Genomic DNA, 72,089 nt, shown 5'->3' on the forward strand with positions numbered 1-72,089 from the left:
TTAAAGTCTGTGGTTATCGTTGTAACTTAAGCATGTATGTGGAGACATACAAGTGGATCGTGCTTTAAGTGATAACCTAAATGGTCTGTAGTATATGGATAAAGAAGGGATACCTTATCCTGGTGACACTACGAGTGTGACTCGCTTTGTAGGTGTTATAAATGTTGTAAAGTACTACAAATGATCTGATCCTGATCATTCGTGTATTAGACATGTGAGTAGGGATACTCTATACAAAGGAGTTTGTATAAGATCGGAACACAGAATGTTTAGTCTCATTATATAACGCCATTCATAAATATGACTTTCATTTCAATAGGATGACCATAGGTAACATGACCTTAATCCTAAGTGAGTTTTGAACTCCTGCCTATGAGGGTGGTTCTTTAATTTGCATGGGTGCGAGTGGCCAAATCACTAACTCAAACCTACCACTTTGGGGATTTGTCTAATTGGGGAGCTGGGAGTCAGCTACACAAGATGGAATTCACTCCTTCCCCGAAGCAGGGGTAAGTAGATAAATTGCTCCCTTAAAAGCTGATTTCGAGGCTTGAATAATGTGAGGCCACACCTTCTCTTGGCCCCAGAAGGGTTTAGTCATAGCGGGACTATGATATATTGTTCATTAAAGGGATCAGTGATACTTAAGGAGTTAGATGTAACTACAAGGGAAAAACGATAAATTGGCCCAGTTGTACTTATAAATGATTTGTGAAGGGTCGTCGTACTATTGATTGGTTATATCCAATGGACACAGAAATATGTCTGTAGTGCAAATAGTGCAACTGTTGGTCTTTAGTGGAGTGTCCGACAGTTAACGGATGGTGGATATCGTGATTAAATAGTTTAGTTAATTATTCACGTACCGTTGGAGCTTCAAGTTACAGGTTCATAAGGTCCCCTTGGTAGCTCAATGGATTCATGTTGAGAATCAGTTTTGGGGTTAGTTTGAAGTGTTCAAATTAACTAGAGGGAATTTGATTATATATGATATAATTAAATTAGTTCAGTTATATATGATATAATTTAATTGATGTATTTGATACATTATTTGATTAGAGGAATTAATATAAATTTGATTTATATTAAATGCCATAAAAGAGAAAAATAATTATGGTTTATATGTTGCATATGATGCAATATTAAAACTATAGGTTATAAATATAATATGATAAGTTAGTTATTGTATTTCTTTATAAATTATTAATTATGAGATAAGTAATATTCGTTTTCTCCAATAACTGACCTTAGTAGGTGGTTTTAGATGGTTTATGGCAACTGATGGATAAAGAAGAAAAATAGTTTTTCATTATTCATTTCATGCTTCACAAAAAAAGTGTTCTGATTACTTATTGAGAGAGTAAACGATAAGTCATCGAGTTTACTATACGATAGTTACTCGTTTACTATACGATCGAGTATCAAGTCTATACGATGGAATTCTTCCTTCATTCTCAACTCGATTGTCTACATCCTCCATCCATCTATCCAAATTCATACAAAGCCCACAACTCCTAGATTCTCACACCGAGAATACCAAGGTAATCAAGTGGTGGTGTCCAATTCTATTTAAGGATCGAGGATCGAGTTGTACTCGTTGGTGAACGAGGATTTTCCAGTTCGTGCTGTTTGCTGGTTGGTGATCGATAGAGGGAAATACGTGAAGAAAGGGTTCTTCAAAAGTATTGTACTCGATCCTTTGTATTTTGGTTAAGAAGCATGTTGTAATTTATTCTTAATGCATAATTGTTTCTGTTTGATTGTAAATGTATGTGTTCTTTCACAATGGGGTTTGGAATGATCCGCTTTTGCTCAATGGTTCTCTAGTTTTAGAGTTCCTTCACCTTGAAGCCTCACAAGCGACTCGAAACTTAAACAAATACAAACTTGAATGCAAATTATTGCCCAAAAACGCAGGGGCCCTTACAATACAATTTTGTAAATTAAACAGAAAGCCATAAAATGAGAATTCTATCCCGAAACATCCATCAATAATTCATCCACAAACATTTATCACATAAACCCAATGCAGATTATAAAACCCACCAGTACTGTAAATGAATTCAATACAAGAATGGAATTTGGAATCAGAAACCAACAACCTGACTCTGATACCAATTGAAGAAAACTCGACAATAGGAGATCCTTGAGCGGAAGAATATCGTCAAAATTCCAATAATTATTGAATATAAAATTTACAATAAACATACAAATAGATATGCATTCAAGGTTAAATTACATCATGTTTTTACAAAGGAACTAGGTTTCAAAAAACCCTCACCTTCGAAGAATCTTTCTTCAAGTAATTCCTCATACTAGCCACAAACAGAACTCCTTCTTCGTGGATCTCCTTCTTCAAGCACGAACACTAAATGTTGAGAACCCTCTGTATTCTCTTTTGGGATTAAGAGATTCAAGTAGGAATTGTGTGCTTTTCTTAAATCCTTGGAAGAGGGAAGAAGAAGGAAAGGATGAAAGGGAAGATTTCTCAGAGAACTTTTCCCTGTGTGAATTGTTGGAAGAAGATGATTCTCTGCAACCCACTTGAAACTCACGTTAGTTATTGAGAGAATATGGGGAGGGAGTTATAACTCCTTCCCTTTTATTAATTTCAAATAAATTAATAAAATAAAATATATAATAACTACTTTATTACATATATACTATATGTCATATCAAATATAACATATAGCCTATAGTTTTATATTGCATCAAATACAACATAAATTATAGATTTTATTCTCTCTGATCTATACATGGATTTTAATATAAATCACATTTATATTAAACCCATTTATATGAATCTCATCCATATAAATCTTAACCATATAAATGATATTTGGATCATATCCAAATATTTTAGTTCCTCTCAATATATATCATATTTATATTCAATTACATGAATCTCATTCATATAATTGGTATTTGAATCATATTCAAATTTATCTCAATTTTATCGAATACATTTAATTAATTATATCATATATAATTAAATCCCTCAATTAATTTGAACACTTCAAATTAATCCAAAGATTAAATCCCTGTTGAGCTACAGCGGGGACCTTATGAACCTATATATTGAAGCTCCAACGGAACTCAGATAAATAATTAAACTCTTTAATTAAATTACCCAACATCCGTTAGATGTCGGTCACTCCACTAAAGACCGACAGCTGCACTCTTCGCACTATAGATAAATTTTTGTGTCCTTTAGATATAACCAATCAACAGTGTGATGACCCTTCACAAATTACTCTTAAGTATAGCTGGGCCAAAACACCGTTTTCTCCCTGTAGTTACATCTAACTCCTTAAGTACCACTGATTCCTCTAATGAACAATAAGTCATAATCTCACTATGACCAAGTCCTCTCGGACCAGGAGAGGGTATGGCCACTATGTTTAAGACCCTGAATCAGCCTTTAAGGGAAAAATTTATGTACTTGCTCCTACATCGGGGAATGAGTGAATTCCGTCTTGTGTAGCTAAGCTCTCTGCTCCCTAGTCAGACGAATCCCCAAAATGGTAGGCTTGTTAAGTTGGCAATCTGGACTTGAATCAAGACTTTGAATCCTGCAAGATGGAATTCGCTCCTACCCATTTTGGGGTTAGCAGATAGATTGTTCTCTTAAGTCCTGATGCCAAGTCTTGAACAATCGGGGCCCTACCTTCTCATAATAGAGAAGGACATGATTCATAAGTAGTATTATGAATCAATTGTTCATTAGAGGGTCAACGGGAACTTAAGGAACAAGACGAATTTATAGGGGTAAAATGGTAATTTTGATCCAGCTATAATTACGAACGACCTATAAAGGATCGACTTACTAATTATGGTTTACATGGACAGAAATATATCTACAGTGAGGAGAGAGCAACTATCGAGCTATAGTGGTGTGCCTTGATAGTTAACGAATATTAATTAATTCGATTAAAAAGTTTAACGAATAAATTACAATCATTGGAGCTCATGATCTGTAGGTCCATTAGGTCCCTCTACTACCTCTTAAATTGGAATAATAACTTGAGTATTGATGTATGAAATTAGGGTTATTATTTTGAAATGTTCAAATTCAATTTTAGGGTTTTCAATTGATTGTATATTATACGATTAAAAACGTTTAATTTAATTGAAATTAAACGAAATTGAAAAATCAATTAATATTTAAATTATGATTTAAATATGAAATTGATCTATATTGGTGAAATTGGTGTTTTATTAATTTAATATTAAGATATTAATTAATATTCTTTTAATTAAAAAGTTTAATTAAAAATTAAAATTAGTTTATTTAACTTAATTATTTTTTAATTAATTATATAAAACTAATTTAAAAGTAAAATATGGGAAAAATCCATTAACTTCATTTTAATGGTTTTTCACCAAAATCCAATAGAATTTTGCAATAATCACCAAGTAGGTGGTACCATCCATACAACCCTATTGGTTTGCATGATTTTTATGTATATATATAGAAGCTCCATGCAGAAATATTAGGGATTAATCTGAGTTTACTTATTGAAGTGAAAAAAACGGAAAACCCTACTCAACCCTCACTAGTTTATCCTCAATTTAGCTTGATCTAAGTGTTTCCACCACACATTCCTATTTGAGCATAATGGAAAAGATCTTGGTGGTGGTCTTCTTAAAGATTCAAGCTCAATCTTGGTGAAATTCTATTGAATTTGTGGAAGAGATCTTCAAAGGTAATATATGTTTCAAACCTTCTTATGAAGTTCATATGAATAACATGTTTAAAACTCAAATTAAGTGTAGTTTAAGTGCTTATTGATTCTGAAGTCTTCCGTTGCATATTATATTACTCCATCAGACTTAAGTATTTCATTACTTATTAGTTCAAAGAGCATGCGTTAGAAATGATACTTATTAGCAAAAATGTTGAAGCACATGATTTATGATGTTATGCTTTCAAAGTATGAGTTTTATGATAAATGTTAGAACCCGATATTGAAGGACAATGTGAAGGTATCTAAGCAGTAGTACCTAAGGTATGACGGTACTTAGTAATAACCACATGCATGTAGGTAGATTCGACGTTGGTTGTGTTGAGAGCACTCCACACCAACTAAGGTTTAATGTTAAGGGATTGAGCAAAAAGGTTCTCTCTCAACTTAAAAACTATGGCAAGCTATGTTTTAAGTTATGTTATGATGAAAGTTTTAAGTATGAGTTTTCTTGGTAAACTTTAGTTTTAAAGCATGTTGTTTATGTTTTATTAGTCACTCACTAGGCTAATAGCTCACTCGTTTAAATGTTTTTCCTCTCACAGGTAGTGGTCATCTCCCCAGAGGATAATTGTACTACTGCTCTACCACTTAAATACATAGTTAAAGAAAAGTCTAGGTGTTTTCCTTGCAATTAACTGTACACGTGTGTTGCATATTAAGGACTAGTTTTGAGGGTGGGATCCACTAAACCTTGTTTCCATATATATATTATGAGTATGCTGTGTATGGAGCCCTGAGGTTGTTTCAAATGTTTTAAGTTCCACTAGCTCTTGAAAGTTTAAATATTATTCCAGGGTTTCCTAAGTAGGTTAAATAGGTTAGTTAGGTAGTATGTGCCATAAAAGGTTTGGTAACTGTTGCTATCACTTTCTCCTCTGGGTTAAGAGTTTAATCTAAAAAGGGGTATGACAAGTTGGTATCAGAGCACAAGGTTTTGGGGCAAGGAAAGAGAGTTCATGCATTAGTATAAGTCCTTATTGTGAGTCCATAACATGTGTACTTCATAACTAGGGAAGAATGCCAAGAAGAAGTGGCAGGCGGAGCAAGCAGATGGCAGATGGGGATCCTGACCCTACCGTTAGAAATCCTAACAATAGAAGGGATCCAAATTTGAGTAGAAGGAAAGGTAAAGATCCAGTAATTCAGGAAACGACTTCAAAATGTGAGTCGATTACACTGCAGACGGCAGCAGATCCTCGGTTAGAGAAAAGAGTGTTTGACATGATCGTCCAGAGGATGGCGGCAAATGTGGGGTCCGTGCAGGCAGACCCAAAAAAAAAGTATAACATTGAGAGGCTCAAAGCCTTAGGTGCGACGACATTTGAAAATAGCCTAGTAGATGTTGATCAAAGGCAACGAAGAAAAAAAGAACAACAGAGGGTTTCAGCAGAATCGAGAGGTAAGAGTTTTGGGCCTCCATTCTTTAGAAGATCAACTATGAAAAGACAGAAAGTTATGAGCCAGTAGAGAGTGAGCGAGAAAAGATCGAGACCTACAGCTGGTCTAGTTAATAGTTCAGGGTTTGGACATGCTAGCGAGCCAGTAGCTAGTACAGGTAAGAAACCCTTATGTGTGAACTGTGGTAAGCGTCATCGAGGGACATATTACAGTGGGAAAAATGTCTGTTTCTAGTGCGAACATACTGATCATTTTAAAAGGGAATGTCTACAGTTAGTTTGTGAACTCAGGTAGAGCAAAGGATGAATTCTCAAACAGTATATCAGTCAAAGGCAACTAGAGCCAGAGGTGAGGGTTCCAGTGAAGCTAAGCAGAAAGGGGTAGCAGGATGGCCCCAGCAATAGGGTAGAGTTTATGCGGTGACTCACAAAGAAGTGGAGGAGGCGCCATATGTTGTGATTGGTAAAGTAACTTTATGTAACCAGTTTGCTTATGTGTTATTAGATCTTAGTGCTACGCATTCATTTGTATCAAGCATGTTTGCATTACATATAGATAGATTACATGAAAGCATGCTTGAGGATTTATTTATTTCTACGCCTGTTGGAGATGTTCTAATAGTGCATGAGTACTATAAGAACTATGAGATAGTCATTAGGAGTCAGAGTTTATGGATCGATCTGATTCCATTAGAGTTACTTGAGTTTGATGTTATTTTAGTCATGGATTTCCTGAGTAAGTATCATGCCTCTTTAGATTTCTTTAAGAGAGAAGTAGTACTTAATAGGCCATGAGAGCAAAAATTATTGTTTGTGTAGGGTTGATGCCCTAAAAGTCTCATGTTCTGTAGTTTGTAAACTGTTTGTACGAACGCTTGTGTTGTATAATATATGATATTTACTTCACATCTTGTTTTTGCTCAGTTGTATGTTTTTTGTGCTTTAACACAAACCAATAAACATAAAATCCCTGGTTATCTATATGTAACTTAAGCATAAATATGGTGACATACAAGTGGATCATGTCTTGAGTGATAACCAAAACGGTCTGTAGTATATGGATATAAGAGGGAAACCTTATCCTGGTAACGCTACGGATGCGGCCCGCTAAAATGGTCTTGTGATATAACACCGTTCATGACAGAGACTTCATTTCACTAGGATGACCATAGGTAACATGACTTCAATCCTGAGTGAGTTGGGAACTTCTGCCATTGAGGGCGGTCCTTTGACTTATATGGGTGCGAGTGGTCAGGTTATCAATTCAAACCTACCATTTTGGAGATTCATCTGATTTGGGAGCTGGAAACTCAGCTACATAAGAAGGAATTCACTCCTTCCCCGAAGCATGGGTAAGTAGATAGATAGCTCCCTTAAGGGCTGATTCCAGGGCTTGAACGAATGTGGCGCCACATACCTTCTCTTGGTCTGAGAGGTGTTCACACATAGTTGGACTATGTTGTATTGTTCATTAGAAAGAATCGGTGGTACTTAAGGAATGAGATGTAACTACAGGGAAAAAATGGTAAAGGTGACCGGTTGAACTTACGACCATCTATGAAGGGTCATCGTACTCATGAATGGTTATATCCGATGAACACATAAATATATCTGTGGTAAGAAGAGTTCAGCTGTTGATCTTAGTGGAAATGCCTGACAGTTAACGGATAGTGGATCTCATGGCTCAAGAGTTTAGTCAGCTATTCACGTACCATTGGAGTTTCGAGCCACAGGTCCATTAGGTCCCCTGGGTAGCTTGGATAAAGTCAATAATCAGTGTTTCGGTCAATTTGAAATGTTCAAATTGACAAGAGGGAGTTCAATTATATATGATATAATTGACTAAATGTATAAGATATATTAATTATAGAGAAAATTAGATATAAATATGATTTATATCAAGTAGAGGAGAAATTACTATAGTAGGTATGTGATATCAAACTATAGGGTAAGAATATAATATGATTATATTCATTAATTATTAAATTGGTTAATTATGAGATAATTGGCCGTTTTATTCTCTTCAATCGTGCATTATTGGGAGCAGCCGCATTTGGTTATGGTAACCGATGAATAAAATGAAAATTATTTTCATTTGGCAAAAGGTTTGGAAAATCCGCAATCAGTGTGAAAACGTAAACGATCGCCTAGTTTGAGAGCCTATACGAAAGTTGCTCATCGTCTAAACGATCGCACGACGTTTCCTAAACAATCGCTTAGCTTTCCTAAACGATCGAATGATCGTCTACCTTTTATTAAAGGATCGTTTAGTAAAACTTACATGATCGTGTAGCTTCATCTAAACGATAAGCACCTTTCCTATACGATAGCTCTTTCTCTCCCATTTGCTTATCGTCTACACGATCTGTCTTTTCTCCTACCTCTACCAAATTCACCAAAGGCCACACTTTGGATTCTCACTCCGAGAATACCAAGCGCGATAGAATTCACGTAGAGGTTTTTTCGCTGCTTCTGATTTCGATGTTTGAAAAGAGTCTTTAACTGGTATGAGAACTATTTCCCTTGTGTTTTATTTTTCGAAACATGTCGTTAATTAGTGTTAATTTTCATAACTATCTGTTAGAATGTATGTGTATATTTCGGTCACGATGAAATCAAAAATATCCGAACATGCTCATGGATGCTCTTCGATAAGAGTTCATTCAGTTTGTAGGAAGTAAAAAAAACATCTCCCTAATAGTTTGATATCAGCAGTGAAAGCTAGGAAACTGTTGAGCAAAGGGTGTGTTGCCTATTTGGCACATGTGATTGTTCTACAGGATAACAGGTTGAAACCTGAAGACATACCAGTAGTGCAGGAGTTCCTTGATGTATTCCCTGAAGAGTTGTTAGGATCGCCACCTAACAGGGAAGTCGAGTTTACTATCAACCTAATTCCAGGTACAGCACCTATTTCATAGGCATCATACAAGAAGGCACCAGCTGAGTTGAAAGAGCTGAAGGTACAGTTACAGGAATTAGTTGATAAGGGGTATGTTAGACCCAGTGTTTCACCCTAGGGAGCGTTGGTCTTATTTGTAAAGAAGAAAGATGGTACCCTCAGGTTGTGTATAGATTATAGATAGTTAAATAAAGTGATGATCGGGAATAAATATCCTTTACCTCGTATAAATGATCTCTTTGATCAGTTAAAGGGAGCTACGGTGTTCTCTAAGATAGACTTGAGACCGGGATACAATCAGTTGAAGGTAAAAGAAGCAGATGTTCCAAAGACTACTTTCAGGACCAGGTATGTGTTGGGTTGTATATCCTAAAACTCACAGTTTGTAAGTTAAACATATTCTATTATCAATAAAGATGTTATTGACGTTTATTCAATAAAACTATTATTGAATATGTGAATTGCACTTATAAAGACTAAATCCAATAAACTAAAGATTCATGGCTATTATTTGAATACATGAACTTTATGTGGAGACATAAGAGTGGATCAAGTTCAGTAATAGCCAAAATAGTATATAGTATACGAATAAGGTTGGGCACCTTATTCTTGTAACACTATCGGATGCAGCCCACTCTGTAGTTGTTACAATTTGTTCTAAAGTGCTACAAACGAAGTGATCCTAACTCGTTCATGTATTGACATAAGGAATGAAGGTGTCCTATGCAATGAGTTTGCATAAGATCGAACCAAGAATTAAGTCATTCTTACTTTATAACGTTGTTTACTATTTAAGACTGACTATTTCAAAGCGATGACCAAGGTTACTTGACCTTAATCGTGAACTAACTATGAACTTCTATTTATTTAGAATTATCCTTAGATTTGCATAAGTGAGGGTTGGCTCAACAGCACCGGCTCAATAAGCCTCCTATTTCAAGGTAAGATCGGGTAGAAAACTAAGGAATTAGGGTGCAAGACGGAATTCACTCATACCCACTTTTAAGGATCGTAGAGAGGTTGTTCCTTAGGTGCTAACTTCGGGTCTTGAACAAGCGGCTCCACCCTCTCATAGGCCTGAGAAGGACTCGGTCTAGTGATTGGATCACAAACCAATTATTCATTAGACGATCAGTGGGGTTTAAGAAGCAAGATGTAATCTTGGGGGTAAACAGCTTTTGACTCAGTCGTTATTACGAACAACTTGTGAAGGGTTAACTTATTAATCATGGTTATCTCGAGTGGATATAATATATCTACAGTGAGGGGGATGCCACTACTGGGCTTTAGTGAAGTGACTCGATAGTTAACGAATGGTGGTTAATTAGGTTAAAGAGTTTAGCCAGTTAATCACGAATCGTTTGAGTCCATGATCTGTAGGTCCATGAGGTCCCCTACTAGCTCATATCGGACTAAACCTTAGAACGATGTGACGAACGAATTTTAAGTGTTCAAATTTGGTTTTTGGAGCAAAGCATTAAATCTATACGATATATTTACCCTAATGTTTAATTGTGAATTACACATAAAGAAAGAGAAAATAAGAGATATTTAAATAAGATTTAAATACCAAGATTATGAATAGGGATTCATATAAATTGGGATTAGTATTGAATTTAATATTAAATTTAATTAATTATTTAATATTAATTTAATTTTAAAATTGATTATTAGAATTAATTTTGAAATTAAATGGAATTAGTCAAAATTGCATTAAAAGTCAATTTGTTGACTAAGCTAGAATTGCAATAAAAGTCAAATTTGTTGACTTTGGACTTTGAAAGTCAAACTTTGACCAAGTTAGTGGAAAGATCCAACATTTGTGAGTGGAAAATACCAACTTTTGCATAGCTAAGTGTTGTCTTCATTTGAAGACACTAGACCCACTAAATCCCACTTTTAGTTAGTGGATTTTTTAGTTTCAAATTCTCATTAAACTCAAAGTTGCATGTTTTGCATATAATGGTCTTTTAAAAAGAGTGTTTAATGAATTTTAACTCTTCTTGGCCAAGTGGAAATTGATGAGGTTATTGATAATCTCATGAGTTGTTTTCCCTCAAAGACTTAACCTTATCCTCTCCAAATTAGTCACTTACCGGATCCTATCATCTCGTTCTTGTTGGAATTGGTGTCCTAATTCTCCCGCAGTCTCGTAGTTTGTAAACATTGTACACATTGTTATGAATAAAATAAGATTTATTTTATTTTGCATTTACTCATATCCAATAAACAAAGCTCCATGGTTATTGTCTGTAAACTTAAGCATGTATATGAGATATATAAGTGAATCATGCCTTAAGTGATAACCTAAAAAGGTCTGTAGTATAAGGATTAAAGAGGGATACATGATCCTTGTGACACTATATAAGTGAATCATACCTTAAGTGATAACCTAAAAAGGTCTGTAGTATAAGGATTAAGGAGGGATACATGATCCTTGTGACACTATGGATACGGCCCGCTTTGTAGAGGATTACAAGTGTTTTGAACTACTACAGATGGTTGATCCTGACCATTCATGTGGAGACATGCGAGCGGGGGTGTCCCATACAAAGAGTTTGTATAAGACCGGACCATGAGATGAATAGTCTCTTTATATAATGTCATTGATACTTGAGACTTATATCTCACCTAAACGACCATAGGTGACATGACCTTAATCCTGAGTGTTTTGAGAACTCCTACAATTGACGGCGGTTCTTTGATTAGTATGGGTGAGAGTGGCCAGATTGCCAACTCAACAAGCCCACCTTTTTGGGGATTTGTCTAATTTGGGAGCTGGGAACTCGGTTACACAAGAGGAAATTCACTCTTTTCCCAAAGTAAGGGTAAGTAGATAGATTGCCCCCTTAAGCGCTGATTCCGTGTCTTTAACATAGTGACCATAGCCTCACTTTGGAAGAGAGAACTCAGTCATAGTAGGACTATGACTTATGTTCATTAGAGGGATCAGTGGTACTTAAGGAGTTAGATGTAATTACAGGGGCATAACGTAAATTGGCCCAGTTGTACTTACCTGTGAAGGGTTATCGCATTTTTTATTGGTTGATATGGACACAAAATATATCTATAGTAAGAAGAGTGCAGTTGTCGATCTTTAGTAGAATGTCCGGCATTTAACGGATGCTGGATCCCGTTACTAAAGAGTTTAGTCAGTTATTCACGTATCATTGGAGCTTCAAGCTACAGGTCCATAAGGACCCCTTGATAGCTCAATGGATTCAAGTTGAGAATCAGTTCTTGGGGTTGATTTGAAATGTTCAAATTGACTAGAGGAAATTCAATTATATATGATATAATTGGTGTGATGTATGAGATACATCAAGTGGAGGATTAATGTAAATATGATTTACATTAAGTACCTTAAAATAGAAAAAGAAGTATGGTTTATATGTTTCATGAGATGAAATATTAAAACTATAGGTTATAAATATAATATGGTAAGTTGGTTATCATATTTATTTATAATAATATTAATTATTTGATAATTATTTCTTTCTCTCTAATAACCAATTGAGTGGGAGGTTATTAGTGGTTTTATGGTAACCGTGAGATAAAAGGAAAAATGTTTTCCTAAAATTAGTAGTTACTCAATTCGAAAAAGAAACTTATGGCATTGCTATCAAGTGAAAGTGTTTCACTAAATGATAGCTATTAGAGAGACTAAACGAATGTCGAGTGTTACTATACGATAGTTCACTCAGCTGGTCGTAGCTAAATGATCGGAAGGCATTGTCTATATGATAGGCTGCCATCTTCTACACGATTGAGCACACGTCTATACGATAGACTATGTCATCTCCCACTTGCTCAATCGTCTACACGATTATTGTTCCTCCAATCTCTTCCTCTAACCAAGTCCATACAGAGCCCACAACTCCTGGATTCTCACACCGAGAATACCAAGGTAACCATTGTGGTGGTGTCCTCACTCAACTCGATTGAGTACGAGGTTTTAGAGGTCGTTCGTTGGGTTCGCGACTTTTGGTTGTTCGTGTTGTTCGTGTGGTGTTTGCTGTTGATCGTGTTGTTGCACCGATCGTTGTGTTCGAGCATTCGTGTATTGTTGTCTTGGACGCTTAGAGAGTGATCAAGGGAGATTGAAGAATGGTTCTTCAAAGGTATGTATACTCTTTCCCTTGATCTTATCTTGTTAGCATGTTGTAATTCTAGTTGTTGCATGACCAGTTAGTTTCCGTTTTGTGACTGTAATTGTGTATGTTCAGTTTCGAATGAAATTTGGAACGATTCTTCCGCTGCTCATGGAAATCTTCGTGTCTGATTTCCTTCAGTTCTAATGTCGAAGAATAGTCGGGAAGACTCTAGTGGTGGTCTATGAACCATTCTTGAGGAGATTGGAGCTAATTTGGAGAAGATTCAAAGTCTACAAAGGTTGTATTCTTTTCCCCCTTTTATTTGTTTCAATTGCATGCTTATCTTTGTAACTAACCTAATTAAAGTACTTTAGATCTGTTTTTTTTTTCGTTATGCATGTGTTCGTTCCATCAGTATGGACATTATGAGTTTTTAGTAATGCCATTTAGTTTGAAAAATGCCTTTGCGATATTCATGGACCTTATGAACAGGATATTCCATCCCTATCTAGATCAGTTTGTGATAGTCTTTATTGATGATATTCTGGTTTATTCCAGTAGTAGAGAAGAGCATGTGGAACATCTGAGGACAGTGTTGCAAATGTTACGAGAAAAGACGTTATATACTAAGTTTAGCAAGTGTTATTTCTAGTTAGCTCAAGTTGTATTTCTGGGCCATGTAGTTTAAGTAGTAGGAGTCAGCCTGGATCCCCAGAAAACAGAAGTGATAGTTAAATGGGAGTGACCCACTACTATATCTGAGGTACGTAGTTTTCTGGGTTTGGCGGGTTATTACAGAAGATTCGTGGGGGGCTTCTCCAAGATAGCTTTTCCCTTAACTAACCTGACTAGGAAAGACGTGAAGCTTGTGTGGTCGTTGGAATGTGAGCAAAGTTTTCAGGAGTTGAAGTAGACATTAATATCAACACCAGTGCTTACTTTACCTACTCTAGGTAAAGAGTTTGAGATTTACTGTGATGCATCCCAACAGGGATTAGGTTGTGTGCTGATGCAAGAAGGAAAGGTAGTAGCCTATGCTTCCCGTTAGTTAAAGAAGCATGAGTGTAATTACCCTACGCATGATTTGAAGTTAGCAGTTGTAGTTCTAGCTCTTAAGCTATGGAGACATTACTTGTTTGGTGAGCGTTGCCACATTTTCACTAATCATAAGAGTTTAAAGTATATCTTTGATTAGAAAAAGTTGAACATGAGACAAAGAAAATTGTTAAGGTTAATCAAGAATTACGATTGTACTATTGAGTACCATCCACGGAAAGCAAATATGGTGACTGATGCTCTAAGCAGGAAATCGGAAACAGTTAAAGTTATTATATGTTCAATGCAAGGGTTGCTATTACATGAGTTAAGAAATGCCAAGGTTATTCTAGCAGTTGGCTAGACATGAGGTTTGTTAGCTTCATTTTAGATACGAACTACCTTAGTTCATGACATTTTACGTGAACAGTTAGGAGATTCTGATCTCCAAAAGATAGCTAAAGAGGTAGGTAAAGGCCTGAGGATTGATTATCAGCTAAGAGTAGATGAAGTTTTACTCAAGGAAGGCAGGGTATATGTACCTAATGCCTTAGCACTTAAACAGGCTATTCTAGAAGAGACACACAACTCAACTTATGCTATGCATCTAGGTAGTATGAAGATGTATAAAACATTAAGAAAGACGTACTGGTGGCCTGGTATGAAAATAGAGATAACAGAGTTTGTTGATAAGTGTCTAATTTTTCAGTAGGTTAAACCTAAGCGGCAAAGGCCGACAAGATTACGTAATCCACTCCTAGTGCCAGAGTAGAAGTGGGAGCATATCAAAATGGATTTCTTATTTTATTTGCCTAGAACACCATCAGGTTATGATGGAATATGGGTAATTATTGATAGGTTGACCAAGACGGCTAAGTTTGTTCAAGTTAAGATCACTTTTACTCTAGACAGACTGGCTAAGTTGTATGTAGACAAGATTGTGAGTTAGTTTGGAGCTCCAGTGACGATAGTGTCAGATCGAGATCTGAGGTTTACTTTGCAGTTCTGGCTTAGTTTATAGAAAGCTTTGGGTATTAAGTTGCATTTCAGTATAGCTTTTCATCCACAAACAGATAGTCAAACAGAGCGGACGATCCAGACACTGAGGACATGTGTATTGCAGTTCGAGGGAAGTTGGGATACGCACTTTTCGTTGATCGAATTTGTCAATAACTTGTAGAAATACAAGTTATTGTATCTCTTTCATTTAAAAGAATAAAGAAAATGTATGAAATTATGACACTTGTACCAAAGAATTCATACAAAAATCAAATTATGCGATCATACAATTTCAACATCTGACATAACTGAATTAAGGGCTGATATTGCTATCTTTATACAAAAAACTTGCTAACGCAACCAGGCGAACACATGATCACATGAACCAAGCACCCACTAATGCGATCAAGCAAGAGCTATCAGATACAAACATATGATCGCATAACCAGCTATGGTGATAAAGCATGACATGGGCGGTAGGAGTCAAATCACATATTGAGTTAGTGGCTGACAAGAGGACTTCGTTGAAGATTCAATGAACTTCTGATGCGTTGTAGGCAACGTGTCAGAGTATGGAATTTAATGCATCCCATCAGCACAATCATGACTAGGAGAAAAGAAATTCAAACGTTACAATATGAATACATATTCATTCTATCCTTTAGTTATTTTATCCATCACTATCATGCGTAGCTAAATTGTCTAATGGTTTGAGAAGTATGTAGTTAGCACTGCTAAGCAACAAGAGAAACATGCGATCAACTTATTTTATGTATGCTCATATCTGCTACTTGGATAAATTGAAGGATTGTTCTAAGTAAATTTAATCTGAGTTTGAAAGAATTTAGATTTGGAACTCATAAAACAAGAGGAGATGTTCTTTAGAAATAAGTATACCTCTTGCACATTGCACTCATCGTATGCATCTTAGAGATAAGATAATGTGGCCAGATACACTGAAAAGTGATGATCGTAACATTGAGTGTATTGCTTGAACGCATAGTCCATTGAGTTGTTTAAGAAATAGTGAAAATTCTTCTCAACCCTATTATCGCATATCTATCACCAACAACCATAATCTACGTTGTTTCACTTGAGCCTAATTTTCATTGCATAGAATTTAGAATTAGAATAGCACTTCTAATCAACCCCTTGTTTGAACATTTCGATTTATAGTAAGATCGTATTTTTAGTTTCATTGCACATTTACAAGCAATCTCTGAGTTTGACCCTGGACTTATCAGGACTCTGGTTGAATTTGCACTTAGGTTCTACCAGATAAAACAAAGCGTTATAACCTCATAGATCTTACTCATTTCATCGCATGTTACGAATGCATCATTTATGTATAATAACAGTTATCATTCCAGTATTGGAATGGCTCCATATGAGGCTTTATATGGAAGACCTTGTAGAACACCTGTGTGTTGGAATGAGGTCGGAGAAAGGAAACTAATAGGCCTGGAACTTGTTCGGCAGAAGTCAAATAGTGTTAAGCTTATCAGAGAAAATCTTAAGATAGCCTGAGACAGACAAAAGAGTTATGTTGACAAGCGAAAAAGAGAATCAGAATTCGAGGTCGGTGATTAGGTATTTCTTAAGATATCTCCGGGGAAATGAATTCTTAGATTTGGCAAGAAAGGAAAATTAAGTCCAAGGTATATTGGACCTTATCAGATAGTGGAGAGAGTTGGGCCAGCAGCTTACAAGTTAAATTTACCTCCAAAACTATCTCGCATACAAGATGTTTTCCATGTATTGATGTTGAGAAAATACGTTCTAGATCCTACTCATGTGTTGTTAGAGCAACCAGTGTAGTTAAAGGAAAATCTGACTTATGAAGAAGAACCAGTAGAAATTTTTGACAAGAAAGAGCAAGTGTTAAGAAACAAGACAACACCCTTGCAAAGAGAAGGTGAAAAAGCGCCGCCGAAGCAGCATAAGCAAGCTTCTATTGCTATGCAACAATAGAGTAGGATAGGTGAAGGCACTATGGAGAAATCATGGAATTGAAGAAGCCACCTGGGAAACTGAGGAGAAAATGAGGAGTAAATACTCTCAGTTATTTAGTTGATGGACTTGCAGCAAATTTGAGGACAAAATTTCATAAGGGGGAGGTAAATGTAAACCCCGAGCCTATTTTCCCTACATAAGTATATTCATTAACATGTTAAGTATGTTAAGCATGAGTTAATGTTATGTTGTAGGGAAGGGCATGAAAATGATTAAGGAAGAAAGGAAAAAAAAGTTCCAAGTGTTGAAATATCTAGCTCTTAGGCGGTAATTCAAAGGGCAACGGATGAAAAAAAAAATTGGCTAAGTATGGAAGTCAAGAATGGCCATGCGTTGGAAATTTTGAGGCATTGGCCCATGAAGCTTAGGGTGTGCGCCAGCCAAGGCTTGTAGAGGTTATTTAGAGTTGTAGCAGGTGTGGATCATGCCATGAAGATGGGTGTGGCTATGAGATTAGGCATTGGCCAAGCATGAGTTGCGAGCAAGGAAGGCTTTAGGCTAGGCATTGGGCGCAAGGCATGCCAAGGCATATGATGGTCGAAAGGGGCATGCAGCCAGAAGAGGCATGCGATGGCCGAGAGGGGCATGCAGCCAAAAGAGGTATGCGATTGTACTTAGGCTACGCGATGACGCTAGCAAGGGAGCTATGCGATGAGGTTGAGCCTTGTGTTAGTTAAGTCTATGCATTGTTCAAATAAAGACCACAACAAAGGAAAGAAGGCGTTGGCATTTGACCAAGTAAGGGGCTAGTTGAGTTGAAGCCATGCGTAGGCCAAGGGTCATGCGTTGATTGTGCCAAGCAAGGGTAAAGCTATGCGTTGATCAAACGGTGGTTAGCAGCTCAGTCACAAGTTATAATGGACTAGCTATCAAGCTTAAGGGAATTAATCCCACTTAAGGATGATTTGGCAGCTTAAAAATGCTTGAAAACATGCAAAGATTGGTATAAAATGAGAGCTTCAGTTAAAAGGCTCAGTTTAAGCTCTTTACTCATGCTAATGAGGTGATTCCATAGTCATTTGAAAGCTTGGTGAGCCTAGTTGATGTCTTAAGGCTGCCAAACGAAATCTCTATAGGAACCGAGCTGAAAACTGAAGATTTTGCAAGAAGGCCAAGCTTTTGAATGAATATGGGCCAGAGGTGAAAATTGAAATATTCCGGTCAAACCACGAAAAATTTTGAGCTCAAATCTTAAGGTAAGCTAGTAAACAAGTTTGTAGAAGGAAATTTTCTGAGATAAGGTCTGGATAGTAAGTTATTCGAGCTTAAAATTGAATCTGGAAATTTTGAATAAACAGACTGTTGCTTGGGCTGAACAAACAGGCAGCTCACTAGGCTGACGTGCGTGCATGGGCAAGGTTGAGCGCCAGCATGCGTTAAGCTATGTGTTGGGTTGTGTAGGTGTGTGCTGAAGGCTTGGATGCATGAGGGGTAGTGTGTGCATTGATGTGTGACTGAAAGAGCGCCTAGGAACTGCGGTTACCGCATGGGTGTGTGTGATGATGATGTGTGTTGGCCACATAGCAAAGGCTTAAACTTCAAGGAATTTTCTAAGTGTTAAATGCATAGCAAGGTATGCGTTATTATGAAAGCATCTTATGGTAGGCTGAATGTGAGTTCATTTATGGAAGTTAACCTCATATAGAGGCTAGTGCTAGGAACTAAGCATGTTGCTCATGTTCACAGAGTTAACACCAATAAGAAAGGCTTATCAACCCTAGGAGGAAGGCTCAAAGGCTGTGAGTGACAAAATTGATGTTTTTCAAATGTTTTAGTAACACATGCTTAAGAAATGTTTAGACTTATGCTTGTTTCATGAAAGCCATTAACGCATGCTAGGTCTTAAAGAAGTTTATGAGAATGACTTAAGTATTTCATTACTTATTAGTTCAAAGAGCATGCATTAGAAATGATACTTATTAGCAAAAATGTTGAAGCACATGACTTACGATGCTATGCTTTCAAAGTATGATTTACTTCAAAGTATGAATTTTATGATAAATGTTAGAACCCAATATTAAAGGACGATATGAAGGTATCTGGGCAGTAGTACCTAAGATATGATGGTACTTAGTAATAACCACATGCATGTAAGTACATTCGGCATTGGTTATGTTGAAATCCACACCAACTAAGGTTTAATGTTGAGGGATTGAGCAAAAGGGTTCTCTCTCAAGTTATGTTTTAAGCTATGCTATGATGAAAGTTTGAAGTATGAGTTTGCTTAGCAAACTTTAGTTTTAAAGCATATTGTTTATGTTTTATTAGTCACGCACTGGGTTAGTAGCTCACTTATTTAAATGTTTTCCTTCTCCCAGGTAGTAGTCATCTCCCCGGAGGATTTGCACTGTTGCTCTACCACTTAAAGACATGGTTGAAGAAAAGTCTAGGTGTTTACCTTGCAATTAACTATACACATGTATTGCATATTAGGGACTAGTTTTGAGGGTGGGATCCACTAAACCTTGTTTCTATATATATGTTATGAATGTGCTATGTATGGAACCCTGAAATTGTTTCAAATGTTTTAAGTTCCGCTAACTCTTGAATTTTAAAATGTTATTCCAGGGTTTCCTAAGTTAAACAGGTTAGGCAATATGTGCCACAAAAGGGTTGGTAACTGCCGCCGTCACTTTCTCTTTTGGGTTAAGAGATTAATCTGGGAAAGAGTGACACAAAAGGCCAAAATTCATTAATTTTCAAATCTTGGACTAATCTTCATTTGGACCCCTACAAAAGGATTGTTACTCAAAAAACCCCGATGAGGAAGCCACAAATCAGTATTAAGCCATATGTATCCAATCGTGGCCCTCCAACTGAGTAATTTTCATTCATGCTTAGCATTACCCTTCGCCAATGAGTGTCATCCATATTATTCAGATATCATCCAATTCAATTAGCCTATTTACCTTACATTTAATAGTAAATAACAAATCTCGGCGATAACTTCCAGCCAATAGAACCAAACTATATATATATATATATATATATATAATAAAATAAAAGGGAGGAGGAGCTCTTCTTTACTGGCCAAGTAGAGTCTTCCTTTCTTTTTTTCCAATCATAATGTGCACAAAATTAAATCACGCCAGTAAAGGAGACTTTGGTGAATAATACGTCCTACCAAATATGAAGTACAACTTACGTAAGTTGTTTTGGAAAAGAAGTTGATAGTATTTCGCTTTCACATAATGCAGCTGACCTAATACTCAACAACACAAATTTACGTAATATTTTAAAGATTGCATTCATAATAAACCTTGAGATTTGTATTGATAAAATAAAGGCAACAATTATCCAAGATATAAAAATAAATTAATAAATATTATGCCAACTAACATTACTCAACTAATTAATATATGCATCTTCAACTAAAAGGTCAAAAATTTAAATCTTCCTCACAAATTAAATTCGGAATAAAAAAATAAAAGAAAATACCATATATGGGAGAGAAAATCATGATAAACTTTTGTATTGGATGATATGTTAGTCATCTCATCATAGACAAAAGATGATTAATACCCAGTCTCAACCGCACCTGCTGGGCCTTGTGCTGTACTGTACTTTGTTCAGCACGTACTCGGAATTTGATCTCACAATCATCAATACTCTACACAATAGTTCCATAAACAGAGGTAAAGTTTCCAAACACGAGAATAAAGATAAACCTTGTCGGCACCCAGTAATAACTAAATACTATTCAATTACCCGCGAAAAAAATATCTGACATCAGAGCCTTCTCTTTCATAGAGATACCATGAGGGTGACAGACAAACATAAGACCTCAACTTTTCTACAAAGGGTGAGAAAGAATAATCAACCTATTATACCTTCACCTTGCCCCATTGATTGATGTACACAAGGATCTAAGAATACAATTCCCTAGCCACCAAAACAAGCCTAAGGGTTCATCTACCCACGGGATCAATGTTGAACATATCAGTCACTGTATCTTTTGAACTAGTTACCAGCTTCCTTTGGGCTCTTGTTGTCCATTGTTACCTCATTGGCTTCTGCATCATTGAGTGTCTCCTCACTAGTGGTAGATTTTGATTTTATATTGATATTTTCCTCAGATTTCGACAGATCTGAAGAATCCAGTTTATCATGATCATTGGTTGGTGCGGGAACTTGTCCAACAGCAGCTTCTTTACTAATCAATGCATCTGCGGATGAAGAGGGTTCTGTGGCATCTGGTTCAGTAGCCTCTGAAACGACTGTAGCTTCCCCATTTGGAAGTATTAAAGACGAACCTTCTTCATCATTTGAGGTCTCCCTCCATTCGACCCACTCAGGCGGCTTATCAGTCTCGTTGGCTACTATTTCTTTTGAATTGCTTGATACATTGCGTGAGTTTTCTGATGTCCTTTGTGATTCTGGAGAGGATGTTGCAGTGTCCTCCAAATCATCATCTTCACCAACAATAACATCATCACCACCATCATCCACGACTCCAGTCTCTTTAACACCAGGAGAAGGAGAAGCAAGCAAACCAGTTGTACGATCATTTGAAATTAAATCATTCTCAAAAGCAAACCAATTCGAATTTGTAAAGAGAGAGCCACTGTATGAAACAGAAAAACATTTTAATTAATTGTCTGATTAGAAATTGGGAGAAATTTTTAGGGCATGGACATATGCCACTGCTGGAAAAAGAATAAGCTCTGCTAAATTTTATTATATTGACCAACTTCAACTAAAAAAAATACCAAATGCCTAGAATATCAGTGCTAAGAGAAACAAAAAGAGAGACAAGATGTACTAATTTAGAAACAAAATATATAAATAAAATGGGTCGAGATATTATTTTGGAGACAATATTAAAACGAGGATAAAATCCTAATAAACAGACATTCTTGCGCTAACCTCAATCACCCACCAGATATCAACCCCTATGTGTTCTCACATACTAGTCGTTTTTCCCATTTCCACAAATAAAGTCCCTTCGTTCTCCAACCCTTCCCTTCTCTTCATCACTAAACCAACCATCTACCGTCTCACTCTTCTTTGGTTTCATTTCATCTCCTGGTTTCACCTTTTATTTTTTATTGTTTATTTTTCCCTAGTACAAATATCAACCCCTTGCTCATTTTTAATAAATGCATCCGTAAAAGAATTTGGTTACTATCACATTACCTTTTCTTTTTTTTCTTTTTTTTTTTCGGGGGGGGGGAGAAAAAACCAAATTACATATGGCAACCATTTGTTATAAAAGAAATATCATAAGGAAACCGAATTTACCTACCTTTCCTGGTCATCACCTAGACGCAGAGAGGATATAACAACTTCTGCAGATTCATCATCAAAATAAACATCCTGCAAAAGCTCTACATCAGGAGACACTTCTACATTCAAAAGACAATTTCCTACAAGATCATCCCAAAAGCAAAATATGAACATTAGCCAATCCAAAGGAAATGTCTCGTAATATCTAATCCCTTGCTTCGTGAAGTATAAACCACCTCAAAGTCTAAGAGGACATTGAAATATGACATCCACTTCGTACGTCGACACACATACACAATAAGCAATTGATATTTTACTTACAGATACTGGACCTTAAGATGGTCATAGATTGAGTGACACCCAAAACCATGCCTATCACCTAGTACATACAGCTTATATCAAAGTGATGTAGTAGGATTAGGATAAGTTAGGGTATTATGGTCAAATCCTTAATTGATTAGGAATGGGATTAGTTTCCATGATTGATTAGAATTAATATTAGTTTCCTTGGTTTATTAGGATTAGGATTAGTTTCTTTGACTAATTAAGATTAGGATTAGTTTCTTTAATTAATTAGAATTAGGATTAATTTGCTTTTCAATTCTGTCCTCTTGTATTGGCAACTTTCGATTCATAATAAAGACTTTGATTTTATTATTTGAGATTTCTCTTCTTTTATCTCCTAGGCTACATCAATTTGGTATCAGCGCAGCCGTCCGAGCCAATGTTGACTGCCACCGGTAGAAAACCAGGAAACTCTTGACGACGCCAATCACAAAAGGGAGCTTCATGAGTTGTGCTTATTGTTGAACAGTCCACATCTATATAGGGGGAACCCTTTAAATTTTAGAAAAGAAAAAAGATACTGAGACTTTTGTTTTCCAAGATTTTGCAAGAATGGACTATTTCAAATCAAGGAAGACGACAAATAAAAAATATAGCAGTTGGTATAGGCAAGAAAGTCAAATTTCCTCCTAAAAGCAATGTTGGAATTCTGATTCAAGTGATTCAGAAGAAGAATTCCAACAGAATAATTTCGCCCATGCTCAACTTTCTTAAAAAAACTATCATTATCCACATTTGAAATTTAATTAGAGTGATTCTAGCAATTCTGATGAAGATTTTAATGCAATCTGGAACTGAATAACAAGACAACATTATCAACAAAGAGCCCGACGATCCAATCAAACTGGTTTCTCAAGAAATCGACGTAAGAATTGGGAGTTAGATGATTCAAAAAATGATTCAGAGTGTGAAAGAAATTATTATCACCAACATTAAAGAACGCCCATGAATTATTCCAACACAAATTTTGAGGTCGAAACATTTTCAAGAAAATATAAATATTCAAATAAATACATCTATCAAGAGGACTTTCGAAAGAGAATGGATGAAATTCAGGTTCTTTTGGAAAAATTCAAGGCATAATTATAATCTTCAAGATTTTTCAAGAAACCATCCAGAATCATATTTAGTCACTCAAGAAGATCAAGAACTCATCCAAATGGGTTGTGAAATTGCGTAAAAAATGAACGAAGTAGAAGAAAAGAAAAAATCAATTGAAGATGGGTTGAATAAGAAAGGTAGAAAGATCGAAGAGGAGCTTGTGTTGGAAGAAGAAAAAACGATGGGACTAAACGAAGGTTGCTCAATTCGGACCAGATATGAGAAACTATTAATCGAGAAAATCAACGAAGAAGGTGTTGAAGAAGATGAAGCCACTGCAAAGAATGTGTCCATTTGGTCAGATCAATTAATTGAGCCACACAACCAACCACAATTACCTCCACCGCAAAAGAATAAAGCAGAAATTAGTCTTGACCACCAAGAAAGACAACAAGAGAATCAACACCACCTATGGTATGCAAAAGATGTCCAAGATTTATCAAGAATCATTCCAGAAAAACCAAGATCAAATACTAGGAGGATGTGAATTCTTTAAGTGTAGAAGAAAAAAATACTCATGGGCAACCTAATTCGAAGAAAATTGAAAATCCTTTTTCTCCATTCCTTGAAGAGTTTGCATATATTTTAACAACAAAGGATTTTTTTGAACAACTTAATTCTTGGGTTCATTGATGATAGTATTGATGGAAATCATTTTCCCTTTCACAAATCAAATATTCGATATATTAGCGTGGCTCGTGAAAATTGGTTGTTATAGGTGCCCGGTGTTCAGAGATGTGTCCGTTTGAGTGGCTTACTTTTTTATTTTTATCTTCATTTTTGTTTTAAAACTCAATGACGAGTTTTTTTTTTTTTTGGGGTAGATAGAATGATGTAGTAGGATTAGGATAAGTCAGGGTATTATGGTCAAATCCTTAATTGATTAGGATTGGGATTAGTTTTCATGATTGATTAGAATTAAGATAAGTTTCCTTGGTTTATGAGGATTAGGATTAGTTTCTTTAATTAATTAGAATTAGGATTAATTTGTTTTCCAATTCTCCATAAATAGAGTGATTGTCTTCTTATATTGGCAACTTTCAATTCATAATAAAGACTTTGATTTTATTATTGGAGATTTCTCTTCTTTCATCTCCTAGGCTACATCACAAAGCCTTCCACCAGCTTATCATGACATGACAAGAACATAATAGTCAGGCCCATTTCATGGTCATCTTAAACAAACAACCCAGTAGTCATTCATGATGTTGATTTAAAAAATCCATGAGCTATATACCAAGCAGAAGAAGGGAGTGAAATAAGTTCTGATTGGGAGGAAAGAAAAATAAACACATTTTTTAAGGATAAATACGGTTTAAAACTCACTGATGCAAGTTCATTCAGAAGATTTAGCTTCCCCATTCAAAAAGTAAAGGTGAATTACTGTCATCATACCTCATCATCACGTTCAAGTGAGCCATGAGCCTGAAAAGTAAGAAAATAATTGATGAACAAGAGATATAATCAAGAATATATAATGCCCATGTAATCAAGAATTTTGTAGGGTTCAAGTACAAGTATAAATCTTTTTCATTAGAAGATGGAGAACATCCTCATGAGAGCAAACAACTAACTTCTCCCAAGGAATCACATATTAATATTTCTCCCATACTTTACAGGAAAAATATAAAATATCTGAAACAGAGCATTTATTCATCATCCTCAAATTTTTCTTATGATATTTTATTATTATAACTTTCAATGTTCATTGCATTTTAACTAATCAGTTTTGCTCCGGATGAAAAATCAGAATACACTTTCATATAGATCCTCTCCATATCAGTTCCTTGTACAATGAACTATCATTTTAGAGGGACAAACAAGGGTAATACAAAATCCTTCAGTACCTCGTCCATATCATCATTGCTGTAAATGCCATATCGAAAAGCCTGGCTCAGATTATTAGCTAGAGCTGCAACATCATAGTCTCTGTCTTGGTAATCATCATCATCACTATCCCTAGTTCGATCCTGCAGTGCTGTTGGGCGTCTATAGGAAATAATCATTTCACATTCAGAAGATATGTTAGAAAGTTCAATTTTAAGTGCTAAAAAATAACCCGACGTCATGATGACAGTAGCTCAGTTAGTAGAAGAATTCAAGTGCACAAATGTAAATTGGACGATGGCCAGATGAAAAAAAAACTCAGGCAGCATAAGATTTGGTGAAAATATATAAAAGATAATAATAACGATGAACCATGTCATACTGCCACTTCTTGTGTTGATTGATTAAAACAAAATATTTTTATAAATAATTTAGAACAATAACAAAGGAATATTTTAATGAAAGTTTCTTGTGTTTTATTTTTTCTTGTTAAGAGTAAACGGCAATGAAAAGAGAATGCTCAAAGAAACAAACTCCAAGAGGAATGGAAAAAAGGAAAAGAATGAAGTACCAAAATAAAACAGAAAACAAGCCAAACAAACAAATAACTGCTTTTCAAATCAAAATAATGTAAACAAGCTTAGACCAAGTACAAAATAAAACAGAAAACAAGCCAAACAAACAAATAACTGCTTTTCAAATCAAAATAATGTAAACAAGCTTAGACCAAGTACAAAATAAAACAGAAAACAAGCCAAACAAACAAATAACTGCTTTTCAAATCAAAATAATGAAATCAAGCTTAGACCATGAAAACCCAAAGAAGTTGAGAAAGCATAGGCAATAGAAACCTGATAAGAATGGATCTCTCTCCTTATTTTATTAACAGTAGGGAAAAATTAGAGAGCTTCCCTACTCTCCCATCAGTCTCAAAATATGAGCTTTGATTACAAAATCCTCAATACCCCTCATGGTCTCACTCCCTCTTACAAATAACCTCCTCTCCCCATGGTCCCCCCCTTTTCTCTCTCTTTTTTGTTTTGACCCCTTTCTAACTAACAATATTCCCTATCCTTTATTTACTTTGATATTTACTCATTTTCCTTCTTTTTCTTTCTTTGGTAAACTTTGGTTATCAAGGGCTTATCAATGCTTGCCCCCCAAAGAGCCACCTTGTCCTCAAGGTGGAAATCAGGAAATTGATCCTTGATTACATCTGGAAGCTCCCATGTTGCCTCGGTATGGTCTCCATTCTCCCAACGAATCAGTACTTCTGTTTGTTGATCTCCGGAAGGTGATGTTATGATGCCTAACAATTCAGCACGTTGTGTTATAAAGCTCAACTCTTCAGTCATATTAGGGGGAATCGGTATCTGTGGTAAATTACAACCAACTGCTTTTCAAAGGACTAAGACATGGAATACAAGATGTATACCGGTTCCAGCTGGTAGTGCAAGCTTGTATGCTATCTTCCCGATGTGGTCGATCACCTGAAATGGTCCTACAAACTGTGGTGCCAGCTTTGGATGTTTATGCTTAGCTATAGATGACTGCCTATAGGGTTTGAGTTTGAGGTAGACCCAGTCACCTATGCCAAACTCCACATTCCTCCTCTTGGCATTAGCCGATTTCGTCATCCATTGTTGAGCTTTGTGTAGGGAGTTCTTCAATTTGGCCATCATCATATCCCTATCCCGCAGCTGGATGTCAACTTCACTGACTAAACTTGAATCATTTATGTACCCGAGTACTAGTGGTGGGGGGCAGCCATACAAAACCTCGAAGGGAGTGGCTTAGGCAGATGTGTGAAATGAAGTATTATAACAAAACTCAGAAAATGGATGCTTTAAGGTGATGAAATGGGCATAATTGGACAAACGGTCTACTACCACCATGATGGTATTGAATCCTTCAAACTTGGGCAGTCCTTCAATGAAGTCCATGGAGATATCCACCCATACTCTGTCCAGGACCAGTAATGCTTGTAGGAGACCCGCTGGTGCCAGGGATAAGTATTTGGCCTACTGACAAATCCCACAATTTGCCACATACTGCTGGACAGCCTTCTTCATCCCCTTCCAATAGACTTCCTTGGACATTCTTTGATAAGTCTTCAAGCTCCCTTGATGTCCTCCTATGGGACTGTTATGGAACTCATGTAACAATAGGGGTATTGTAGGAGAAGTGGTCGGTAGGACAATCCTCCCTTTGTAGTAAAGCACTTTACCTTTCAGACTATATTCGGCAGAGGCTGGCTGAGCAGTTAGTAAAGCTTGTCGTATCCCATTCAGTTCCTCATCCGCACCCACCTGCTCAACAAACACCGCTGTATTCAGCCCCTTTATTACACTTAGCATCTCGTTCCAGTGAAGTAGGTAGTCGGGAGAGGGCATTCTTGTGCAGAATTTTCAGTTCCCTTCTTATATTCAATGCTGAAATCATATCCCATGAGTTTGGCAATCCATCTTTGATACTCTCCGGCAATTACCCTTTGTTCTAGAAGGAACTTCAAGCTTTTTTGGTCCGTCCTGACTATGAAGTGTCTCCCTAGAAGGTAAGGTCTCCACTTTTGAATGGGAAACACCATAGCCATTAGTTCTCTTTCATACACTGCCTTAAAGCGATGAGTGGGAGGCAGCGCTTGGCTGAAATACGCTAGTGGCCTTCTGTTTTGCATTAATACAGCCCCGACTCCTACACCTGATGCATCCATCTCTACCACAAACGGCTCGTTAAAGTTGGGTAATCCCAACACTGGTACAGAACCTATGGCTGATTTGAGACGTTGGAATGCGTCCTCCGCTTCCTCACTCCATTGGAAGTTTCCCTTCCTCAGTAACTGAGTCAATGGCAAAGTATGGTGCCATAGTTGGCCACAAACTTTCTGTAGTATCCGGTGAGGCCGAGGAAACCCCTCAACTCCTTCACATTACGTGGCGTAGGCCAGCTACTCATAGCTTCTAACTTAGATGGATCGGCCGATACTCCCTTGGCAGAAATAATATGTCCCAAATACTCAATACCCGTTGCCCCAAACTGACACTTCTTCCAATTGGCTACCAGTTGGTTATCAATCAATACCTCCAATATAGTTGCTAGATGACCCATGTGTTCCTCCAATGTCCTACTATAAATCAAAATGTCATCAAAGAAGACCAACGCGAACCGACGGAGATATGGTTTAAGGATTTCATTTATAATTGCTTGGAAAGTAGATGGAGCATTCCTCAACCCGAATGGCATCACCAAGAACTCATAGTGGCCCTCATGTGTTCTAAAAGCCGTTTTGTGGATGTCTTTTGGGTGGACTCGAATTTGATGATAACCTGATTTTAAATCAATCTTTGAGAAGATTGTGGCACCATATAACTCATCTAATAACTCATCTACAATAGGAATAGGGTGTTTATCTGGAATGGTTGCACTATTCATGGCACGGTAGTCTACGCAGAAACGCCAACTCCCATCCTTCTTTTTAACCAACAAGACTGGGCTAGAAAAAGCACTTCGACTTGGCTGAATGACTCCTACCATTAGCATCTCTTTCACCATCCTTTCGATGTAGTCAAAAATGATTTGCCCAAGAGTTTCCAGCCACACTACTCCCAGGATAACATCCGCACTACCCAACGATAGAGGAAGGAAATCTTGAATAATGGATAGATCAGAGATGGTAATATACACACCTTTGCACACTCCCGCGGCTTGAACTGATCCCCCCGAGCCCAGCACTACATCGTAACCTTCAAAGGGTGATATGGGCAGCTGTAGTTCTGTGACTAATTCTGAAGTAATGAAGTTGTGAGTTGCTCCCCCGTCGATCAATACAACCACCTCCCTTTCACCAATGATTCCCCTCACCTTGATCGTTTTTGGTGAACTCAGTCTGGCTAATGAATTTAGAGACAGATTCGCGATCTCCTTCACATCCTCCGGTGATGTTCTATCTGGTTTGTATTCAACTATATCCGGTTCTTCCCTTTCCTTTGCTAAATCTTCCCCCTCTTGAACAAACATGAATTGCAGTTCTTTTTTCTTACAACGGTGGCCAAAACTGAACTTCTCGTTGCACCTAAAACACAAACCCTTATCCCGTTTCTCCTTCATCTCCGCATCAGAAAGTCTCTGAAACGAGCCACCGGCGATCCCTTTTGTTCCTGTTTCTCCTCGCGCGACAATCGTGGTAGACGACCCAGTTGACCTTCCCCAGTTCGGGTTGATTGTGATGGTTCGATTAATCGAATTACTTGACCCACGGCTGTTCGATCCACCCGTGTTCCCCCCCGTCTTCGCGTTCGGGTTATGGATCCCCTCCGACCCAGCCCCCTTGCCCAGATGCCATTGCAATATTTGGTCTTCCTCAATCAACTGGCCCATTTGCCTTCAACCCTTCGGGCTCAACTTCCTCATCTCACTTTGGATTTCTTCTTTAAGCCCACAAACGAATTTACTCTCCAAAGCCTTATCGCCCAACTCCTTCAGCCCAGCAGAGTATCTCTCAAACTTCCTCCGGTAGTCCCTTACTAATGTCTCCTGCTGCAGCTGCATCACTCGGGCATAACGATCCGCTTCACTCGCCGGCCGGAATCTTGTTAAAAACAATTCTCTGAACTGCAACCAACTGCTCACCGGCGACCAATCGTCCTCCTATTGATACCAGTTGAGTGCTTCCCCCTCCAAACATAGAACCGCCGCGTCCAACTTGTCTTTCTCCGATAGCCTGTCACAACGAAATACCTCTCCACCCGGTGTAACCATCCGTCCGGATTCTCGTCCTCTTCCCCTTTGAAGATAGGTACCTCCAATTTCCTCAGCCGCATATCAAACAACGGGATCTCTTTATTCTGTCTCTTATACACATCTAGATGTGTATAAGAGACAGGTTTTGGATGATGAACCCTCCGTTACTTGCTTTCCTTTATCTATTGGAGTTCTTTCCAATGATGGCGATTGCCTCTCTGGATTGCCCATTGTTTCAATTTTTGACAACACTAAGGCCATCTGAGCCGACATGCTACCCATCCAATCTTTAACCTCTTTCGCTTGTACTGCCATCCTTTCCTCCATCTCCAGTTGTTTTTCTTCCATTGTAATTAATCGAGCTTCCATCTTCCCCACCATGCCCAGGTGAGTGCTCTGATACCAGTTGATAAGAATGGACCTCTCTCCTTATTTTATTAACAGTAGGAAAGAATTAGAGAGCTTCCCTTCTCTCCCATCCGTCTCAAAATATGAGATTTGATTACAAAATCCTCAATACCCCCTCATGGTCTCACTTCCTCTTACAAATAACCTCCTCTACCTATGGCCCCCTCCTTTTCTCTCTCTTTTCTGTTTTGACCCCTCTCTAACTAACAATATTCCCTATCCTTTATTTACTTTGATATTTACTCATTTTCCTTCTTTTTCTTTCTTCTTTGGTAAACTTTGGTTATCAAGGGCTTATCAAAACCCTTCTGTAAATTGGAGAGCTAATACTACATAACATGATGAAAAGTACACGACCTACTGGCCATTTTTAGAAACTTCTCTCTTCAAGGCCTGACCATCATAACCAATAAATGTAAATGAAAAACTTCTTAAAGAGTCGGACAAGGTTATCGTCAACACCAAGTTCCTAAACAAAAGCATGGTCTTTCCAAGTGTCTGAATGTATTAACGTCCCTGTTCTAGTTTTCTCAGGCAAATAAAATAACAATACAAAAATCAGTTAAAATAATGTTTGATCACATATTATAGCTGATTTGGTCAGCTCACACCACAACGATTCCATGAATTCCAATAGCTCAATATATCTATTCAAGCACATTTCAATTAATGTCAGACAAGAACATAGTAATTAATTGTTTTGAACAAGTGTTGGAAGAGCTTTATAGTTCTTCACAAGTTATTTTTCTCTCTATGTTCACTAATTGTTCTTTTGTACTTTTTGTGCCATTATCCTTTAGAATTGTCTTGTTGTGTGACTTTTGGAGCATTTGTCTCTTTTGTGTGGTATCATTTTCAAAAGAAAAAAGGCCCATAATACTTATATAGCGTAACCACAACATCATGGAAAACTAAAAATCTGCTTCTCCTATCTATGTGCAGATTTTTTTTTTTTTTTGGCTGGGTAGCCTTAAGATGGAAACAGTTGTGATCTAGATGTTGTGCTGACTGCTGGTGCTTGTAATGAAAGGAAGTGAAAAATAGTGAAGGAAAGACATACCCACACGCCCACTGGTAGACATTTTCCAAAGCATTACGCTTCAAAAGGACATTTGTTTGCCAGTCATTCCATTCAGTGTTTTCCTGTTTCAGGGAAGCATGGGAAAATTTAAGCACTGAAATGATGTCACCGAGAATTCAAAAAATAGAACTGACCTGCAAATGAGATTGAATCTCACTACTGTTGTTTGCCAGTTGAACAAGTTTGTTAGATATGTGTGTTAAGTGGCCAATGTTCCCTATCCTAGGTGGCGATCTGCCTTCTGCAGAAACTGTTGGCTGAAAGAAGTTGGAAAAATGAGAAAACAGAATGACTTTCAGGAGCAAAAATTAAAGAAAAGTAACTATTAATCTACAGTGGGTCTTTGGCAATCCCTTTGTTTTTCTCGAGATCATAATTTTTCATATAGATCATACATAACTTCTAACTGCCAAACATCACTGGAAACTAGACATTTACCTTGTTCGCATCAACTGACAAAGTGAAATGCTTTTCTGCGTTCAGTATCTTCCCCACAAGATTACACTCATGAAGAAGGTGCTCTACAAGTGAAGAATTCTTGCTCTCTAAACATGACACTACAATATTCTCTACATGGTGATGCAGAAAGTTATTGTACGGGTACCTATTGTGACATTGTCATAGAGAAGCAATTGTCATTGTGGATCTCATCAACATTCAAGTTATAGTAGAATGCAGAAACTTACTCAAAGAACAAATCCCAAATACGTTTGATTGCTCCAAGGTTAATCAACTCCTCTGCAGCCTTGCTACCCACCGTGAGTAACACCGATATAAACTCTACAATCTGAGAAAACATCTCAAGGAACAATCAGGGAAACTTTTCTAAATAAGAAATAAAACATTTTATTGAAGAATAAAATATAGAAGGGACCCAGAGAATCACGGAGCTACAAAAGTCCTGACCAATTGGCCAAATGGTAAAAAGAGAATACTTGCAAATCAAGAAGGAAAAAGAACTCCAAGAAGACAATAAAAACCAAAGTATCCCAATTCTCTCCAACATTTCTAACAGCCCGTCAATTTGAAAAAAAAAACTTCAAAAGTATTTAGTCATGAACACAACACTTAGCCTTATGTTTAAAGCGTAGAGCCATAACAATTCATATGATCCCAACAACAACTTTGGCTGAAAGGATACTTCCCAACATCTTCCATTGTGGCTATTCCCCTTAGAACTTCAGGTTCTACAGCCTCAGCTAAGTGCAATGTATAGTTTTAATTTCAATTTCAGTTCATCTCCTAAAGGTTACTCTACTTAATGGAAGACAATCAATATCGTGAATTATTATTTAGTATTTATTCAATAACCTTCAAAATACGTGGGGAACAAAACAACGCAACTTTACCAAGAGGCAAGAGCCAATTTATTTGTCTTTTCTCCATCATGTACACTTGAATTCTTTCTTTCTTTCATATAGAAACGCTATGGTTTCATTGAGGTGAAAAGGCTTAAAAAAGAGAGGTGAAAAGATGTCAACAACCCACCTTAAAGGGTTCCGTTTCTCTTTTAACCATATTTCTTTTCATCAGTGACATTTTAAAAAATAAATAAATGTTTAAGTATCAAGTTTATAGTAGCCTATATTCACTAAAACCAAATGAAAGATACCTTCAGACGATGTTTCCCAAGAGGTGGCTGTAACTTTCCGTATGTAGTAACCAAAACTTTATCTGATGAAGAAACATCCAGAAGCTTGAGCAACCTACCTGAACGAATAGAGACCAGCATAGTATTCAACATCTTCCGTAAAAGGTCAAATAACACAGGCAAGCAAGATCACATATTCTGTCTTCAACCTATTTTGTACATTTCTTACTTGAATGAAATCTATTTTTCCAGGAAAATAAAATATCTTCAAATATCATAATTAATAAAGTAAGAAATTATTTGACTATGAAAACCAGGCAAGTACAAGTTATCAAATTGGACTTTCCAAATGTGACGTTTTTAATTTGTTAATCAGCATGAATTTGTTCGTGTTGCCAGTCTAACTTGTTAGATCAACTGTCACGGTGGTTGTCATGTTTTTTTCCCTTCCACTTCTAAGTTCTTGTCATAATTGCACTTCCCAAAAAAAGGTTATCAAATTGGATGATTCATATGATGACTATTAATACCTATGATTAATAGGGCTTAAAAAGTAAGAAATCATTGACTTGACAAGATCCAATGGCCAATATGATACCTAAACTCTCCAACATGCCTTCTACAGTTTCCATAGTTGCTGAAACAGTAGATCCATGTGCTATTTGGCGGTTGTATGAATAAGCTGTTCCAGCAGTTAGTCTCCTAGGATCTAACAAGGATATGCACACTGATAACGAATTTATTAAAACAGACGTTGGCCGTGAATCTTCCAAGGCATGGCAAAACAATCTTCCTACAAAACTGATTTGAATAAGAGAACCAATATCAGTTGACCAATGACAAAATGCAGGTATATTAAAGACTTGAGAATTGGAAAACACTACCTTGGGCTGGAAATTTTAGCCAAAAGACCAGGAGGAGCAAATCGAGTGATAGCACAAAGTGTTTCTGCTGCATTAGAATGAACTTCTGAACAATCCTGAAAGAATGACCCCATTAAAGATTCGCCCATGACGATTCGAAAGTGCTCATTGTAGCTTTGCTGGGGGGCACCCATCTACCCTGCCCTTAGGCTGTTCTTTTTCTTTGTTGGAATATATCTTTAGGTCGTTTCTTGTTAAAAAACAAAAAAAACAAAAACAAAAACAAAAACAAAACAAACAAAAGAGCTCCACAATGAAGAGGTTCCTTCTGTTCTATATTTGTCATGTGCAAAGGCAAAAGGCAAAAACCTTATCTTATTTTGAATAAGCTCCACATATTTGACAACGGAGCAAAACAAAAGAAGTATAGTAGGTGATTTGCAATGTGAAGTTCTTTCTGCATGAGAACATAATTTCTAACCTTCCATTTAGAATCAAGAAATTATTATAAATTATTTAAAATGATTTGATTGGAAATACTAGAATTTCTCATTAAATTTCATACTTATATGACATGAGAGAGATTTGAGATGCATGTGGTTTAAATTCTTTATTTGGATGCTAATGCTCTGTTTAGCTCACTAAGGGATTTTAAATCATAACGAATTATAATTGAATTCCATTATTTGCTACCACAAGAAAGAGAACAATATGAAATCTATTGTGATTTCAAATTATACTTTTACTATTAAAAAAATCTAACTAAAATGGTTGGATTTTGCGGGATTTCATGAAATTGAGAGGTAAATTACTTATTTAACTGTCAATTTTGATTTCCAGTTAACAAATCATAATTAAAAGCCCATATTAGTAAACGTTGACTTTCTTTTTTTTTCTAGTTACCATTCACATACAAATTTTTAAATACATTCATTTCAAATCTTTCTCGTTCCGAATGAAGTAAAAAAATCAAACTTTTTTGGAGAGAAAAAAAGGATTTTACTAATATACCCTTTTAATCATTATTTGAAAATATGAGAAGTTTGCCATTGGGCTCTTATCAGGAGTATTGATACCACCAAAAGCAAGGGTCCAAAGGAAAAAATGTGACAATCTTGGGAATGTTATTCTTTCCTAAAAGCTTCAATAAGGTCCCAGGAAAAATTGGCTAGCGAAAGCTGAAAGGTTAAGTGAATTCACTAAGATAAAGAAGTCCTCACTAAATGAAAAGGCAAGTAAACACTCTTATGGGATGAATAACTTCGTCAAGAAGCTACTTACTGAAGAACTGAACTTGTCCACTATCATCTCCAGCACATCAGTCTCTTCAATCCACTTCATCGACTCTGCATAGCTTGAATACAGATGTTCATCAGCACCAAGAAGCCTTATCAAAACCTGTTGAGAGAGAACCATTCCTATGAGCTTGACAATGTACAGTCGGTAAAGATGTCAAAGCCCAACGATTTTCATATAGAGAAGAGGGATGGCCATAGTCTGAAATCATGATCCATAATACTCAAATAACTATGCAGACCATAAGAATTAAAGAGGAAATAAAATGCACATAGAAACTAATGCCCCAAAGATGTTGCTCTATCCATGTAATTTAAAATAATAATAATAATAATAATTTAAAAATAAGAATGAAAAAAGTTAAAGAGTAGAAGTAACCACTACAAAGCAAAAACACTAATTCGGATACCCTATTGCAACTAGCATAAACCATTATTGTAATGAAAGAGTTAAAATACCAGATGCAACAAAGAAAGGTGACCAACAACCAACCTCCATGATGGAAGTAATTCCTATCAGATCAACTAGCTTCTTTACAATTGCTTGATGTGCCTGGAAATCCAAGTGAGAAGTAGATCATCAGCATTAAAACGGTTGTATATGTAGCTTAATCTTTTTTGGATAAGAAATGATTCGATAAGAACTAAAATAGAAAAGATTTATTGCTTGAACTGAATAAAATAAAAAATGGAAGCTTTTCACATGAGTTCAAAAGACGGAGACAGACAAACACACTCTAAAAAAATGGAAGAAAAACAATTTGTTCCAGGGATACAAACACACAAAATTTACAGAGAATTCCATTGAAAGGCCATACATTGGTCAAGTGTGTTCCTCGCTTCTATAACATGTTTGCATTAATTTTTCTCTAATGAAACCACCCTAAGAGTTAATGTCATTACATTGGAAAACAGTAAAATGTTATTGGAAAAGGTATAGAGAACTGAATGATTAAAAATGGGTTCTCTAAAAAAAGGAATAAAAAATGGAATAGCGACAACTTCAGGAAAAAAAAATGCAATAAACGATTTGCAGATGTACAAAAAGTAAAAAGTTAATTAGACTAAACGGTATACGACTCGTCGGCTAACTCTTTGATAAGAGACTTTCTAAACATACAAAATTGAACTAGAACCTAGCTCATTATCATCAATACCCTCAGGCTTAACTTAGAAAACAACAGCATTGCCCATTTAAACCCTGCTTCCTTCTATTATCTATAGACTACGTGATATCAAACAGGTCAAACACAGCTTTACCTGGCAAACCATGTTGTTTCACACCGTACTTTGGTCATGTATAAAATGCAGAAGGTAAAGTGAAATTGAGAATGTCTCGATTGACCAAACTCTTTAAAAACAGGTTAAGAAAATTTAAGTGAAAATGACATATAAACTTACTTGAACATATTGCATAAATGGAACTGTCTTCCGCAACAATAAGCATATGACAACCTGGCAAGGAATTTTTACATCACGGATGTTCCAAAAATCTTTCCCGTGTAAGACATCAACAGTGGTTGAAAGTTGAAACAAGTGAAAGAATGACCTAATATGGAAAAGATAATTCAGAACGAAAATATTATGAAAGCGATACCTTGCTGAAGTAGCCAGCCAATAGCGTGCTATGAGAAGGCTTCGGTTCTAGGAAGGAAAACAAGAAGTTCATCAACTGCAAACAACCACATCAGCAAAATCAGTAATTAATCTATTTTCATCGATAATAATTTGATAGGAGAAAGAAAGCAAGTTCACCTCTTCATCCTCCACCAATGCTTTGAGAATTATATCAACTTCACAAGTAAAAATCTCACAAGCAATGAAAGGAAACCTGGGCAAGAATATGTGAGAATGGCCAAAATTAACATTAGAGAGAGAAGCCACGAGAAATGACATCTGGAATGTGCAAACAAAAATTACTTAAAACTTCGTTTCTTCTCAGCCTCTTCAGGAGTTTCTTCAACAATATATCTGATGAGCTGTTCAATCTGTGTTCTGTCTCTCAAGCTGCAAGGCGTGAAAGCAGGCACAACCATCTTTAATTAACAAAATATGATGAAATCTACTTGGCAAAGTTCTCGTATTTATCCATTCCACTTTGTATCTGCCTGACCACTAAGGTTGGTATTTATTATATGGGCTAGCTGCTGTGAGGCAGTTAGCTTAACCAATGTAGTACAAATTTAAAAGACTGACTAACAATATAGCAGCAAATAAGAATAAGTAGGATGGATGGAAATTACATTACTACTGGAAGACTAGTACAGCAAGTAATATCAAAGTCAAATACAATCAGAGTTACATGATCCCATCAATTAATTTCTATGCATGTGTTAGCAACCTATCAACCAAAAGAAAAGATGTGACCTATGGACCAGCAACATAGAAGAAAAAGCAAGATGATAAATCAAAGTCGGAAGAAATATTACAAGTTAATAAGTCGACTGTTAAGTGCTTTGCATTCCTGAATTATTTCATCCTCATCTAGAAGCTCCTCTAAAGTAAAATTTTCCTTATCCAAAATTGTCTCCACCTGCAAAAAATGAAAATGAAATGAGTAAGAAAAACACATTTACATTAAAACTCAAGTAAATCCAGACGATTGTTATATTCCTATTCACTGAACTAGGAGAATGCAATATAAAAGTGTCCTTGCATGACTAGATTCTAAATTCTCTGAAACCTATGATGAGGTATTCAAATGAACAACCCAACGATCCTGAAGAGTCCCAACAACATTCCCAAACGGGTAAAGGGCACTTCAGTAACCCAAAATATGATACAAATCTCCTGATGCTTGATAAAGGGCACCATTGCAAGCCCAACACAAAGGAAGAATGCTTCTGAACATGATCCAGAACATTAGCTTTCTCATGAAAAACCTGTCACCCAAAGAATTTGACCTTGTTTGGGAATCGTTACCTTCCAAAAAGAGGAGAAAGCAGAAGCTCCAGAGGGAGGAGGGGGCACATGTAACAAGTGGAAAAATGAACCAGAATAGAAATCTCCCGAGGATTGGGGGGACCAAAAGCCAATATTCCTTCTCCCCAGACTTACCAAAGAGTCACCAGTCAACAAGATCAGGATCACAACATCATAAGCTTCCCTATCAGTCAAAGGGCGGTTGAATCCCAAATAAATAAAAGAAAATGGCAGGGAATCTAAAGAGGGAAGGAAAAAGGCCACAGAAAACAACCTTTTGTCTGAAAGATGGTACATGTGAAGACAGAGATCTATCACCCACTCACCAATCTTCCCAAAATTCATCAAACATTAAACACCAGAAGCAAACAAACTCCCAAAACACATCTTGCTTGGTTTCTCCATAGAAGAGCTATCAATCATGTTGACTTAAAGAAGTTTTTCCTTGCCACAAGAAGCCACAGCACTTAACAATAGCCCAGGACAACTCATTGGAAAGCACCAATTAAGCTTAAAAATAGAATTCAGCACAAGGATGCGAAGAAGGATGTATTTTCCTAGATAAGAAACTATTTCATTGATGAATGAAATCTTCAAAGAGTACAAAAAGGGCGGCCCACACAGGATTACAAAAGATTCCTCAAATTATATTCAAGGAAATTAAATTGTAACTATTGAGGGGTTGTATGTCTTTACACCTAAACAGGGCTTGAAGATGGATGAATCAAGAACATCCACGAGAGATCTTTCATTTCCTTTAAAAGTCCTAGAATTCCTTTCTTCCAGAATCTACTTGTTTTGATAGTTTCATGGATTTGGTTCTATCTAGCGAATTGTACTGGTGCAATCTAAGCACCCTTTTTAAGAGTTTTAATCTTCTTAATTAGTTTCCAATTGGAAATCTTTATTGCAATCACCTATTGGTGTTTGGGGTCTCCCTTATTTCATTTTATCAATAAAATGTTTCTTTAAAATAATTATTGTGAAAGTGTGGGATAATAGGTTGAGAAAAGTTCTATTGTCCAGTCCTAAGGTGCATTCCTCGAGGGCAAACAATTCATTTTTTTTTTTTTTTTTTTTATGAGAAACAAAGGATATCATTCATAACAACCCAAAGCTTCGACAAAACACCTAAAGGACAAGGGGATAAGCCATCCCCTTTCCAAAAGGAAGGGTTACAAAAAGACCTTCCAATCTAAGTTAATGGTGTCTACGGAGTATGGTGTACTTACAAACAACCTGTGTTGAGCACGGCAATTAGAGGCCATAAACTGAACAAGATCAAAAAAATAAGAAAAAGAGAACCACTTATCTGAGAAAACCATCTGGTCCATCCTATTTCTTTCCTTTCAAAGAAGCCATGAAATAGCTCTAACTAGAGATGTCCAAAAAAACCCGTGGGCCAACGCAACGGGGACAAGGTAGGGAATCCCCGAGTACACGATGAATGGGTGAGAAGTGGGGAATTTTTTTCCCATTTACAATTCGGGCCATCCCGGTTGTGAAAACCAAAACTCTAATTTTGAATCAATATCAATTCTCTCTCAAATGAGGGAGAAAGGTGTTTTATTTATAGGGAAATTGGTTACAAATAAGGCTGAATAACAGCTAACTAACCGGTAACTAACTATTCACTAACTAACTTTTATTCCAACTCCCTTACATTTATTCTCAGTATACCATATTCCACCCCCTAAAATTCATACTCGACCTCGAGGCTTATTAAGAAGCTAACTGGAATTCATCAAGGGCAAAGTAGGGTTTTAAATCTGCTACATTGAATACTGGATTGATGTAAAGGTCAACTGGTAGCTCAAAGCAATAAGCATTCGAACCATATCTTTGTAGGATTTTAAAAGGCCTCATTTGTCTATCTTTCAGCTTGTTGTAAGTTCCTGTTGGGAACCTTGTCTTATGTAGATGGATCATTACAAGGTCTCCTTCTTTAAAATTGACTTCTCTTCTTGATTTGTCTTTAGTTTTCTTGTAGGACTGTGTGGTCTTCTCTAAATGGTCATAAACTTCTTTGTACAATTCTTCTATTCTTTCAATCACACTTTCAGTTTCAAGACTAATATCCACATAAGAAGGTAAATTGGCAAGATCAAATGTGAGTCTCAGAGGTTGAGTATACACTACTTCAAAGGGGCATCTTCCCGTTGATCTATTCCTCATGTTATTGAAAGAAAACTCCGCTTGAGCAAGGGACAAATCCCATTGTTTTGGTCGTGAACCACTTAAACATCGTATGAGATTTCCCGATGTTCTATTGGTTACTTCAGTCTGGCCGTCAGTTTGTGGATGTGAAGTGGTGCTGAATTTCAAACTAGTGTCAAACTTCTTCCCTAAAGTACACCAAAAATGACTCGAGAATTTCACGTCTCTATCTGAGACGATTGATTTAAATACTCCATGAAGTCGAACTACCTCTCTGAAGAAGAGGTTAGCAATATAGACTGCATCACTCGTTTTTTTGCATGCTAGAAAATGGGCCATTTTGCTGAAACGATCCATAACCACCATGACTACATCATGTCCCCTTTGTGTTTTGGGTAGATCAAGAATAAAATCAACAGATAGGTCTTCCCAAATGGTTATGGGGATTGGTAATGGAGTATATAATGGCATTTGTAGAAGTTCCTTTGAATTTTTGACAAATAACGCACCTTCTGACAAAATTATTAACATCTTTTGGATGCTGAGGCCAATAGAATCAATTTTCAAACGTTTTGACTTGGTCAAAGTGCCCTGCTAAACCTCCGGAGTGAACTTCTTAGGAAGGCTTCTCGAAGGGATGTATAAGGAATGCACAATTGCTCTCCTTCGAATAAGAAACCATCCATAATATGGAAGTCTTCAGCATTCAAGAGATTAGTACACTTGTACCAAATATCAGCAAAGTCTCGATCATTTTCGTATAATTTTGTTAGGTGTGAAAATGTAGTTACTTTTGTAACTAATGTAGTTAGAATCAGCCCTTTTCTACTAAGAGCATCAGCAACCTTATTCTTCTTGTCAAATTGATGTTTGATCACGAATTCAAATCTTTGTATAAATGAAATCCACCGCGCATGCATATGGCTAATATTCTTTTGAGATTGTAAGTATTTGAGTGAAAAATGGTCTGTGATTAGGAGAAACTCCTTGGATAAAAGATAATGCTCCCATTGATTGAGAGCACAAACAAGAGCATATAATTCCTGCTCATATGTACTCCATTTCTGCCTTGAAGGACTGAGTTTTTCACTAAAATACTCAAGTGGGTGGCCTTGTTGAGATAGGACAGCTCCAATACCGGAGGTACAATCATCTACTGCCACTTCAAAAGATAAGGAGAAATCTGGTAGTTTCAAAACAGGGCTGCTACTCAGTTTGTTCATGATGTTTTCAAAGCTGTTTTGTTGTTTTGAGCCCTAAGTGAAGCTTCCTTTCTTTAGACAATCAGTCAAGGGTGCTGTCATAGAGCTGAAGTTCTTGATAAATTTCCTATAAAAGGAAGCCAAGCCAAGGAATGCTTGAATCTTTCACAAAACTGGGGATAGGCCATTGAGTGACCGCTTCAATTTTCTTTGGATCGACTTTGATTTGACCGTGGCCTATTAGGAAGCCAAGGAAAGAAATTTCTTTCACAAGAAAGTCACTTCTTATGATTGATATATAATTTTTCTGTTGTCAAGACTTGAAACAATTTATGAAGATGTTATAAATGCTCCTCAATGTTCTTACTATAACCCAAGATATCGTCAAAGTATATGACGATGAATTTATTAAGAAAAGGGTGTAATACTTGGTCCATGAGTCTCAAGAATATGCTAGGGGCATTTGAAAGACCGAATGGCATAACAAGCCATTCAAAAAGTCCTTCATTGGTCTTGAACGCGGTCTTCCACTCATCGCCCGGCCTTATTCTTATTTGATGATAGCCACTCTTCAAATCAACTTTTGAAAAAATCATTGCCCCTCCAAGTTGATCAAGTAGATCACTTATTCTTGGAATTAGAAAATGATATTTCACTGTGATTCAGTTGATTGGTCGACTGTCTACACACATTCTCCAACTTTCATCTTTCTTTGGAGTAAGAAGAGCGGGCACTGCACATGGGCTAAAACTTGGTTTGATGTGGCCTCTCTTTAGGAGCTCTTTAATATGTTGATGTAAAATTTCATATTCCTTTGGGCTCATTCGATAATGAGGAATGAGTGGTAATGTTGCTCCTAGAATTAAATCAACGTGGTGTTGGATGTTCCTCAAGGGTGGTAGTCCCTTGGGTTCATCTTTCAATTGAGGAAATTCATCAAAAAGTTTTTGTATTTCTAGAGGGACTTCACCATTTTTTTTAGTGTCTTTGGACTTTTCAGCAACTACAAATCCTAAGACATCAGCCTCTCTTTCCTTCATCAAGCTTCTACCACTGATTGTGGTAAAAAGGTAATTGTTGTTCTCTTTCTTCTGTTTAACTCCCTCATTCTTCTTCTTACTCAATGGAAGTAGATCTACTTTCTTGCCCATCCAAAGGAATTCATAAGTATTTTCTCTCCCCTTATGTAAGCTCGAGTATCATATTGCCATGGTCTTCCAAAGAGTATGTGACAAACATCCATTTCAAGGACGTCACATACTATTTGGTCTTCATAACTACTGCCAATTAAAAGAGGGGATAGTACAAATTTTACTTACTTGTGCTTCACCACTTTTTTTCACCCAACCAATCTTATAGGGGTTTGGATGAGCTTCCACCTTAAGATTCAAGGCTGCCACTAACTTCTTGGAGACAAAATTTTTGCTACTTCCACTGTCAATAATGACATTGCACACTTTGCCATTAATTGTGCATCGTGTTTTGTAGAGGCAATGTCTTTGAGGGTTTGAGACTCCTTTGGGAGTGATTAACATCCTTTGGGGAACACAAGATACCCTATCTCCATCATCCGGTTCAATGAGCTCGGTTTCTTCTTCGTCTTCACTGTGTTCGATCAGGGTTTCTCCATCTCCTTCTTCCATGTAAGCTACCGTCTTTCTTTGTGGGCACTCGTTGGATAAGTGACCAACTTGGCCACATCGAAAGCACTTACCCAAAAAGGGCCGATTATATCGGTTTTGGATTTTCTTCTTGGTTATTGTTTCTGTAGCTTCTCTGTCACTCCCTCCAAGCCATCCTTTTCTTTTTCTTTGGCTGAGGACATGGAAGATGGTTGATTAGTGATTTTGGATGAGGAAGTTACTTTCTTGCTTGAAGATGCCTCCACGGGTTCTTTCTTGAAATTTTCTTGGATCGCATTTCATTAAGTTCCTCCATAGTACCAGCAAAAGCAATTACATCAGCCAACCTATTGAATTTCTGAAGTTTCACCTTTTCTTTGATGTCCATACGCAATCCTCCAATGAATCTTGCAATCCAGTGTTGTTCATTTTCAGCCAAATTGGTTCTTGCCCTTCCACGAAATCAGCCACTGACTGAGAGCCTTGTCTACAATTTTGGTATTGATTGTATAAGGTTTGCTCATAATTTGGAGGAAGAAACCTCTCTTTCATCAACTTCTTCATCTTCTCCTACGTTCAAATAGGTCTCTTATCTTGTCGTTGACGATTTCCCTCCAACTGATCCCACCAAGCGGATGCAACCCCCTTCAATTTAAAAGCTACTAATCGTACCTTCTTGTGCTCTGGAGTGTTTATATAATCGAAGAACTCCGTGTTCTTGATCCAATCAAGAAATGTCTCTATATCACGCTTACCACTGTAAAAAGGTAAGTCTATCTTCATCTTAAAGTCATAAAAATCTCCCCGAGCATTACCTCTGCCTCTTCAGCCTCTTCTTGCATCGAAATATTCTTCTTCCAAATCATCCTCACTCGAAGAACTCCAATCTTGGAATTCTTGATGCCTTTCTCGCACCATTGGACATCTTCTTGGTTCTTCTTGGAGTGGACTATGGATTCTTTTAGACCCCGTTCTTGAAAGTTTTCTTGAGGAAACTGGAAATTTTTTGGTTCTCCAATGCCTCTTCTTCCTCTCCTTCCCCAAATTTGATTGAAAATCAAAGCTTCCTCTCCAACTTGGGTTGATGCCAATGATCATTGCCACAAATTCTTGAAAATTGTTCAACGTTTCTTGCATACCCTCCAAGGTGCTTTCCACAAACAACAAGCGTTGCGTGGTGGATCTTGGAGAGAGGGTGGGTGTCTTCCACCTCTTGAACTAGCGCAGGAGCATCATCTCCTCTCTCGAATGATGCACATGTCTTCCTCCCGCCCTTCATCCAGGATGTTGCTGCTTTGATAAACTTTTGGTGTAAACCAAAACTCTAATTTCGAATCAATATCAGTTCTCTCTCAAATGAGGGAGAGAGGTGTTTTATTTATAGGAAAATTGATTACAAGTAAGGCTGAATAACAGCTTACTAACCAGTAACTAACTATTCACTGACTGACTTTTATTCCAACTCCCTTACATTTATTCTCAGTACACCACCGGTCCCCAACCCCGGGCCTACCATGCCCCAACTTTTGTATATAAATTATAAATTTATAATATATATCTATATATATATACACACACACCTAATTTATAATATCTATATATATATATATACACACGCACATATATATTTATATTAATATTGGAAACTTTGTTAGGATAATTATGGATGTTTTAATTATTTAAGTTTACGACTTTATTACTTTAATTCCTTAGATGTTGAAATATTTAAGATAGAATGTTCTAATTGTTGAATTTTTATTTTTACAAATTATGAGAATTTAACATTTTACTTATATCTTGTCAAATTGCATGTGTTAATATTGTTTTTATTAGCAAGATTGATGATAATTTATTTAAATGAAAATTGTATTGGAAACATATAAGGAATTGTTTTTTTATAAGAAACATTTATTGATGAATGAAATATCCAAAACATAAGAGGAGGGGGAATCCATACAAAAAGGTCAACAAAGATTTAAAAGATACTCCAAATACAAAAGCAGAAGAAAGGGCAACATAGAGATGAAACGCCCAAAAAAAGAAGATCTGTCTTTGAAGAAACCCCATAGCCGAAAGATGTAGAATCAAGCTGAAGTAGAATCTTCTCTAAGCAGAGCTTTTGCTTTTTTGTCATATGAGAGAGAACTCTCTAGATTTCGAAGCTCTCTCATTCCCTTTTTTCCTCTTTGATGTTAACCAGTTGGATTGTCTTCTAGCAGGAATCGCCTTTACACAGAGGCCTAGTTCATTAAACCAAGGAGCCAAGGCCATCAAGTGGGTTGTTGGGTCGAAGATCCAAAACGATTTTGTGGGTCATAATCAGACCATGCTTCTCCTATGTGGTATGAAGGAGATAAAAGCATTAGGCTAGATAGAAAAGCATTCGAGTCAACATCTGATGGCAGCATTACAATGATCATGGAATGTTTGATGCCAGGGCAAAATGGTGCGCTTGGGAAAGGAAAAGGGGTTGAAATCGATGTTATTTTTTTAGGAGTGGTTCGGTTTGGCATCTGTTGTGGGGGGCTGGTGGGGGATGGAGCAAGGTGGTTAAAGGTTTTCTTGGGCTGGTGGGGAAGGGATGGGTTGGATGTCTACGGAGGTGAGGAAGAAAGAAGGGGAGGTGATGGAGGGAAAATAGGTGAAGATGAGGAAGAAAGATGGGGGAGGGTTGTTGAGTTGTCTAAGGGAGAAGGAATGACTTGGTTTATCAAAAAAGGGTTAGTAGAAGCTGAAAAGACAACCTGCGTACAGGAGGCAACTTGTTCTGATGGGACAGCAACTAATGAGGGTTGAGGAAGGTCTGTGGCAGTAGGTAGGATAGAGGACATATTAGAAGTTTCCACAGTGAGCAGAGAGGATGATAGTTCATTGGTCAAAAAGAGCTTATATGTATTAGAAGGCAAGATTGATGGCTCTGTCTCACGTAAATTTAAGTTAGTAAAAGAGATAGGGGTGGTGGGTAAAAGGACAATTAATAGGGAAGGGTGGTTTCTCGATGGATGTCAATGTCCGCCTTTTCCTCTGTAGAAGAGAGTGGTTTTATCCATTGTGTAACTGGGTCCTCCAAGCTCTGTATCTCATGCACCGATGAAGGTAAGGCTCCATGTTTTTCTTCCCAATATCTAACGTGAAAAAAAGCTTCAAAAAAGAGGGTCTATGTTCACGTTAATCACCTCTGTGGATGAAGAAAGGAGATGAACAGTAGTAGGCAAGAAACCAACAAGGTTTTCCTTCACTTTTATGAAAACCACCATCATAATGTTTAAGGAATTGTTAAAAAATATATCTTATTGAAATTATTTTTAAAAAACGTTAAAAAAATAAAGGCAAGGAATTTTTCCTCACGGGGAAATTCGCGAGGACAGGGGATGGAATAGGGGATGGGGAAGGCTTCCCCGACCCTGGACATCTCTAGCTCTAACCATTTTTTCTAAAAATAAAAAATAATAATAAAAATAAATAAAATAAAATAAAAAAAGGAAACAAGTCTCTTCATTGAAATAATAAAATGAGACTATTGCTCAAAGTACATATGATAGATACAAAGAACAATAGGATTTTTTGGATCAGGAGATGCACCCAGACATCTCAACTATGCTGACACCCCCATAGCACCCTCATCATATCCAGACATATGGAACAAAATAAGACAATGAAATCCCAAGGTAACTCAAAACAATCCAAGCTTCAATGTACAAAATTCCCAAATACAAATGGGAAAAACACAAGGTGCCCAGACAGCGTACTCCTACTAAACAATTACCAATACAAAAGGAAACAAAATAAAATCAAGTAAACACATCTTCCAAAGCACTCTCCCCTTATCCTTCAAAAACCACCCAAGTTCAAGCAAACACTTCTTCAAAGAGCTAGGGCAACACCCTCGCTGACCAAAGGTTTGTCTCAAAAAAACTCCACACATTTTTTTGTTAACTCTCAATGGAGCATCAAATGATTAATTGATTCTTCATCTTTGCAACGCATCATGCACATACTAAGAGAGATCACCATGCTAGGGAACCTTTGTTGAACCTCCTTATCCATGGTATTGATATTGTTTAAAGTCACAAACCATATAAAAAACTTCATTCTTTTCGGTAGGGGTGTTCAAAAGGGTTGAAAACCGATCCGACCAAACCAACATTGGTGACATTCTCCTCTCTCCTTCTCGTTTTCTTTTGTCCTTATCACCTCACTGAAAGCTTCAATTACGTAAGTTCACCCTTTCTTCTTTTTCCCTTTCTCTCCTCTCCTTCTTCTTCAAATTTCTTCTTTATCCTTAACATTTTCCCTCAATTTCACTCTTTAGCATCCCTAAACCACCAATACCGACAAGATCAACTAATTGACCATGTATTCGACGGTTTGATGAAGCATTCTAAAATCATCTACACCGATCGACTAAAACCGACGTGTCGGTGTCAGACTCAGTTTTCATCTAAAATCGACTCCAGCCAACCAATGAATACCCCTACTTTTCAGTATAATACCATCCCAAATCGTGTTTAAAGCCACAATCAAAATTTCGATCAGGACCTTAATGTTGATGAGACTATTCAAGACTATAGATCTCGTAAGAAAGAAGAGGTTATCTTTAAGATCGACTTTTTGAATTCGTATGACCATGCTGGCTGGAACTTACTAGATAAGGTGCTAGCTAAAAAAGGTTTTGGGCATAAATGGGGATCTTGGATTTGAACTTGTGTGTGCTTTGTTAGGTACTCAATTCTAATCAATGGTCTATCAAGGGGTAGGATTTGAAGGGTGATATCGAACACACTTATGGGGCCCACTCGTGCATTTACATATGTAACTAGAGCATTTGATATGGAGCATTTGCTCATGTTGTCTCTCGCATCATGTAGCAAGGTACCGAGGCTAAAAGCTCAATAGGATTAGCATCAACCAAGCTACAAAACCCCAAAGTCAATCACCATATCTGTTAGATCATTGTGCTACCCTACCCTTTGTCTAATTGACTAACGTGAATGCCTGGAATGTTTTCTCCCAGCCATCAAGCTAAACTCCCCTCTTTATTCACAATTTGCCTATAAATTTTTCTCAAAATTAGTATCTTGAAAGAATAATATTTTTTGGTTTGTAATCCTATTCAACAATGACTCGATTGGATTTTCCACTTCTCAAGTGGTTGCTTCTTTCTGGAAGGTTGAATAATCAAGTCTAGAAAACCCAGATGGCCGTCTTTTTCTTAGCTGCTGAATCATGTGAAAAGAAACGAGGAAAAGGTGAATTGATTTTTCCTTTGGCGCCCTCTCCCCGTGGAGTATGGTTCTCTGGAGGAATTTATTGGATAGGTTTCAAGGGTTTCCAATGGAATTACAGATGCATTAAACTTTCTTTTCGTCGTCAATTCATTAAAAGGGAAAAAAATAGAAGGAAGAAAGAAAGAAAGAAAGAAGAAGAAGAAGAAGGGAAGATAACAAATTATACTCCTATTAATTATGAAATATGCAAATCATCCTTAATGTTTTGCAAAATGGGTTTACCTCTGACTTCATCCATTATCAATTCCACGAATAAAAAAACGATAATAAGTTACACCACTCCTGCACGTCTCACCAAGGAGCCGGGAGCATGACAAGATATGAGCTGACGGGAGAGGGTACGACCGGATCATGTGGACGATAATCAGATTGTACATGGAGGAAAACAGAGAGGTTGAAGACCACGCATTGCAAATTTGATGGGTGGAGCTATTAAATCAAATCCATGTTCTCAAATTTCATTTTCCTTCTTGTGATCCTCATTGAACCGCATGTAAAATCTATATTATTGTCGATAAATTCTTCTTCCTCGAAAGAAAATGAAATTGAAACAATTCGCAGTACAGAATCCACAGTACAGCAAATGCTACAGTAAACAAAATAGATGGAGGATGATAAAACAAAAAGACTCACAGGAGACGCTGTGGACAATCCGGCCATGCGCCAAAACATGGTGAATTGAGGGAAAAGATTGCCAAGCAGAACTCAGATCTGCAAACCCAGAAATCGAACCCCCTGGACGAACCTCCCTACCGAGGATCCTCAAAAACCACCGAGACCACACAAAAAAACAATGATCCAGAGTCGCTTCAACGAAACCCTAGAAGTATAATCTGAAACTGCATGGGTTCGAACAAGTTGAGATGGATCGAAAGGAAGGTTTGAGGAGCAAAGCAACGATGGAATCGAACGAGAATTCAGAGAAGCGCAAATAATAACCTGAAATCGTGGAAATGTGATAGGATGTGATGAAAATATGTTCTTTTTTTTATTTCCTGTTGTTTGTTATTTGTATTTTATTTTTTTGTTGCAAGAAAAATATAATTTAAATTAACTTACGTTTTATTTTTATTTGGAAATAAAGATGAATCATGCTTGTTATAATTCATATATAAGACTGTTTTTCCTATTTTGGAGTATTATTATGAAACTTTTTTAATATAAATATCCTCTTAACAAAAATTGTGAATCCCTTCAACTCTGATACCAATTGTGAAATTCCTTCAACAAGTTATGTGCAATTTTTTTAACATAATAATTAATTATTGCTGTACTAAAAATAATAATAATAATAATTGATATTTTTGGCCTTGAATGTTTTGCTTTCTTCATGCACATCAAGCACAACAGACTTTATTATATTACTAAAGAAACAAGTGGCGCTGTTCACCATCACCACTCGTTGTTTATAAAGATAATTTCCAATAATTTTGGAGCGGTTTCATAATTATTTTATCATGCTTGACGCAACACTATTTCTGTCTCTCTTTTTGTTTTTTTCCCTCTTTTATTTTTATTTTTATTTTTATTTTAAATTTAGACAGAATGTATACAAATAGTTTTAGAAAATATAATTTAGGTTTGCGGGATCCTAAAATTCCATAGCGGAATTCTCCCTCGTGACAAGTCCTATTATAATACCTTAAGAAAACAATTTTTTCACGCGTTTATCTCGTCAAGGGCTCCCATGTTCAAGCATAGTTCCTCTTGTCAGAGGACTTCGTCTGAGTGGTCTTGCAAGAGAACGCACCAATGTGACATCGAGCTAGGTACATTTTGATGTCTAAGTTTGTATGCGAAGTGTTCAATTCATCTAATCGCATGTAATACTACTTACTCCTTGAAGTGGTAAAGTTAGACTATTTATAGAGTCAATTATTTGACATTCGCTTGGGACGTATGCAATATCAGTGGTGTTAGTGCATGTGTAGCCCCCTGATGTTACAAGTTAGGTCAGTTATTACCCATTTCCGGTGACACAATAATTAGGTTTTGACTTACTATTTTGCGACATGTGAACTCTTAGGGTGCCCTTGGCGTATTGGTGGGCCTCAACCTTGCTTCGGATCAACACAATTAAAGATGTCTATGAAGTGTGGCACGCCCATTTTGTTAACTTAAGGAAAAAATGAGAAAAAAAAAGGTCAATTAACTTAAATAACTAACATCAATAAGTTTTTGTTAAATAGTTAAATTTCTCACTAATCGATTTTATATGATTAATTTCACATGAAAATTTTGATTTTTTTTCCTAGAAAAGAACCTAAAATTTAATGGTAGAATGAAATAGTTATCCATTGAATTATTTATATATAATATCTAAATTGAAATATTCAATTCAAACGTATTGGTTGAAAGTATATAGTAGCCAATGGCCATTAAACAACGAAACTTAGAAATTTAGATATGATATAATAATAATAATGTAACAATATTTATTATAATAACATATTCGAAATAAAATAAAAAAAAATAAGTATAATAACATAATTTAAATAAAAAAAAAAATAAATAATAAAATAAGGTGGGGACGAAGAATACAATATTCATCCTTGCCCACGAATAATTTTTCCTCTACTCACTCTCTCATTCTTTGCATAAACTGGAATCTTTGTGGGAAAATGAATACTTCTAAACACAATATATCTTTAAGAGGGTGTTTAGTTCACCAACAGTTGTCTAAACTCAATATTTGGCCCATCAACTTTAAATGTTGGTGGAGTTGAGTTGGTGTGTTTTACCGACTCTCCATTCTTCAAATGTTTTCAATAGCTTCACCCATCGGCCACTATCGGTGATTATCGCCATCACACTCCAGTAATCAACTTCATGCTCAACAACCACCTTCGATGACAACTCCAATGACCAACTCTGGGCTCTGACAACCACCTCCGATAAAAACCTCCAACGACCAACTTTGGACTCCGACAACCTTCGCACGACCAATTTCGAGCTCCAAGCAACCACCTCCGATGATAACTCCAATGATCCAATTTCGACGACCACCTTCGTGTGACCAATTCTAACGACCAATTTTAGGCTCCGACAACAAACTTCGATGACCAACGTTGACAGACTTCAACAACCACCTCTGACTACAAAACTCCAACGAAAACCATCTTTGAGCGTGCAACTCCAACGACCAACTTAGGGCTTCGACAACTACCTCTGACGACAAACTCCAACAACCTACTCTAATACCACCTTCATGCGACCAACTTCAGGCTTCGATAGCCACCCCCGACTATAAAACTTTGTGGAAAATTATCTTCGACGATCAACTTCGCGCGACCAACTTCAATACCACCTTCATGCGTGTAACACCCCTAGAGTTTTTTTTTTTTTTTTTTCAAGAATGAACTTTCGAGGATGAAAGTTCTTTGAGAAGGGAAGAATGTAACACCCCGCACATTTTTGTAGTAATAATGTAATTTCAGTAACTTTAGTATTTGGAATTTCAGTAATTGCTATTAGTTGGAGGGGATTTTCGGAATTTTGGACTTCAAGTGTAAGTGCGGGAATTTAATTGTTGGCATGAAATTATTCAAATTGGAAATTAATGGCAGAAATTAATTTTATTTTGAAACGGAAAGGAATTTAATAGTATAAAACGAAAAGGAATTAAATGTAATTATATTTATTTCTTTTTTTGTTTTATTATTATTGTTGTTTTTTTTTTTTATAAAAAGTCAAACCCTACCCTTCTTTTCTTCCTCACGTACGTGAGCCCGTCCGACGCCGCCACGTCAGTTTCTTCTTCATGACCTCCGTCCACCACTGCTCAAGCGTCGTTCGCTTTTGCCATAACTGGATCTATCGATTTGGGTAAGATTTATGCCGTTTGGGTTTGTTTTCGGTTGATTCTTGAATACTCTCCACCAGGGTTTCGAGCTCAGGGGGAGGAAGGGAAAGTTTTCAGGTGAAAAAAGGCGATATATAGTCTCATATATATCTCTCCTCAGCTCCTTGGGCTTGGTTCGAGATATGAAGTTTGGTTATGATGAAGATCGATGGGTTTCCAGAGAAGGAATGCTGATCATTCCATGTTCATAAAAAGGAAACAAGAGGAAGAGTTCTCCTAGTGTACTCAGTTTAGAACTCGAAATTCACAATTCCAATTATGATATTAGTTAGAAAGGCAGCTAGTAAGCAAGTCGAGTAAGACACCTATTATTATATTAAGTCGAGCGAGCTTTCGCTAATACTAATCAAAGACGAAAAGCGAAAGTCAGAATTCGCATAGAGATGATAGGCGCTTATCTTTTCGTGGAGCTCGGTAGTCTTCCTTAAAACTGCTACCGATTCTTGAACAGAAAGCGGTATGCTTGCGAAGACCATTTCTGGTCGAGACATGTTAATGAAATCCATCCCGTGAAATATTTACTTTTGGCATCAATTGGTTGATATCCATTGTGTTTCAACTTTGGATTCAAGTTTGTGAAGGTATTGAGGTGTTGTTCAGTGAAGTTGGAGTTTGTTTTAGCGAGTTTTGGTAAGTTTTATGCTTTGATGACCTTCTTATGGATTATTTTTGGTTGTTGAGAAATTTTGGTAAAGTCATTTGGAAGTGATTTTTTTTTACGAAACTACATATGGATAATTTATTTGAGACATTGGTAGTGAAATATGTATCTGATTCAAGCCTTAATCATATAAGTCTAATTTTAAATTATGATTAGGGGGTTGATTCAAGAATTTCATTCAAGATGAAGAAGAGTTTGGTTTGCTAATTATTTGGGCTTAAAATTGGAGGTTTGGAAGGTGAATTCGAATTGGACCACACCTTAGATAAGGTTATCTAGAAATATTTTATAATATTTTGGTGTTTGGAATTTGGCCTTAACTATTAATTTTAAAACTTGCTTTATGTTTAGGATTGATTAAGGATTCAAGAATTTCACAAATATTCAATTGCTTTTTTGTTCGACCTAATATCAAGGTAAGTAATCTATGGAACTGCCAATGGGTCAGACATTAGATGTATGCTAGCATGATAAATGAATGTTATGGCAGAATGACAGCATGATAGACTGATAGTATAATATGACCAAAGTATGTTCTGGTACGAGATATAGAATATTTAGTTGTGCACATAGACACTTGAATGCTAGTATGAGATGGTATGTGATTCCACATGGTTGTATTTAATCCGATGATGTTGAAGTATACATGTATGTTGTAGAACCATGATATTGAGGTATATGTGTATGTTGTAGGGCCATGAGGTTGAGGTTTATATATATGTCATAGATTCTACAGTGATGATTATGATGTTGAGACTGTGCAAGTGTCCTTACTGATTAGTTAGATTCCCATTAGATTTTGTGTTTCCTTCAAGATTCACTAGTTCGTGTCTCCTTCAGGATTCACCAGTTCGTGTCTCATTCGGGATTCACCAGTTTGTGTCTCATTCGGGATTCACCAGAGGTAGTGAGCATACTTAACTACTGTAGGATAGAACTCAGTCTCTTTTTTTGTTTCGTGTGTATATGTGTCCTATGAGGATTAGAGCAGTTTATATGTTTCACCGTTTCACTAGAAGTGGGTATCTAGAGGACATAGATGCCTAGCCTGACCCCAGTAGTGGGGTTACTTATTGAGTGTTTTATACTCATTTTTTATTATGTTGTTGTTTCATGTAAGGGTAGAGATGCACCGGTGATGAACAAGCGGAATTCGTGATCGAGCCATTGGGACTAGTTTTTACGCTTCCGCATCATGAAATTTAGAGTTCTTTTCATGTTTCTCTTAACTTTTAGTTTTGATGTTTAAAACTTACTTTTAAGAATCGTTTTTTAAACTTATTTACTATCCTTTATGATTTCTGAGTACCCTACTATTGTTTTAACATTTGAATTTAATGAAAGTCTTTTGAACTTACTTTATTTAATTAGCATTTATTTCGCCATAACAGAGTATTGTTTCGAGTTCCATGCATGCATGTATTTAATAACGGCTTAACTTAAGTCCTAGGGGATCGGGTCGTTATAATGCGACTAACTTCAGGCTCCAAAAACCACTTTCGACTATAAACTCTACCGAAAAGCATCTTCGATAATCAACTTCAACGATCACTTTGGAAAATTATAAAACTGATGACTATTAAAGTATGTTGCAGGGTTGTTGATTATATAAACTGATAGTATTTTGTCTACATTAAGTGCAATATTTATACATACAAACCTATAAATTATATCTTTATTTAATTGAATTCATATATCAAATGATAGTTAAGAATGCTTAGACAAAAAATATACATGTAGTTGATAAGTATGTAACATATAACAAACAAACCATAAAATGAAGATTTTTTTTCCTATAACATTTTCTAACAAGAATTGGTGAAAATTGGAGACTTGTTTTCTGATGATCCTTTAAATTTGGAGGAATTGAAAGTGAAATTGTTGAATAAATGCAATGACATTCCATTGGCTACTAAGATGATGGGAAGATTCAATTGAAAAAAATCTTGATAAGTAAAAATACAGAACGACAATAGGAAGAAGAAGATGATAATGAAATTCATGGAGAAAAAATAGGAATCAAAAGTTTCAATTTCTCCTTGGTTTCTCATTTTATTTAACCATATTTATGTTGAAACATAATAAGTAATTGTTATTCACTAACCAAAAAAGAAAAAATTACAATCTATATTTTATTCAAACAAATATGGGTAGAATTATTGAATAAAAAAAGTTATAAACAAAAATAGTAATCATAAAAACATATTATTTAAAGTTAAAAAAATGTACCAAATACCCCGATCATATGATCTCAATTCTGCACCTCAAACACATACATATGAACTCCACAGATATATAAACTCTACAAACATATGAACTTCGGACATTCTATCTCAACTAAACGCTCCAAACAGCCCCAGGAATTAACATATATTTTCTTCTTAATTTTCTTTTTCTTTTTTGTCGCTTAGACTTGTAGCCCAAATCATATAGTGCTACGTGACATTTTTCTTCGAATTTGTTATTTTTACTTTGGCTAACTCAATTTTTGAACGTAACAATGAGTTAAATTGGCGCATTAATTACATAATGAACCAATTCAATTGACATCAAGTACGTATCATTGACTACGAAGTTAGGAGTTCAAGTTTCTCACATGCTTATTATTAAACTTATACAAAATAATAACATGAAACTTTAATTGGGTTTTTCCCCTAGGACAATACAGGTAAAAAATAAAATACAGACAAACTAGCAATTACACAACAAAACGCAAGCATAGAATCACTTATTTATTATAATTATTTTTTTAATGTAAATTCATTAGCCGAAACAACATTGCAAACAAACATGAAAACCATCAACCTCTTCAAGAATCGTGGGGAAAAACACAAGTTGGAAAGACATCTGTCAGACGCTGGATAACCCATAAGAGGAAGCTAACTAAGTACGTCGTGGGCTATTTTGTTTTCCTCTTTAGGGATATCACAAAAAATGATAGACGTTTACACTGAGGCTAAGAGCATACTTCACCACCCCCCCCCCCCAAAAAAAAAAAAAAAGAAAAGAAAAGAAAAAAGAAAAAAAGAAAACTTTAGACATATCATAATCCAAATGGCTCAACAATCTGACCATCCTCAAACAATAAACCTCGACTTTCACTAAGAGTTTTGCCCATGCCACAGAATAATTCAGTCAAACCATCTGCCACAACTTTAGCTTCCAAAACTTCAACTCCCCAGTTGTGGCTAAAAAACTTGCAACCCCCCATATTTTGGCTTCCTATCCTAAGATGATCATGAATAATCCGCTCTGAGATCGTCCTTTTTTTATGAAACCTTGATCAAGTCGCATTCACATATAGAGATGTCCATAGGATGGGCCGGAGCCGGGGATGTCATTCCCTATCCCCATCCTCGCTCCCCATTTCATTCTCCATCCCCGTGAAATTCTCCACGGGATCGGGACGGGGATTTGGGAATTCACGAGGATCAAGTTCCCGCGGGAAATTTTTTCCCGTTACTTTTTTTGTTTGTAAAAAATCAATTAATCTAAATCACTAATATGAGCAAATTGTAATTAAATAATTAACTTTATCACTAAATTGGTTATTATGATCAATTTTACATGACAATTTGAATTTAAAGATAAATTACTCAAATTTTGGCCTAAAAAAACTAATTAATTTCTTTTTAAGTAGAAAGAAATAAATATAAATCAAATTATTCACATATATAATATAAATTTAAATATTCAATTTTCATTATCTTTCCTAATAAATAATCAAATTTGAAATTTAAATGTAATATTTATATAATAATAATAATAACATAACATTAGATAACTATACTAAATAAATATGTAGAAGCTAATTGGGCGATGACGGGGACGGAGAATGCATTCCCTGTCCCTGTCCCCTTTTAGCTCACGGGGAATTTTTTCTCCACTCCCTCCCATATTCCTTGTCTAATTGAGGAATTGCCGCTCTGTTTGGAGGTTGTCGGGACCTCGTCCCCGTGGAGAAATTGGACATCTCTACTCACATGGGAGTTTTCGCTCGAAAGGGGAAAATGGGAGGGAAGGGAGAAACCCTCTTGAAAAAAATACTTCCAGAGAAGATTCCACATCATGAATTATATATCTCTCATGTGAAGACTCTTGGTTGATGAATCGCGTTCATTTGGTTCCGGATACTCCAAAGAATTATGAGAATCTTTCCCAATGTTTCTAATAGGATCGATATCTTTTAAACACTCCCAGTAATCACTAGAAGACTAGGAACCATTATTCACGTAAAACACACTAACGTTAGAGAGGAAAAAGTATTAAAACTATTTTTAGATACTTTATATTTCCACATAAGGTGACACATGGTTTCCGCATGCACCTTGCAAAAATGACACTATAGGCTAGTTACAATCCCCTTTTTTGGAAAGATCATGCGCCGTGGGAATGATGTCATTAATAATTTTTACCCATGCTATCTTAATCTTGGGCAATACATCAAACTCCCACACTACTCTCCAAAAGCTTGAATGCTTTCATTTGAATAATTGAAAAGCCAAGAGAGGATCAAATAAGTGCTTTCCCAAATGACATGCTTTTTCCCATACATATTACCTTTCTATTGCATAGAAAGAAACTTGGGATAATGAGTAGAAGGAAAAATTCATGCTCCTCCTAAACCTTAGTCACAAGAGTGCAGGATATTATGACATCGACGAACATAAGAGAAAGAGATAACCCTTGCAATGACAAGATATGATACAATGACATATTTAATATGATTGAGTTCTTCCAACACTGTCTACCATCACTCAAAAATTTAATTACGCATTAAAAAAAGAAAACCTCAATTCTCAATTCACATCACAATGAATTGATTGACTTACCAATCAAGGTATTATTTAGAGAATCTCATCATACCATAATGACTATTTAGGAAGTTTTATCAAACTATAAATTATCATTTTTAAAACTATAGGGAGTAAAACATAACTTTTTTTAAAACCAAAATTATAATTCAACCTTTATATAAAAAGGTAGCCTCATCCTTTACCGGTAAAATGAATGTAATTAACTAACAAACTAATCTTTTAAATCCAACCAAGCTCCAAATTTTCCCAACCAAAAATATATATATTTCTCCACATTTATGGGTCATTTGGATCGCATATATTATTTCATGGGCATGGATATTAAATATTTGGAATTTAAATGTCTGAGATAATTAATGTATGTGGTTGGATTTGTATATAGAGACTAAGATTAAATAATTATTTAATAAAAAATAAGAGAACAAGTAATGGAGGATAGTCGTAATCAAATGCATAGGTATAAAACTATCGTTTAAATTACTTGTTTTTAAAAAACTACATTAATTTACTTAATTGGGCCCATATTAGTAAAAGGTTTTCATTAATTTAAATAAATCCTATTTGCCCCCTCTAGGTTTCCATACCAATCCTACAATTGGTATCAAAGTCGGTTGTTCTCTTAGTTGTGATAAAACTTTCAAAAATCATTTTAGATCGATACCCATTGTTTGAGTTTCTCACTCTTACAATTGGTATAAGAGTGGGTAGCTCTTCTACATAAATTATTTTTCAAGTATTATTTTGATACCTAAAGTATCTTATTAATATTTTGAAAAATTATTTGAGAAGCTCAATTGCTAGAGCTATGACAACTTTAGATCATTGTGTTGATAGACCTTCATTCTTTGATGGTAGTAGAAATTATGATGTTTGGAGAAATAAAATGAAAACTTTTATGCTTGCTATGGATTTTAACATTGTATATGTATGTGAGCATGATTTGTCAAAATTGCAATTGAGTAATAAGTTACTTACTTTTAATGCTAAAATTATAAATATCATATATTGTGCATTGGATAGAAAAATATGTGATACAATTTTACATTTTGATTATGCATATGACATTTGGAATTTTTTTTATAATATGTATAGTGTAGAAAATTCTCCTTGTACTATTAATGATTATTTGATGTGAAGGAGAATAAAAATTCTCAATCAAGGAAAAATTCATAGTAGAGAAAGAAAAATGCAATAGATCCTCGTTGTGCTCAATGACAAAAATGAGGTAAATAAAAAATCTCCTTCTTATGATGAATTATATGATGCTTTTGAAGACATTCAATTTGATTTAGAAAAAGTTAGCTCTAGATATGTGAAATTAGATATTTATCATGCAGTTTGGAACTCGAAGTGAATATGAAAAACTTAGATCTCTCTTTGAAATTAGGTGATGAAATTACTAGTTTGAAAAATAGAATTATTGAATTGTAAATTAGCAGTACTTCTTTAGAAAAAGATAAAGTTATTTTGTTTACAAAATTAAACTTCTTAAATGTGATGTTGAGGAGAAAAATAATCTTTTGCATATGCTTAAAGAGAAATAATTGCTTACTACTCAAGAGCTTGAAATTGCAAAATAGTCCATTAAAAAGTTGACTATCGATGCACAAAAATTCGATAAGATTATTGATATCGGTAAATCTTTCAATAACAAAAAGGGATGAAACTATGTGAATGGAAATTCTTCATCTAATTCTAAGATTATTTTTGTTAAAACCACCCCCTTGTATGTCTTAAAATGTTTTACTAATGTGCCTAAATTTGTTAGATCTAAATTTGCTCCAAAACAAGGGAAAATTAAACCTATTCATGGAAAATCAAAATGCATTCATAATGTAAAATTTGTGAATAAGCATGAAAAAGCATTCCATTGCATTCAAAATTAAAGTAGTACCTCAACATTCTCATGCCAAAACTAAATGCATGCATGGTGCTAAATTTGCATCTAATCATAAAAAGGCTATAGATCATGAAAAACTAAAATTTGTGCCTACATGTCATTATTTGGAGTTAAGGTCATATTAGACGAAATTGTTTTAAGGTCGTATTAGACGAAATTGTTTTAAATTGAAAAACGCTCCTAAAAAAAATTCTTTGAGAAAAAATTGTGAAAAATCAATTAGTTACACTACTACAAAAACTATATTACTTAACGTTTTTTCACAGTCAAATATCAGTGTTATTTGACATTTTTGAAAATGTCAAGTAAGCTCGTGTCAAGAATAAGAGAATTTTTTTTACTAGCTAAAAGCGTTAACTTATAATTTACTTGATATGTTATAACTGTCAAGTATATGAGATATGTTGACTTATTTAAGTGTCAAGTATCTAAATTATTGACATTTATTATGGATCAAAGTTTTCATAACTTGGCAATTTTTACTCGTCGAGTGTAATTTCTTCTTGACATCCAAAAAGCTCACAACTTAATGAATACTTGTTGTTTTGTTTGTCAAGTTCGCATGTGCTTTTTTTTTAAAAAAAAAATTGTATTATTAGAAATTACCTATAACTGCTCATGTTTTGAGATCCAGTAATGATATAATTTCATTGAAGAGGATAATCATTTCCAAATAATCAAACACATATATATGAAAATTTAAGCATCAATCAACCCAAAATTTTCACCAACCTAAGAAAGTTCATATATCTTGAACATGTATATCGTCATATAACAACCTCATGTTAACAAAGTGTAGGATTGTGTCAACAGTAGCGGAAGCTCAATGATCATCTAAGCACTCAAATTCACTAATTTTGGCATAATATAAAGCATATTTCTGCAGAAAAATTGGTTTCAAGACATACCTCTTGTAGAACTTCTTCAAAGCTCCTTCTCCAACTGCAATTTTCTCTATATCTTGTTGTAGACCCCTCAAGATCTTCCCCACTATTTTCTTAGTGCTCTAGATTGAGTTGTAGGACTCAAACAAACTTGAATCAAGAGGTGAAGGAGAAAAACTCACTGTTGCAACCTTGTTGAAGAACCTTTCTTCAAACCAGTTTTTCTCTAAAAAACTCTATGGATTGCATGCCCGATTTTCACTCCAATCTTTTTATTATATTACAGATCAACATGCAAAGAGTAGAGTTGCATGAGTTGCAGCTCATACTTAGAGAAGACAAGGCAATATTAATGCTTCATGTGTGAGCTACTTAGGTGATGGATAATGGAAAAATCCATTTTTCCATTTTATGTTTTTATTTTCTAATTTTTTCAATTTTATCTAAAAATCAAAATTTGATTTCATAAATCTATTTTGATTTTAAAAATGAAAATTTCATTAATTTCATTAATTAATTATTAAATAAAACTTAATTAATTTAATATCAAATATTAAATTAATTTTGACACGTATCAATCTTTATATATTTAAATCATATTTAAATATATAAATTCTTCTATTCCGTTTAATTCTAAAATTAAACATATAATTATATCTCATACAATTACTAAATCCCTTAATTCTAATTTGAACATTTCAAATTAACTTATCACGTTATTCTAGAGCTAGTCCGTTACGAGTTAGTAGGGGGACCTCGCGGACCTACAGATCATGGACTCCAACGATCCAAGATTAATTGGCTAAACTCATTAGACTAAATTAATCCTCATTCATTAACTAATGGGTCATTCTACTAAAGCCCATAGTTGCACTCCCTCACTATAGATATATTATGTCCATATGATTTAACCATAATCAGCAAGTCGATCCTTCATAGGTTGTTCTTAATAATGGCTGGGTCAAATATCTGTTTTACCCCCGAGATTACGTCTAATTCCTCAAGTCCCTACTGATCCTCTAATGAACAACTGGTTTATGATCCAATCACCAAACCAAACTCTCTCAGCCCAGTGAGAGGATGAGGTCCCTTGTTCAAAACCTGTATTCAGTATTTGACAGAACGACCTTTCTCCTATCCCTAAATCGGGTAAGTGTGAACTCCTTTCTTGCACCCTATGTCCCCAGCTATCTATCTGGTCTTACCCTTGAAATGGGAGTCTTATTGAGCCGACGTTGTTGAGTCAACCCTCAACTATGCAAATCTAAGGGCAATCATAAATAAACAGTAGTTTATAGTTAGCTCAGGATTAAGATTGAGTTACCTAGGTCATCTAGGTGAAATAGTCCGTCTTAAACCGTAAACAACGTTATAAAGTAAGAGTGACTTATTTCTTGGTCCTGATCTTATGCAAACTCATTGTATATGACGCCCCTACTCCTCATGTCATAACATGTACGAATTGTTGGATCAATGGCAACCCTAGAGGAGGTGAATAGGGTTTAATTAAACTTTTTTTTTTCTAAATTAACCAAATTAAACTAATTAATACACTTTTTATAAATAATAAGAAAAATTCAATTTATGCAACAAATAAGATGACAAAAATGTGAAAATTTAATTCTATAAAATTTTAGCAAATAAATAAGAACAAACTAAAACATATAATAAAATTACTTAAATTAATTGCAAAAATAAAAAGAAAAGATATCAGGAGTGAGCTCCAAGTTTGCCCATAGTTGTAGAGGATCTGGAACACCAAGCACACATGCTTATAAAGGTTTTTGTTGATTTCCATTTAAATATCTTTTCTCAGAAGCTACTAGCTTGTGTTTTAATATTGTGTTCGATATCATTATCCTGTATATGTTATGCAATGACATAAGACTGTTCTTAGAGATCACTTAGATAATACAAAATTTGGAATTAACAATATCGAAATGCGTAATTGAATGCAATTCAAAAAACTCGGGCTCATTTCATCGTCGAGAATGTATTATTGTTATTGCTCACGTTGATCATAGTTGACTTTACCTGATCGTTGTCCGTGTCTATCAAAGGAACAATTTTTTTTTATAGTGCATACTAAACATGCACGTTCTCCACTTCTTTTTAAAATGTGGATAACATTTAGATGAATAAATTAGTATTAGAAAATTTGGGGTTTGTATATGAGATTTTTCGATCAAATAACAAATGTTATTTTTCAATGTATTTGTTGGGATATTGTGGATACATGTTAGAATTTTGTATTGCTTCTTTGTATTTTAGCATTTGTTATCCGCAGGCTTTTCCTATACACTTGAATAAACTTTTTAATCACAATGTTGCTATACTTATCTATGTGACATTTGTATTGCCATTTGAAGAGGTATGATACTTTTATCTTGTGATACTTTGTTCTCGTTTTTCCATAATCGTGATGCAAAATGCTTTAAATTCTAGTAATCTTTTTTCTCTTTTAAATCTTACTACTTGTGTATAGGCTCGAATGGGTGGTGATTATGGTAATTATTGATCATGGTAATTATTGTTCCTATGAACGTCTTTATTTAAAATTGTTCATATGATAAAGTATGGATAAAAGTTAGATAAAATTTTAAAATGGATTATGCATGATTTTATACCTGTTGTTTCTGTAATAAAGGTGGAAAAAGCACGTTACCTTTATTATAACGTGGTAACCATTAAGTATTTCATATTTTTTGTTGTTGTTGTGAACAAAATGGTTAGGAGAGGGGAAGAATGAGTATTTATGTTTGTTGTTGTGAGGGGGGAAGGAGCAGAGGAAAGGAGAAGAATATATAGTTGCAAAATATTTGTGATTTTGTACTTGTCATTTTTATAATGAATGTGGAAAAAGCATGTTGATAATTATATTATGTGGTAACTATTGAGTAGTTCGTATTTGTTATTGATGTGAAAAATGTGGTTGGAGGGTGGGATTAGGAATGAGAATTTGTATTTATTGTGACTTGAGTTTTGTAATGACTATGTTTGAAATTATGTGAATTGAGTTATGTGATAATTATATTTTGGACCAACTTCTTATTGATAATTAAAAATGAATTAATTTTTTATGTCGACGTTAAATATGTTTAAGTTTAATATTTAGCAAATTTTGATATGTCTGAGAATATATATATGATTCGTGTTTAAAAATAATTTGATATGTGTAATATTTATGCGTGGATTGAACCAAAATTTGTTGGTGACAATATTAAATCTTTTTAGAAGAATACATTTTGAAGACTAAACCAAACTTGCTAATAACAATATTCAAACCTTATTGGAAAACTGATTTTTATTGTAGTGGATATTAAAGATTATATAAACATATTACAATATAGTATGATATTTTGTTCATATTTGTTTAATTCCATGATTTGTACATAGAGTTGCACTAGAAGTATTTCCTATCGGGGATAATGTTCTAAGATAATTGACTAAAAAGAATATATATATTTTTTAAATATCATTAAAATTTGTGATAAAACGTAAAATATCGCAAAATTATTGCGTCGAAAAAAGAAATGTTGCACAATGCATCGAACAATAAAAATCGCAACATGCAACATCCTGATAAATCTCGCATATTGTGACTTTTATGTTTCGTCGCAACAGGAAAGCAATGTTCTCAGGATTTGTCGCAAAAACCTTTCACCGACTTGGCTTTAATGATGAATGCATGCGACGAAAAAATAGATTTAGCGACAAATTATTTTCGATGTTAAAAGTTAGATTTCTTGTAGTTGTCTTTGATAAAATATAATTTGAATTTTTTTTTTTGTTAATATTTCTACCATCAAGTTGAATTATGTGTTAAATGTCTTTCTAACCTTTATTAAAAGGGAGCATTTAATTAATTTCAAAAAGTGGAGAAATATGTGAAATTGGTCTTAAATTAAATTAACTTGAGCTTGATTGATTCCTTGTGATGCCTTTGGAATCTACAATATTGTTACTTATTTTTAGAAGACATGTTAATATGGAAAAAAAAAAAAAAAATACAAAGTATGTGCTTGTGATTTTAGAGGGAACTTTCATATCTTTGTTTATTTTTCTTGTCTTTTTTTGATCGACTCCAAAAGGGGGAGGTAGTAAGAAAAATGAAAGTATCTTGTTATTGAAATATTCATTGTTTTCAAGTTAATTGAAATTATATGTGTGTTGATTGTGATTTTTGTTCATATTTTATATCACACACCTCTTTGAATTTAATTTTTATTGAGTTTTTTGACATTGGAGGTTGTTGGCTTTTTGGACCTTAATCCCAAATTAATTTTAATTAATTAATATTTTGATGATAATAAATATGCTTTTATTTATTAAAAATTTGAGTGTTTTGAAGTGTCCATTGTGTAGAACTTGAAACAACGGTTCCAATGCAATTTAAATCACTCAAATCGGAGTTCAAATGAAGAATATATGGTTAATACAAGCTTAATGGAAAAACATAGGGTTGGCAAAATTTCCCATGGGATTGGGTCTCCGCGGGTCCCTGTCTTGACTGGGGCGAGCAATACCCGGTTTGTGGGGTCAAACTGGGGGCCTCTTTAAGAACCCAAAATCAGAGATAGGGTGAGGATGATGAGGGTATCCCGTCCTGTTCCCGACCCGATTATATATATATAGTATCTAACTTTTTACATTTAGCCTAGTTTTTAATTTAGCCAATCTAGTGTCCAAGCCCAAACTGGAGAGAATTTTATGATTATTTTTCTTTTTAAAAAAGTCCTCGTGGGGAACGAGGAATAGCTCCCCTTGGGGACCTATTTCCTCGACGCCATATCCGCCTTCAAATAGCGGGGATGGGGGTAAATTCCCTCATCGGGGACAGGGACAGGAAACCCCTCTGCACCGATCCTGTCCCCAAACATAGAAAAATTTGGAGTTGATGATGTGACATGTTTTTTTAGTGGACCAATTGAAAAGTGTCCTTTGGAGCATAGGAGTAATGACACACAGTGACATTTTTATTTTTAGAATAATTTAAAATAAATGAATTTAATATTATTTTATGTTTGTGTCTAATCGATTGAGTTTAAATCTACAGCATTCGATGTTCTTTCACTAACATCTAATGACCCAAATTAAATTTGGTTTTCACTATCTCCCACTCTTTTTAAACTCTTCATCTTCTCTAAAATTATGAAAACAATTACATATTTTTACAATCCTCAAAGCCACGATTGTTATTCTCTCCAAGCTCTTAATTTTTTTTTTCATCTTATTCTTAAAAGATTTATTGTATTGTGAGAATTGATTTGTTGTGAGCTCAAAATTTATAAATCCACACTATTGAAAGAGTTTTTTTATTTTCTCAAACTATTGCAAGGGTTGCTCTTGATCCCTGAAAAAGAGTGGTAGTAATAGTTTGATCATCAACCGTGAAATGATTGGATTTGTTCTTGCACCCAAAAACGAAACGTTGTCGTGATTCAACTCTAAATCGTGGAAAGAGTCAAATTTAAGTGATATACCCAAGAAGAGTTTGGAAATTAGATGTAGGCCAGGTTGTGCCGAACCAGTATAAAATTTCTAGTGTTATCTTCTCTATCCCTCTCCTATTTAATTTTGTAATTATTATATTTTAGTTGCATGAAATTAATTGTTGCAATTTATTATTGAGATTAATTGCTCACTATCTGTTTAGGTTGGTTGAATTTATCTTTGCATATTTATATTACTAACCTTGTTATGAAAATTAAGTTGGCTGCTTGAATTTGTTGTCATTTAAAGAAATGCATAGGTATAAATCTATTATTTAAATTACTCATTTTTCAAAAAATATATTAATGTGCTTAATTGCTTCAGTTTAATAAAAACATTTCATTAATTTAAATAAACCAAATTCACCCTTTAGGGTTGCCATAACGATCCTACATCTCATACACTCAGATGACAATCGAGCTATACTCATTTTGGCCCATTTTTTATGGGAAATTTATATAGATCCCCTATTTAGGGGCTCGCTCGAAATTTAGCCTAATTTTCCAAACAAATGAGAATTGACCATTTGCAGATATCACCATGTTGTAAATTTACCACTTTTAACCCTTCTTTCTTCTTCCTCCTTTTTGTAACACTTTTTTTTCTTTTTATTTCTTTTGTTCATTTTTTCTGCTTTTCTTCTTCATCTTTTATGTCCTTTTCCGTCTTCGGCGATTTCTTTCGTTTACGTTGCCCTCTGTGCAATTTCTCTTCTTTCTTCTCTGGTGATTCTTATTTATGTCGCCCTATTTTTTTTGTTTTTATCTCTTTATTCTTCGTTATGCAGTTTTTTCTTAAAGAAAAGAGTTGCAGTTGTGTCTGATGAAGAACAAGATGAAAAAAAGATAAGTGGGAGTGAGAAAATGAAAGGAAGAATTTGAAATGAAAAGAAAAATGGGAGAAAAAATTGTTGTTTTGTTTTATGAGGATTAAGACAAAGGAGTAAAGAGCGAGATCGGGAGCGAGAACTAAGTTCTCAGACACGTTTTGAGGTCAAATAGATAATTTCACATGTTGATGACATTAAAAGAAGGCCAAATTTCAATAATTTTTAAAGTGAAGCCGGAATTCGAGTGAGCTCTTGACAATTTTTACAAATTCCCCCTTTCTCATTATACATACACGGTTAATTTATAAATTTTGCATATTTACACACATTCCCCCTGCGACACTGTTTACAAATCCGTCACCATCCGTATTTTGTTGGAAAACCCCCTATTTTTCTGCTTCATCACTGTCACTCAAATCCCTAATTCCGAGTACTCGCAAAGTTTGCAAATTTTGCCGACCACCGTGAACTGGAAAACTCCTTCTTCGATTCTGTTTCCATCTTGATAATTCCGATGTTCTAGAGATTCCAAGGAGAGAAGACAGCTACGGGTACGATATGCTCGGTGGATTGTACGGGGACCTCCCTCCGCCCTCTTCGGCGGAGGAAGACAAGCCCACCAATTCCACCGTCTGGTCGAGCAGCACAAAAATGGCGCCACCGACTCTACGCAAGCCATCGTCCGTCTTCGCGCCACAGACTGTTCTCAGATCTCAAAGCAAAATAAAAGCCGCCACTTCGACGCACCCCAAGGCTTCGGTGTCAGCTCCGGTGGAGCCGTCTCAGCCGATTCTGGCTGAGGTCATTGCGCAACCGGCATTGGTGGCTGTGACGTCTACGGTTATAGAAGAGTATGATCCAGCGAGGCCGAATGACTACGAGGAATATAGGGTGGAGAAGAAGAGGAAGGCCATGGAGGCTGAGATGAGGAAGGAGCTCGAGAGACGTAGACAAGAGGAGGAAGAGAGGGAGAAGAAGGAGCGAGAGGAGCGAGAAAGAGAATATTCCGATTCTAGGATAAATATTTCAGGCGAGGAAGCTTGGAGAAGGCGCGCGGCTAAGAGTGGGGCAATACCAAGATCGCCATCTCCACCAAGTAGCGTGGACGGCTTCAGCATTGGAAAGTCGGAGACTGGCGGGTTGGGAGTTGGCGCTGGTGGGCAGATGACAGCGGCACAAAGAATGATGGCTAAGATGGGGTGGAAAGAGGGGCAAGGGCTTGGGAAGCAAGAACAAGGGATTACCACCCCTCTGATGGCAAAAAAGACAGATTTGCGTGCTGGAGTAATTGTGAACGCTAATGATACGAAATCAGAGAAGAAGGTGAAGAGTGTTAACTTCAACGGACTACCTACTCGGGTTCTTCTGCTCAGAAACATGGTACGTAATGTAGAATTCTGACAATTTGGTGATTTGAAATGAATTTTAGGTAGCAGAGTTTGTTTTCGGGGCATTAGAATTTTAGTAGTTCTTTCTCATTGCTCAGAAATTAGTAATTCTTAGTTAGATTGGAGCTAAATGGACGGCTTTACCATAACCGATCATATCATTTTCTCATTCTTCATGCCAAATTTACTGCAAACACCATTACTAGCCCGTGATTCCTCTTTTAATCCATCATTAAAATGCATGCACTCGATTTTTTTTAAAAAAATAATTATCCATAATTTGATGGAAGTTCGATTCCTAACCTTGGCACCCCTAGCTGATTGCCCATTGGTATACGCTGATCTAGTTGCAATGTTAGACCACTACGGTGAATGGATTGTTAGTTAGGTAGTAAGGTTGTCGTCAGCTGCCTCCTGTAGAATTGTTTATCATCTAATTACTTAACCAGTTTCTGTACAAATCGTTTTTGTCCGAAAGGTTTCTTTCACTGTAATACGACCATGAGCAGTAATCAGAGGGAATGAGACATGCACTAAGAATTCCATAATTGGATATAGAGTTCCTTTTGTGTGGAAAATTGTAGAGGGAAAAGCAATAAATCACAGATTATAAGTCCATGTGAAAATACATTTAAAAGCAGAGAACGTACAAAAATTTAATAAAAACTTACAACCTTTACTCATCTAGTCATATATAGAATGGTGCCTTCATCAATGTTACATCTGTTGCCAGATCATTTTTGGTTTGAAGTTTTTTTATACTTTTATTTTGCTTTCAGAAAAGAGTTCCATATCGAGATTAGAAATTTAGAGAGGGGAGAAGAATGGAGGTCATGTCGATAGGACATTCTTAGGGGTTGTACGGACACCAAGGTATTCCATATTTGGTTTAAGTCTCATGTTTTTGTAATTTGATTAATTGTTCCATTAGGCTGACAGTCATCATACTGGTTGGGTCTAAAGTATGAGTCAATGGCACTCCTTGAAATATGTGGACAGCTATTTGTATTCGTATGTCCTCAGTTTATTTCATTTTTTCCCAATGAAAGCAATTGTTTCTTAAAAAAAATGTGGAGAGCTATTTCTAGAGTGTTCAGAGGGTTGGATAAGGAGCCTAACAACATTTGTCCTTATTAGGTTTCTTGTTTCTCTTTGGGTTTCAAATTCAAAACTTTCTTTTTAACTATTCTATTGGCACTGCCGCATTATTTTGCTTGATTGGTCCCCTTTTCTTTAGAGGTGCCCCTTTTTTGTGGGCTTGTTTTATATATGTCTATGTATTCTTTTAACTTTTTTTCCCTCAATGATAGTGGTTGTCTTATAAAAAGAAAAAGGGTTGACCTCATTTCCTCAATCTGTCAGTTTTCCTATTGGACATGGGACTACTATTTGAAGGTCAATGTTTCCCGTTAAATGCATCTATCTTGTCTCTTTAATGTGGTGCCATGTCTTTCATTTTCAGAGCCCCCTCTCCTATATGGATCATTGAATACTCTTCAAACATTGAACCGCTAATGATTTGGCTTCCCTTCTAGCTTTTATCAAGGCCGTGAATTCAATCCCTGGGTTTTAGGGATCATCTGATCTGCTTTCTAGATCTTCCTGGTTTCTTTTCTTCCAACTCGTTTTTGCATCATTTACTTGCAACAATTGCAAAGTTGCCATCCCTCTTTATACCAAGTTTTGAAAGTCCAACATTTTATAGAGGCTTAAGATTTCTCTCTTGGATTGTCTCTTTTGGTTGTGGCCCATGTCGATGTGTTGTATGCACCTGGGCATTGGAGGATTTGAGTCACATTCTTTCGTCAAGTATGCACCGGTAAGCTTCTTGCTGGCTTTTCTCTTCCTTTAGGAGTTTGTAGTTGAATTTTGTTCTTTCTTTTTATTTCTTGATGAAAAATCAGTTCTTTTTGAAAAGAAAGTATTATGTGGTTATGATGGAGGAGGTTTTCTGCATCCTTTATTTAAACAGGGGGAAAGTTCTTTGATTGGTCTCTCTCTCTCTCTCTCTCTCTCTCTCAAAGCTTACTGTAGTTTATGGTTTGAGAAGAGGAGGATTTTTAGAGTGCTGTGGGTTCTTGAAAGAAGGTTTGGAGCACTACAGAACCTAAAAAGGTGATGCCCCAAGGGGAGAAAGCTGATAATTTCCTGTGGGAAAGTGAGGGAGAAATTCTTAGCTGTTTCGCCAACTGGAATATTGCTACATGCCCACTAGAAGATGGAAGGTTATTAGAGAACTTAAGGAAGAGAAGTGAGGCAGCACTACTGAGAAGCTCAGGAGATTTCTTAGAGAACAATTACGGTTATGAAGAAGAAAGAAAATAGGCAGTTTTCTCCAGCAGGCATTTGGTTGTTTTCAAATCTCTCGTGTGGTGACCTTGTCGAAGTCTGAGCAAAAAAGTTGGGAAGCGTAGAAATAACCTCTTTTTAGGCTGATATTTGGATGGGAAATTGCTGGTTATCATAGCTTTACTCGGGTTTCATTGGTTCTTTCTGGTTATATGCCAAACCAATTCTCTTGGCTGGAAGAAGTCTAACTGAGGAAATAGATGAGGCAAGAGGCCTGATTCAAATTCTAGATGATCTACAACCTCGTGGCAGGACAAAAGAATTTGGCGAATAAATTCTTCAGTCCTATTGTTTGTAAAATTACTGGTAAAAGTGCTCTTTGGGTAGTAGACTAGAAAAAGAAGGCAAAAATCTTTTGGTTTATGAACTCAAAGAAAACAAAGATTATGAGTACAAGAACACAAGTTCCGAATAAATAGTGTTGTTTAGGATTTAGAGTTTGGATTTATCATTTATCAGAATTGCATAATTCTTGTTCTAGCCATGCTTCCCTCTGTAATTAACAAAAAATATTATTATTATTATTATTATTATTTTAATTTTTTTTTCCCTTTCATCTTCACTTTCTTCAATTGGCTCATTCCCAATTTTGCTTGTAAGCTTGTAGGTAATAATCAAAGTATCTTTAATCGCAAAAGCATATTTCTTTTTGGGTTAGTGGCATGCATGTGTTTTGGGAGGATGGCTTCTTCTTGCTTCTTTTTGTATCTCTCTTTGTGATTGATAACTAAGCTGATAACCATTTGATTTTTGAAAATTTTGCTTGTTTTCTTATATTTGTTTAGAATGGTTTTCATCTTTGTTAAGAAAACATTGGATTTCTTAGCTAAATTTAAAAACAAAAACAAGATTTAAAACTGTTTTTCTTTAGTTTTAAAAAAACTTGTTAATTGTATATCCTTTTTGTTACTTTCATATATCAATGAATTTGTTCCTTAAAAAAAAGAGAAAGGAACCGAGTGTTTATTTGAAAAACGTGAAAAGAAAGCCATATTAAAGAGCAAATACATAGTGTGGGTAAACAAGCATAAATTTCAAAAATAGGAAACT

The 72,089-nt window shown here is 35.7% G+C and overlaps 2 protein-coding genes across 3 annotated transcripts in view; one reads left to right on the top strand and one right to left on the bottom strand.

Annotated features, from left to right (window-relative positions):
• Positions 1-20,868: 20,868 nt before the first annotated feature.
• Positions 20,869-49,831, bottom strand: LOC120073245 (serine/threonine-protein phosphatase 6 regulatory subunit 2). Of its 2 annotated transcripts, none has more exons than XM_039025971.1 (19): positions 49,490-49,830; positions 38,095-38,198; positions 37,586-37,672; positions 37,421-37,496; positions 37,263-37,337; positions 37,067-37,120; positions 36,159-36,218; positions 35,652-35,768; positions 34,392-34,486; positions 34,106-34,308; positions 33,529-33,626; positions 32,603-32,703; positions 32,355-32,520; positions 32,051-32,173; positions 31,896-31,978; positions 25,708-25,849; positions 25,256-25,285; positions 22,434-22,504; positions 20,869-21,752 (listed from the first exon to the last, which is right to left on the bottom strand). In XM_039025971.1, exons 1-19 carry the CDS (start codon positions 49,526-49,528, stop codon positions 21,149-21,151), a joined length of 2,328 nt encoding a protein of 775 aa, XP_038881899.1. In that variant the 5' UTR covers positions 49,529-49,830; the 3' UTR covers positions 20,869-21,148. The 2 variants fall into 2 exon arrangements, with proteins under 2 accessions (XP_038881899.1, XP_038881900.1); XM_039025972.1 differs by having other exon boundaries at positions 21,632-21,752; positions 22,430-22,504; positions 49,490-49,831.
• A 17,816-nt stretch (positions 49,832-67,647) lies between these two features.
• The window catches only part of LOC120073350 (DNA-damage-repair/toleration protein DRT111, chloroplastic), a 5,138-nt gene continuing 696 nt past the window's right edge, over positions 67,648-72,089 (top strand). Inside the window, exon 1 of the mRNA XM_039026143.1 lies at positions 67,648-68,682. Within this exon, the coding sequence (XP_038882071.1) occupies positions 67,861-68,682 (822 nt within the window). The 5' untranslated portion in view covers positions 67,648-67,860. The remainder of the gene's footprint in view (positions 68,683-72,089) is intronic.

This window comes from Benincasa hispida, chromosome 3 (assembly GCF_009727055.1).
Source record: "Benincasa hispida cultivar B227 chromosome 3, ASM972705v1, whole genome shotgun sequence".
Taxonomy (NCBI): Eukaryota; Viridiplantae; Streptophyta; class Magnoliopsida; order Cucurbitales; family Cucurbitaceae; genus Benincasa; species Benincasa hispida.

Excerpts from the sequence above, each read along its gene's own strand:
- LOC120073245 (XM_039025971.1), bottom strand. The coding sequence starts at position 49,528 with ATGTTTTGGCGCATGGCCGGATTGTCCACAGCGTCTCCT. Across the intron at positions 32,704-33,528 it reads TTGGGAAACATCGTCTGAAG|ATTGTAGAGTTTATATCGGT; the intron begins GTATCTTTCATT and ends ATGTTTTCTCAG. Across the intron at positions 25,850-31,895 it reads GTCTACCAGTGGGCGTGTGG|ACGCCCAACAGCACTGCAGG; the intron begins GTATGTCTTTCC and ends TATTTCCTATAG.